The sequence below is a fragment of the Neoarius graeffei genome, chromosome 18, assembly GCF_027579695.1.
Source record: "Neoarius graeffei isolate fNeoGra1 chromosome 18, fNeoGra1.pri, whole genome shotgun sequence".
NCBI lineage: Eukaryota > Metazoa > Chordata > Actinopteri > Siluriformes > Ariidae > Neoarius > Neoarius graeffei.
The window spans coordinates 1,307,281-1,378,835 of NC_083586.1; the positions used below are offsets into that span (position 1 = coordinate 1,307,281).

At 43.5% G+C, this 71,555-nt stretch overlaps 5 protein-coding genes and 1 non-coding gene across 6 annotated transcripts; 3 read left to right on the forward strand and 3 right to left on the reverse strand.

The window, feature by feature from the left end:
• The first annotated feature begins 415 nt into the window (after positions 1 to 415).
• Positions 416 to 489, forward strand: trnai-aau (transfer RNA isoleucine (anticodon AAU)). The gene has a single exon. It is a non-coding gene; the product is annotated as a tRNA-Ile (tRNA).
• Positions 490 to 19,908: 19,419 nt separating this feature from the next.
• On the reverse strand, positions 19,909 to 25,734 carry LOC132865880 (histone H1-like). The gene is made up of 2 exons (XM_060898393.1): positions 25,133 to 25,734; positions 19,909 to 20,145 (listed from the first exon to the last, which is right to left on the reverse strand). Exons 1-2 carry the CDS (start codon positions 25,732 to 25,734, stop codon positions 20,121 to 20,123), a joined length of 627 nt encoding a protein of 208 aa, XP_060754376.1. The 3' UTR covers positions 19,909 to 20,120.
• On the forward strand, positions 21,216 to 21,730 carry LOC132865916 (histone H4). The gene has a single exon (XM_060898422.1). The coding sequence runs from the start codon at positions 21,234 to 21,236 to the stop codon at positions 21,543 to 21,545; it is 312 nt and encodes a 103-aa protein (XP_060754405.1). The 5' UTR covers positions 21,216 to 21,233; the 3' UTR covers positions 21,546 to 21,730.
• LOC132865907 (histone H2B-like) lies at positions 21,993 to 22,717 on the forward strand. The gene has a single exon (XM_060898415.1). It carries the CDS (start codon positions 22,177 to 22,179, stop codon positions 22,549 to 22,551), a length of 375 nt encoding a protein of 124 aa, XP_060754398.1. The 5' UTR covers positions 21,993 to 22,176; the 3' UTR covers positions 22,552 to 22,717.
• LOC132865924 (histone H3) lies at positions 23,136 to 23,701 on the reverse strand. The gene has a single exon (XM_060898429.1). It carries the CDS (start codon positions 23,696 to 23,698, stop codon positions 23,288 to 23,290), a length of 411 nt encoding a protein of 136 aa, XP_060754412.1. The 5' UTR covers positions 23,699 to 23,701; the 3' UTR covers positions 23,136 to 23,287.
• LOC132865903 (histone H2A-like) lies at positions 24,251 to 24,711 on the reverse strand. The gene has a single exon (XM_060898412.1). It carries the CDS (start codon positions 24,648 to 24,650, stop codon positions 24,267 to 24,269), a length of 384 nt encoding a protein of 127 aa, XP_060754395.1. The 5' UTR covers positions 24,651 to 24,711; the 3' UTR covers positions 24,251 to 24,266.
• Positions 25,735 to 71,555: the final 45,821 nt, after the last annotated feature.

The following is a 71,555-nucleotide window of genomic DNA, read 5'->3' on the forward strand; positions in this document are numbered from 1 at the left end:
CTCATCTCATCATCTCTAGCCGCTTTATCCTTCTACAGGGTCACAGGCAAGCTGGAGCCTATCCCAGCTGACTACGGGCAAAAGGCGGGGTACACCCTGGACAAGTCGCCAGGTCATCACAGGGCTGACACATAGACAACCATTCACACTCAATTTAGAGTCACCACTTAGCCTAACCTGCATGTCTTTGGGGGAAACCCACACGGACAACATGCAAACTCCACACAGAAAGGCCCTCGCCGGCCCCGGGGCTCGAACCCAGGACCTTCTTGCTGTGAGGCGACAGCGCTAACCACTACACCGCCGTGCCACCTTCAAAACAATAATCAAGAGAAAATACATCTGTTCAAGGTAAAGTCATCGCCTCACCACTATTTAGTGAAGCACCTCAGCAGCCATGACATTTCTTTTCTTTGGCCAGTTAGCTCAGTTGGTTAGAGTGTGGTGCTAATAATGCCGAGGTCACAGGTTCGATCCCTGTACTGGCCAGTTCCCTACTTTACAGGTTTTGTTGTTTTCAGGACAGGGGAAACCTTTTTCTGTTGAGGGAAATGTTGTCCAAAACAAGAGATTCTCTGGTTGTTTTGCAAAATGTCAATCGATTCCTTGTATCTGAATGTGTCATTGAAATACAATAACTCAACTGATTGCAGGACGCAGGAAATTCAAATACACACATGAGATTGCCTCAAAGAGAAGCACTTATGAATCTCTTAAAAATCAGTGCTCCTTTTTCAATTCATCTAATTGTGCTTCATTTTGAAAGTAACTTTAATTTCATAAACTCTAAAATGTATCTTTACTTGCTTGAATCACTCAAAACCACTCCAAAACATAGCAATTACCAAAGGATCCAGGAAGGTAGTAGCCATTGTTAGGGTATGATAGACAGATAGATGTTCTTTTTCTTTGTATTTTCTCTTCTCTTATTCACCACTAAATAATACAGTCATTAGCTGACTGCTTTTCCAGAAAGTCCATAGTGAGAATTCACCAGTTGACTACTATTTCATTCTGAGGGGACTGACTCAGGTGTTTTTAATTTAAAGTGCACAGGATCTGATCAGAACTTGAGCTCGTTTGCAGCCCAACCCACACAATCCAATGTGGCAACAGAGGGTACAATGGATGGTCCATCACGCCATGTGAGCAGACCAAGTGAGTTAAACATTGATGGGCAGTTATCACTCTGAATTGGTTCTAGGGGCACAGCCAATTACACTTTCCATCCACCCATCCATTATCTGTAACCACTTATCCTGTGCAGGGTCACAAGCAAGGTGTGGCCTATCCCAGCTGACTATGGGTGAGAGGCAGGGTACACCCTGGACAAGTCACCAGATCATCACAGGGCTAACACAAAGACAAACAACCATTCACACCTACAGTCAATTTAGACCCACCAATTAACGTAGCCTGCATGTCTTCAGGGCAAAACAGAGCACCCAGAGGAAACCCACACAGGCACAGGGAGAACATGCATACTCCACACAGAAAGGCCCCCATCAGCCACTGGGCTCAAACCCAGAACATGCTGTCTGTGAGGTGACAGCATTAACCACTACACCACCATGCCACCGCCAACTGTTCTAATGCTCCCTGAGCCATCATGTTGCACCCAAATCCAGACCTATAGTGCCCAATATCATTGAAGCTGTGATGGTACTGGAATAAACCTCAGATCCAAAATTGCAGAAGTGGACCATACCTATCTTGAAGAGAACTTGTTCCATGTTGATGGAACAAGATGATCCCAAAGGGTTTGGGATATGCAAGCTTGCTCAAAAGTAGCCTTCAGGTGAAATATATTATTTCAAGAGGTGCAAACAACATCTTCAGAGGTTCCACTGAGAGTTGAACTCAGACCACTAGATTCAGAGTGCTAACTATTACACCATGGAACCAAAACACAGCTATAAGATTGTTTTTACCATCAAATTACTGCCATATACTGACCTCGCTCTGGCAAAAAAATTAGAACCCACTTGGTCAAAGGCATACACAAACCATCAATCCTGAAACCCGGGATGAATCAGGGACCTTCCGTCTAATACTCTCCCTACTGAGCTATTTCAGCATGTGTTACAGGGTTTAACTCATGGCTTCTTCCATGCAGTCAGATACATACTTTGGCCCTTGTCAAATGTATGCAGCAAGCAGAAATTTGTTTCTGAGATCACATTCCATTATATTACATTACAGGCATTAAGCAGATGCACAACACCAACTCATCAGACTTGGAAGTAGACCGCCAGATTCAAGCTGCCACCAAAGCCTTCGGTGCTTTACAAAAGCAACTATGGTCTTGCCATGACATCAAGAGAACCAGCAAGTTGAAAGTATACAATGCCGCAGTCTTATCAACTCTGCTTTACGCCAACAAATGTATGACGCTCTACGGTAAACACTTCAAGTATCTGACCAGGCTACAACTGCGACACCTGCATCAAATCCTCAAAATAAAATGGCAGGACAAGGTCCCCAATGTAGAAGTCCTCAGGCGAGTCAAAACAGTAAGCGTGGAAACCCTTATCACAGCCTCCCAACTTCGTTGGGCTGGACACGTCTGGCACATGCTTGACATGCGACTATCCAAAACCATTTTCTACGGAGAACTGAGCCTAGGAAAGAGGCTGACAGAAACAAGGAGGACAAAAACTGAGGTACAAAGACATTTGGAAGAGGAACATGAAGAATGCTGTCATTATCGATCAGACGTGGGAAAGGGATGCCTCAGTTAGAGCAACATAGTGAAGCAAAGTTAAAAGCTCAGTGTCTGAAATTGAAGAAAAGCATCAAAGGGAGTATAGGAGAGCTCACGAAACTAGACATTCCATAGCACCTCAACCGGGCCATTCATGCCACCGCTGCGGACGACTCTGTTGCTCTGGTGCGAGCCTCGTGGCCCATCTGCATTTCTATGCATCCTAATGAAGCAGGCATCATCGCTAGCGATGGACAGCCGACGAAGGGTTGCGGACAACTGGCACCATTGGTGGGGCCCCTTTGGCTATTCTGTCATGACGGCAGGGCTGCCTGAGATTGATGACCCAGGACTAAGCATGCAATGGTTGACAGAAATGATTTCGAGTAATCCTGACAAGTCCATCGTGCACTTGTGCAATGAACTAAGACTGTTGCATGATGCAAACACCGGTGAGGCATACCCAAACCCAGTTGTATGGGTGAATGTTTTCAAATGGGACATGGATCGTCGCCGATGAGGCATTCATGAAACTTATGTTGAAAAGTCCAACATGAGAAGACTGATGGCAAACGACAGGGGCAGATGAAGTGCTAGGAACCTGTCTCTATCGCTGTAAAGGTCCCTATACATGGCGCAAATTGACATGGGACAGAAGAAGAAAAGAAACTGGAAACACCTGGATTTGTCTGGACTGAAATGGACTGACACATTTTTACTACTGATTTGCTTCCTCTTGTTTAGCAATCATTACCAGCCATGCTTCTGCTGCATCCTTGTGTGTACTCTCAATTAATGGGATCTTGGAAATTTTGGTGTTAGAAGAAATCTGCTTGCCCCTCTCTGCTAAACTCATGTAATCATGAATTTCAAAAGCCTCTGGACAAAGCCTTTCTCTCATCAAATTTGACACACAAACACTGGCTTAAGAGTCCAGTGCCTCATCAATTAGGCTACTGTGACATAGGCCTTGACCTCAAACGACCAGCATCAATATCACTAACACTCATGTGAAGGGGAAACAAAAGCCATCTTGGCCATCTTTCTATTCGGGGCATGAAGCCCCTATTAGCCCCTATTCTATTAGATATCTGCGTGAATGCAGGTTCATGTTACCTTTGCTTTCTTCACAAAATGTGTATGGCTTTACTGATTTTATTGATTTCAACAAGGGCTGTAACTTCATTGTCTTGGTATGTGATTCAAGTTAGGGAGTAGGACCTGTGATTCCCAGGGGAGATGCTACACTGTGTCCACTATCATAACTAGCAAGAAAATCCTTTGTTTATTTGACCATGATTTATGACTATTACAATGATTCCATTCATTATATTCTACTGGAAAGAAGGCATCCAAAAAAAAAAAAAAACCCAGGTTCATGGTGACTTATTATGTACAGGCCCCCGGGGCCATATTCTGAGTTTCTTTCTGAATTTGCAGATTTTATCTCAGATCTGGTTATTTCCTTAGACAAAATTTTAGTTGTCAGAGATTTTAATATTCACTTCGATAACCCAGAAGACCTTATGAAAACAGCGTTTGTGTCCATTTTAGATTCAGTAGGGATTAATCAGAATGTCATAGGACCAACCCATAATGGTCATCACACCCTCGATCTAATGCTAACATTTGGGTTAAATGTAGAAAATATAGTCATACTTCCACAGTCTGAAGTTATCTCAGATCATTATCTCATCTCATTCAAAATATGTCTGAGTAATAATATATGCACCTCACCACGCTACTGTATTAAATGTACATTCACGTCAACTACTGCACAGAGCTTTTTAAATGATCTCCCAGAGTTATCAACTTTGATTGGGTCACTGTCGGCCCCTGCAGAACTTCATCAGGCAACTGAATGCTTAGAGTCAACGTTACGCCATACTTTAGATCAGCCTTTCTCAACCAGGGTGCCGTGGCACCCTGGGGTGCCATCTGGCTTCATTAGGAGTGCCATCAAAAAGTATATATTCTAACATTGAAAGAAATAAAATGAATTAAAATTCCAAAAAATGATAGTTACACTAATGCAGATCATCGCCGCCTCATGCATCATCAAAATTTGTCTCACAGCCCCCTTTCCCATGTCACAACGTCACTGCTGGAGTCAGTGTAAGGTCAGCGTGACTCTGTATATTTTACATGGGGGTGCCTTGAGAATTTGCATACTTCTGAAGGGTGCCGTGACTGAAAATAGGTTGAGAAACGCTGCTTTAGATAATGTAGCTCCTCTTAAAAGGAAAATGTTCAGAGACAAAAAATTAGCACCCTGGTATAATGAAAACACTCACACATTGAAACAGACCACTCGAAAATTTGAACATAAATGCATCAAACAAAATTGGTAGCGTTCAAATTACCATGGAAGGAGAGCTTCCTGAATTATAGAAAAGCTCTTAGTGCTACTAGATCAACTTATCTCCCCTCCCTAATAGAAGATAACAAAAATAATCCTAGATTCCTGTTTAATACTGTAGCAAAATTAACCAGGAATAAGTCCACTATAGGCACATGCATAACTGTAGTATGTACCGTAGTAGCAATGACTTCATGAATTTCTTTAATCACAAAATTAAGAATATCCAACAAAAGTCTCAAACTACTAATTTAAGGTCAGACAATGTAAGTGACCCTGTAGTTAACAATATAACTGTATCAGATCAGCAATTAGAATGTTTTACTCCCCTTAGAGCAGGGGTCACCAAACTACGGCCCGCGGGCCAGATCCGGCCCGCCACCCCCCTTTGACCGGCCCCCCAGCCCCTCTGCCCCCCACCACTTGAACCGGCCCTATGAGGCAATCCCCAAAAGTGGTCATGGCCTAGTTTTTTAAGTTGCTTTTTGGCAAATAATAACATGTCTGCATCTTGTATTTTGTTGATTTTATCAATTAAAATTGATATTTAGTTATAAAATGAACTATTCATATTTTCCGAATTTTCGTCATATGCTCGCGATCAAGCAGTAACAGGCAGCGCATGCGCAGAGAACTGTCAGTGTTCAGGACAGCAAAATGGCGAGTGGTCAGCGAAAAGCCAACAGAGAGTGCAGAGTTTTTAAAGAACAGTGGACCACCGATTATTTTTTCGTTCAGTGTAAGGACCGTGTAGTTTGTCTTGTATGTAAAGAAAGTGTGCCGGTTTTCAAAGAATATAATCTGCGTTGTCACTATGAAACCCGCCACAAAGCAGGGTTCGAATTATAAATTTGACCCTATGGGGGTCTCTATTAAAAAAAAAAAAGCAATGCATACTCGCTCTCCTGGACCAGCGCACTTTTGCGCACTGCAGTGCACAGCTTTCACACACAGGCGCGCGCATGCACGCACGCACACACACACGGTGTTGCATGCATATATATATATATATATATATATATATTGTTAAACAAATTATATATATATATATATATATATATATATATATATATATATATATATATATATATTGTTAAACAAAGGAAGATCGTTGTGAGATAGAGGACAAGTCTTCTTCGGACTTAACTTCACATTCGATTTCGCAGGCTGCAAATTTCAGTTTGCGCGCATAGTGGTGTGGTGGTGAAGTACAGCCGTACATGTTGCGGTTTAATAACACGTTCAATACAAAGTTATGGCTGCATGGTGATCGGAAATGAAACGAGTTTTATTTATATTTATATGGTGATATAGGCTATTCAAGCTTATTATGGTGATATATGACGTATTTGAGAGAGTTGCACAGAAAATTAAGTTTGCTTCTTTCATGGGAGCCTGAGGGAATGGGAGCTCAGCACCCATTGGCTCCCACGTAATTCGAACTATGCCACAAAGGGTATGCTAGTTTGCGAGGGCAAACAAGAGAAGACAGGATTCGGAGGATGAAATGCGGACTGGCTGCACAACAGAATGTATTCCTTCGCCAAACCCAGATCAACCAGGCTGCTGTCCGAGCTAGCTATACGGCAGCTCACCTACTAGCTACCCATGGAAAGCCGTTTACTGATGGGGACTTTGTTAAAGTATGCATGCTTGCTGTGGCCGAGGAGGTGTGTCCCGACAAGAAGGATGCGCTCAACGCGCTGAGTCTCTCCGCACCTACTATGACCAGGCGATCCGAAGATTTGGGGGACGACGTGTATGACCAGCTGAATGAGAAAGCGTCAGAATTCGAGTTTTTTGCTTTGGCCATGGATGAGAGCAATGACGTGCAGGACACAGCACAACAGCTGTGATCTATTGATCTATTGCTCATATTATTATAATTTCACTGTTTTTTAAAATGTATTTATTTTATAGGCCTATTTATTTGACCTTTATTAAGTGCTGCATACAATTATTATTAATAATATCAACAGGCTTACCTACAATTTATAATTTTCCACTCACCTTTGCCAGTGTCAATCACCTCAACTAGGCAGATGTTTCTTACCTTGACAGCTTTGATATTATTTTTATTAGAAAATAAATAAATGGAATATCTGTGGTTTTTCAAATTAAAACAAAGTGTGAAGACTTGATTACTACTTTTGCAAACCACTAGTAAAGATAAACAAATATGTGCCAGGAATCAAGTGTTGATATAGTAGTGGGGATATAGTAGTGGGGATATAGTAGTGGGGATATAGTAGTGGGGATATAGTAGTATGGATATAGTAGTATGGATATAGTAGTGGGGATATAGTAGTGGGGATATAGTAGTGGGGATGGCCGTGCCAGGCTAGTAATCTCTACTACACAATGAGGCCTGCTGGTGGTCATATTTGTCTGGGTTATACAATTCTATGTGATATAGCTGACCCGACCCCGGCCCCCATCACAGTCAGGAACGACAATGTGGCCCCCAGAGAAAAAAGTTTGGTGACCCCTGCCTTAGAGAAACTGAATTACTTTCATTAATCTCCGCATCAAAAGCCGCATCAAAAGTGTACTAGATCCCTTACCTACACATCTATTCAAACAGATAATACCTGAAGTAATTGAACCACTTCTAAAAATAATAAATTCTTCTCTTAGGATTGGCTATGTACCCAAATCCTTTAAACTAGCAGTTATCAAACCCCTGATTAAAAAACCTGACCTTGATCCCTGTCAGCTATCCAATATCAAACCTCCCCTTTATCTCCAAGATACTTGAAAAAGCTGTGGCACAGCAGTTATGCTCATATTTACATAGGAATAACATCCACAAAATGTATCAGTCAGGATTTAGACGTCATCGTAGCACAGAGACAGCACTGGTTAAAGTAGTAAATGACCTACTGTTGGTGTCTGATCAGGGCTGTCTTGCTGCTTGTGTTGCTTGACCTTCATGCAGCATTTGATACCACTGATGGACAAAATTCTTCACGTTCTAAAAGAAAATACATATCCTATGGTTCAATATAGCTCATCTTAGAGCCTGCACAGCTCAGTAGATAGGACCAAGGTTCAACATTCTTTGAGTTACATTTAGCATTTTCTGAAGCTTCATGCTTCAAAAAGGCCACCGAAACCTGTTTTCTGAAAGCTATCTCTGATAAAGCTCAGCTCACAGTCTGACTATGGGCTGTGACCAGCAACCAAAATCAAATCAGGTTGCAAGATCTTGAAAGCATTTAGCTGCAAATTTGCACTTAATAAGTAAAACTGCCTTGGGATGAGCAGAGAAAATGCAATCATAATGAAATACTTAACGATTTCATGAGCAGATGACCATTTGCAGATGGATCTTTGACTTTCTGACAGGCAGACCCCAGGTGGTGATAATCGGTAGCCACACTTACTCCTCGCTTACTGTATCCTGAACACAGGTGTGCCACTGGGCTGTGTGATTAGTCCCCTCGTGCACTCATCATTCGCCAACGACTGCACTGCTAAATACAGTGCCAACATCATCAAAATTGCTGACGACACAACCATCTCGGGCCTCCTTACGGACAACGATGAGAGTATATATATATATATATATATATATATATATATATATATATATATATATACTCTCAACGTTCATTAACACACTGAACTCAGGGACTGCACATTTCACTTTACCTTGCTCATTTGCACTATTCCGCTCTACCTCACCTTAACAGCTATTAGTTTGTTTATTCTGCTTATCTCATGTTTACCTGCTATACCTCAAGTGCCCTTGAATGTTTATTTGCTTCAATATGTGTGTGTGTGTATATATGAGTGTTTTGTATGTCTAGTTCTTATCTAGAGTGTTTATACTGTTTGTGCTGTTTATTTCAATTATTCTATTTTTTATTTATTGTATTGCCTGTTTGCACCGTGGGTCAGAGAGGACTGTAATTTCATCTGTGCTGTATGTCAAGCATGTATAGCATATTCTTTTAAGTTCGGTTCTTAAGACACGTATTTTTAAGTATGTTACCTCGCTTGTTGACAGTTTCGGCGAACACTTCCGCCTTCTTCAAAACAGTCACCAGATGTCACCTCACAGCAGACATCACCCCCCAGATATACGGCACACCGAAAATTCATAAACCCGGAGCACCACTAAGACCCATAGTAGACAGTATAGGATCAGTTACTTACAACCTTTCCAAGACGCTGGCAGACATAATTAAACCACTCCTCGGACTTACGGAATACCACTGCAAAAACTCAAAACAACTGGTGAAAGAACTAAAGGAAATCAAGATAAAAAAGGATGAAATCTTTGTATCACATGACGTCATATCCCTCTTTACAAAAACACCGGTCACAAACACTCTCAACATAGTAGAAAACCGGTTAAAAGCAGACAGAACCCTGAAAAAACATACAAAACTTACAGCACAGGACATAACAAAACTATTACATTTCATTTCCACATCCACATATTTCCAATACAGAGGTACAATCTATAGACAAAAAGAGGGATTTGCAATGGGGGACCCACTATCTGCCACTCTATGCAACTTTTTTATGGAGGATCTGGAAACCCGAGCCATAGAAACAGCACCGGATGACTGCAAACCTATCTTCTGGAAAAGATATGTTGATGACATTCTTGAAATAACCAAAACAGGCCACACACAACAACTCACGGATCATCTAAACTCCATAGACAAGACAGGCAACATCAAATTCACACACGAAGAGGAAACGGATAAGACAATAGCATTTCTGGACCTAAAAATACACCACACAGAAGAAGGGAACATCAGAATTACAACATACAGAAAACCTACACATACCGACCAATATCTTCTCTGGACATCTGAACATACCATCGCACACAAAATGTCAGTAATCAGAACACTATACGACCGAATACAGAACATCACGGAGGAGAAAGACAGACAGGAGGAGGAACAACACATCCAACAGGCATTAAAAAACTGCCAATATCCACCGTGGGCAATTCAAAAAGGAAAATCACAGACACAAAAAAAGGAAAGAAACAAACAAACAAGAAAAAACAAACCGGGGCTTTGTCACATTACCATACATAAAAGGAGTTACAGAACGCATCCAACGATCCATGAGGAAATACCACATCAACACCCCGGTCAAACCATACAAGAACCTCCGACAGCTGCTAGTTCACCCCAAAGATAAAATACAACTGGACAATAAATGCAATATCATATATGAAATCCCTTGCCGTTCATGCAATAAAGTCTATATTGGTGAAACGGGCAGATGCTTCCACACTCGCAGGAAAGAACACCAATTAGAATGTGAAAAAGAAACAACAAAAAGACTCACAAGATCCGAAAAAGAAAAAGCACACCAAGAAAACTTAAAATCAGCCATTTCAGACCACTGCAAACGACATAATCATATTATGAATTGGGAAGAGGCCAGAGTCATTCGCGCTGAAGAGAATAGATACCAGCATTGGATTTTAGAGGCAGTGGAGATACGTAAGCGGGCGCAGAGGACCATGAACCGGGATGAGGGAGTGTACACGCTGTCACACACCTGGAGCGCAGTCCTGGGGCAGCGACCTGACAGCAGGAGGCGTGGACTACCTGTCAAATTGGGCGGGACGTTCACGCCTCCATAGAGTAACATCAGCTGATAAGGCACGTCACCACTCGACATCTGGTGACTGTTTTGAAGAAGGCGGAAGTGTTCGCCGAAACTGTCAACAAGCGAGGTAACATACTTAAAAATACGTGTCTTAAGAAACGAACTTAAAAGAATAGTTATAATTATCAGACATAATGAATTTTCACTACATACATGTATAGCATATTTGACAATAAAGTTGACTTGACTTGAGACGGCATGCAGAGAGGAAGTGAAGGCGTTAGCCAGCTGGTGCCAGAACAACAACCTCTCTCTCAACGTCAGGAAAACTAAGGAGATGATAGTGGACTACAGGAGACAGCAAGGGAGGACACACTAGGCCATCTACATCAACGAAGATGAGGTCGAAAGGGTCAGCAACTTTAAGTTCCACACTGTGGTCAGGAAAGCTCGCCAGCGGCTGTGCTTCCTGAGGAGGCTGAAGAAGTTTGGCATGAAGCCAAACATCATTTCAAACTAATACAGGTCCACAATCGACATATCACAAGACTCTGTTTATATCAGAACATATCAAAAGACTCTGTTTATATCACAAGACTCCATTTACATATCACCAACATATCTCAAGACTCTGTTTACATATCACCAAAACATTTACATATTTACTGTTTCCACATTTACCAACACATATCAAAACTTTGTTTACATGGTCAGTACTTAATTTGTCTTCAAAAAAGTGCAATTACTGGTAGCCGCACATGTCAAATTTTCCCAATGTACAATACAGGTGCTTGTGCTACACCCCCTCCCCACACTACCCCCTGAGACAATGCATGCATACATCTCAGTTATTTCTATTTTCACTTGAATTTAACTTCTGTTTTTTTCATCTTTATGACTTCGAAGCTATGGTGGTGTAGTGGTTAGTGCTGCTGTCTCATAATAAGAAGGTCTGTGGCCGGCGAGTGCCTTTCTGTGTGGAGTTTGCATGTTGTTCGTGTGGGTTTTCTCTGGGTGCTCTGATTTCCCCCACAGTCCAAAGACATGCAGGTTAGGTTAACTGGTGACTCTAAATTGACTGTAGGTGTGAATGGTTGTCTGTGTCTATATGTCAGCCCTGTGATGACCTGACGACTTGTCCAGGGTGTACCTTGCCTGTAGTCAGCTAGGATAGGCTCCAGCTTGCCTGTGACCCTGTAGAACAGGATAAAGCGGCTAGAGATAATGAGATGAGACTTTGAAACTTTTTTTTAACTGATATTCTGTTAAACTCCTGTCAGGCTCCAATGCTGAGAGACTTGTTTCTGGTTCTTATCTCGGTCACTGCATTTCATTGCAAGTTGGCCATGTGTTAACAGAAAATGAGTAATGAAATTGAACTGAACTGAACTAAAAAGCTGACTGTTCTCACAACACCAGGCCAAAAGTGGGCCGGCATGGCCCAATCCATGTCCAGCCACTGAGTTTGTGGCAACCTGATCACATACTCTGCCTTAGGCAAGGGAGTGCTGTGATAGTATAGTGGTTAATACTCTGCATTGTGACTGCAGTGACCCTGGTTTGAATCTGGGATATGGTGTTGCATTTTCCATCTCACTATTGAACAGTGACTAAATGGAAAATCATACGTAGTTTGGATCTCACTTACCATTGCTCTGCTTGGGCCAGTGGCGCAATGGATAATCGGTTTGATAACAGATTAGAAGTTTTTCTGTTAGATGCTTGGCTGACCACAAAATGCTTCAACCAGCAGTTGTTTTTCTGGTAGGGGAACACAGATAACTCCGATTTAGGAGAACTGTAATCAGGGAAGCGATTGAATTCCTGTCCCGACAGAATGGTGTTTTTTGTGTTTTAAAACAGTGTGTATCTGTTCATCTTTGTCACGTCCATCAGTTTCAAGGCGCACATACTCCCGTGAGTTTCTGCTCGACATCTGCAGAACTATATTCACGGATATAAATCCAGCTGGCGTGGAAGTGTTATGCGACTACAGTTTGCTCCAGAGGCCTGCTCAATCACTGACCCCCACTCCTGCATCCAGCCCACAGTGGAAGCGCCACCGGCGGAACATGCGGAAGCAGAAAAGGGGCAAGCGAGGTGGTATCCGGGCTAGGCTAGCGGCTAGCCCTCACCGGCCAGCTATCCCTACCATCATTCTGGCCAACGTACACTCGCTGGACAACAAGCTGGATTATGTCCACCTACTCCGCTCATCTTTTAAGTCTGTGAGTGAATGTTGTTTCCTCGTGTTTGGAAACATGGCTTAACAACAGCGTCCCGGACTGTGCAATTCAGCTAGCCCGGCTAGCATGCTACCGGTCAGACAGAGCACTAGTCGAGGGGGGGAAGACTCGCAGCGGAGGACTCTGTTTTCATCAGTGATGCCTGGTGCCGCGATGCTGTTGTGGTCTGGACAATGTTTACACCATGCATAAAGACGCCTACAAAGCCCTACTCCTCCCCCATGTTGGGGCCTCAGATCACTCCACTGTTATGCTAATGCCAGCATGTATGCCGCTGGTTAAAGTCACCAAACCAGCTACAAAGCAGATACGTGTGTGGCCAGAGGGGTCCTCAGAGGCAGTCCAGGACTGTTTTTCCACCACTGACTGGAGCATGTTCAGACAGGCGGCCACCTACAACAACATCATAGATCTCCAGGAGTACATGGAGACCGTCACTGCCTACATGAAGAAGTGCATGGACGACGTTATGGTCACCAGAACCATCTCCATTCGGGCCAATCAGAAGCCATGGCTGACAGGGGAAGTCCACAGGCTCCTGTGGGCTCGGAACGGTGCCTTCAGAGCTGGGCACAAGGTGGGCCTGAGGACAGCTAGGGCCAACTTGTCACAAGGCATCAGGGTGGCCAAGAGACAGTGTTCCAGGTACATTGCTGACTATTTCAACAACAGCAGAGACACCAGGAACCTGTGGCAGGGGATTCAGACCATCACAGACTACAAGCCCTCACTGCAGACCTGTGACAACTCCATGTCTCTGCTGAATCAGTTGAATGACTTCTTCACTTGCTTTGAGGCAGACAACAGCACCACGGCACAGAAGACCCCACCACCTCCCAGCAACCAGGTGTTGATGCTGTCCCCAGACAGCGTGAGGAGAGCTCTCAGGATGACAAATGCACTAAAAGCCCTGGGTCCTGATAACATTCCTGGTTGTGTCCTGAGAGACTATGCTGAGGAGCTCACAGATGTCTTTACAGACATCTTCAACATCTCGTTGAGCCAGGCTGTTGTCCCCACGTGCCTCAAAGCCACCACCATCATCCCAGTCCCAAAGAAGCCATCTCCCTCCTGCTTCAATGACTACCACCCTGTCGCACTCACTCCCATCCTCATGAAGTGCTTTGAGCGGTTAGTCATGCGGCATATCAAGTCTGCCATCCCCCCCAACCTGGACCCTTTCCAGTTTGCATATCAGTCCAACCGTTTGACTGATGACACCATCTCCACTGCCCTCCACTCAGCCCTCACCCACCTGGAGACAAAAGACTCATATGTCAGAATGCTGTTCATAGACTTTAGCTCAGCATTCAACACAATCATTCCTCCATGGCTCATTCGGCAGCAACTCCTCCAGCACCATCACATTGAACACGGGGGCCCCCCAAGGATGTGTGCTAAGCCCCCTCCTCTTCACTCTGCTGACCCACGATTGCATACCAACATCCAACTCTAATCTCTTCATTAAGTTTGCGGATGACACGACTGTGGTGGGTCTCATCAACAATGGTGATGAGACAATCTACAGGAGTGAGGTGAGCCACTTGGCCATGTGGTGCAAGGACAACAATCTCTGCCTGAACATGGCGAAGACAAAGGAGATTGTTGTGTACTTCAGGAGAGCGCACACCCAGCATGTTCCACTATCTATCGACGGTGCTGCAGTGGAGAGGGTGAGCAGCACTGTGACTGAAATAAAAAAATACAATTAACAAATTAAAGCAAATAGCAGAAGTTTGATATCGCCTTCTCAATCTATCTGCCAAAAAGCTAAAAAAAAAAAACCTTACAAAACCTGTCATTTGACCTTTCAGAAGGACCAAACAAAAGCCGTGTTAATCAAAAAGGTAAATTTTCTTAAAATGAACACCACTTACTCGATATCGAATCAGTAGCCTTGGGGAACCACGAGGTGAATTTCGTTTATCTTTTCATCTGCCGATTATCTTATGACACTACGAAGTTATAACGAGGTTTCTCTTATTCCATTTCTAAAAGTTTTGCTATTGTTACACTCATTCTTACAGCACGATGACATAGTGGCTACTGCCTCGCTTCGCCTTTATGAGGCAGTAGCCACAAAAAACCCCCAAAACAAACAGTGGATTAAATGCTGAGCTGCAGAGCAGGAGTGTCTATGAGCCAGATGTTGGTGTGCGTTTTTTTTGTGCATGTATGAGCATGCGGTGTTACTGAGTGCTAGCAGCGGTCCCCTGGTGTAAACAATAGCCCCATGGCTATACGCTGGCTGCCCCAATATGAGTGCGAACAGAAGTCCCCAAACAAGCAGAAAAAACACGAGTGTTCTGAACATAGTTCATGTAGTAAAATAAATAGCAGTTCAAAGAAACTAAGCAAACTGTGAAAAACTGTGTACCACAGTCACATTGGGAGAGGAAGCTTTGACCAGGTCAAGTATTGGGGATAGATGGGTCCATATGGCTGCGGGGCCATTTTCTTTTGATGAGCTGATTGTGCCAAAGCAGACATGTTCTTCCACTCCACCAACACTTGATGGGTAACATGACATTTCTTTCATTTTAGGCCCTTGTGCTAGCCGCTAGGTGCTAACATGTCACCTCATGACCTTGATCAACATCTGTTTAAACAATCTTTCTCTACAGTGTTGTAAATATAATATCTAAATCAAGTGCACACGAACATGTTGATAACACAGTTGACGAGCAATTAACCCACTCTATGTGCAGACAATAATATTGATGAAATATTGAGGAGGAGGAGAAAAGACGGACCATGCTGAAGTTAAAATTTCCTCCACTAAAGGAAGTGACATCACATGCTGTTGGACAGGTGACTTTGGAGCAAACCATTGCTGAGTTAAAGAGGTTTTGCCAGTGGCTAACACTGTTGACAGAGATTTCTCGGACACATGCAATAATTGAATATGTAGTGAGTCAAATAGATTTAAAAACACCTTTATCGTGTTTTAATGGTTATTTTCAACAAAAATGATGAAAATAATATACAAAAACATGCAAAGCAAAGAGAGCCCCATATACATTTTTCACACATTGGGGAGTGCCTGTTAGAAAGCACACTTGTCCTGGGCCATCGGCATAGTGAGGTAGGGTGGCCAGTTCCTTTCCTCACCACCTTAGCTTCCCCAGTGTTTCCACCAGGTCCCCATTCACTGCTGGGTGGACAGGAGGCGAGCCCCAGATCACCGTCCGAGACGAGGCTCGAACTGGGGACCATTCGCTTAGCGGTCAAGCGCTCTAACCACTTGGCCACCTCGCCTCGCAAAAACATGCATCCTACTGTTAATTTGGAGAGCAAACCTTGACCTTTAACAAATCAGACAGCACAAAAAAAAATTCCAATGTACTCTACGCAATTTCTGCAAAATAAACAATGGGACTTGCTGACGTTTTGTATTAAATTAAAAAAGAATGTGTACCAATGTAAAATTGATAATTTTTTGAAGTGAATATTTTGTAAAATGTATAAATACAACCTGTGGACATGACATGTACCCCTAATTATTGAATGAACTGAATAAGTTAGGACAATGGATTAAAAAGATCAACGTGAGTATTAAAATAGAACATCTCCAAAAGACTGCCTTGTTAGAAACAGCAAGAATATTGCGGAAAGTTTTGGGAAAATGAAAATGATGCTTATGAAGAAACAATTAAATTCCTTTGGACCTTCGGCTACTAGTTGTAGCTCGCTCCTGAGGACAAATCCGGTTTAACATCTATATACTGAGAAATGTAGAAACACATATAATAATAATTATAATAACAATAATAATAATAAATTAACTAAGTAGGGAAATACTAGGAGAAATGCTAAAGATTGATGAATAATGTAAATAATAATGGGTGTGTGAGACAGCGCTGTGTGTTCTGCGTGGCTCTTGACTGCCATTGTGTGGCCACGTTTAGGAAGTACACGTTCCCTTTGTTGATTAAAGTCACAGCGTTTCAGCAATAAATCTGTAGGAAATAGCTGGGGGGGGGGGGCTTATCAGTGCGAGGCTTGTTGCCTGTTAGAAAATGTATTTAATAATAATAATAATAATAATAATAACTTATGTTGTACTGGATGGCTGTTGGTTTCCCTCATGTGGCCACATTTGGAACCTTGACTCGCTGCATTTTCAGTCAATAAATTGGTTGAAATAATGAAATGATCCAATAATTGTAATGTAGGATATGGATGCATGCCACTCCCATCCCATTCATCCATGAGAGATGTGAAGAGCGTGGGTTTATTTGTCACCATTGTGTATTAATGCCTGCGTTCAACCCACTGTACTGCATGGCAGTTTGATCAACACTGGAGTGTGAATTGAGGAATACTGTAGACATGTAATAAATTAAGTAGTTAGATCAAAAATAATCAAAATAAATAATCACAAAACTAAATAAAAACATCAATCTGGTCAAAACAGAGTGTAGATGTATATACATTTACTGTAACCCAGATTGGGAAGATGATGGGCCTTAAACCCCCATTTACTGTGAGCATTGTGTTTATAGACCCTTTTCACTCACGTGACCTTCGTAAACGCGATCGCCATTTTGGACATGAAGAAATAACGGTTTATGGCACAGACCCTTTCGGTTCTCGCTCATCTAGCTGCTACAATGACTGCTTAGACTGCAACAATAATACCTAACACACATTTAAGTATCCGTCGTAAAGACGTGAAACTCGTCGAGTGACGAGTGTGTTCACTGATAAGCTAACACAATCTAAAAGTAGACATACCATCACACTGCCCTGGCACTGTGTACAGTTTACCTTCTATGGTTTGTGCACTCACTATTTGCCATTACTTTCTCCAACCCAGTGTTCGAAGTATGCCGATATTTTTGGGGCGGTCCCTTTTTTTCCCTTGGGGGGGTGCTTGCGCTCTGAGGAGCGCGGATCTCCAAACACATGAGAAGCCTATCTTACGCACATATCACGCGGACTCTACACCTCCACACATGCATCGCATCTGAAGTCATAACTCATTAGGGGAAATCGTGTCCGCATTAGCATGTTCAAAAAAACAACCTCGCGTCAACAATGATACCACACACAAGAAAAAAAAAAAACAGTCAGGCTACTCAACACATCTGATCCACAGCAGCACCCACCAAAGCATCACTGGAAATCATGTCAACAACCAATCTTCCATTTCAACACGCGTCAACAAACAAATGGCACCACAAACATGAACGAATCGGTCAGGCTACCGATTCCAAACCCACAGCAGACGAATAATTAAATGCATCTTACCTTAAAGCAGAATCGACCACAAAGGAAGTGTGTTGGCACTGTTGGCACACTTCCTTTCTACTAGTTTGTGTCCCCAACCTGGCAGCAGCAGTCGTTGTCATATCGGTTTATTTTATCTTTGATGTAAACACAACACTTCGGATATGCAAATGCTTCCCATTACACATGATTGCTATGTCAATAAACATCATTCTGCCAATATTTTAGAGACCATCCATCTTCTCCGTCGGTCAGCATCTGTCGGGATCCGATAAAATGATAAATCTTGCCTTGTGTGTTGATGGTTACTACATCCAGGTGCACAACAATATAATGGCATGATGGAAGTCTTGCTGAAAGTAAAAACTTTCTTTGATGGCTATATTCCTTTCGATGCTTCGCCGTCATTCCTCGTTGTTGGCTGTGGTAGACTACTGGTAGTTCATGTCCAAAATGACGGCCGCGTTTGTCGTGACGTCACGTGAAAAGGGTCTATAGAGAAGAAAAGGCCTGGGAGTAGACAGTGCTGAGTGTGTTCATTAGAGCGCTGGCTTAATTTTTACAAATGGGTTTGATGTTCTGCATGTTGGTTTATTTTGCCCAACTGGTGAAATGAATAAGATTTCCCTGTAAATGAAACTTGGTGTAAGAATGAGGTTAGTGTTGGTGAAAATGCAGCGAATTTAGAACTTTATAGATTCTGTATTAAATGTTGCATTTGTGAGAGCTGATAAAGTAAGGTCTGATATTTGTTATTGCATTCCTTTCTGTGCTGCTGCTGGTAACTTAGATAAATTAGTGCCATGTTTATTGACATTTATATAACTATTTTGTCTATTTTTAAATTATTTTATCTTAACCATTCAAGCACCAACCACCAAAGCAAATTCCTTGTATGTGAGAACCAACTTGGCAATAAACTCAATTCTGATTCAGATTCATGAGTCTCACACACACACACACACACACACAGAGGGTAAACATTGAGTGACGTGCACTTCTTAAACTTGTCCATACGATGGTAGTCAAGATCTACACAGAACAACACGCAGCACTGCCAAAAACAAAACAACAAACAAACAAAAAACCAAACAAAAACGTTTATTTTATTCATCACTTTTTAATCTTCCTCCAATTATTTCTTTAAATGACCTATTATTATTATTTTTTTAACATAAAAATATTTGAATATTTTGATATAAGTGTCCCTTGTGACAATGTCATTACTATGTAGTTTTAGAAATTGTGATCGGAGGGCAATTTTGGGAATGAGACTCGCAATGGGGCCCTCATCTAAAAGAAGAAAACTCTCCTCATCTACTGCCTCACCTGAAACACAGAAAACAGTAGTTGTACGTTGTGGGTCTTATAATGGCACAAATTATATAGCTAACCCACTGCCATCCCAGCCCTTATCCACAGACACACAGTACACATTTTACTGTGTATTATATTGGATACTATTGTTGATAAATATAAGTATTGTAGTTTTCCATTGCAGAAACTTCCAGCAATTACACGCTTACCTCCAAAACCATCTGTGAGCTCGTGAAGCTGCTATTTTGCAAGTTTGTTTTTGACACAGCTGTCCGTTTATATGCATACAAAGGCTGCAGGAAAAACACACATCTGTCAAAACAAAATCAACATGTCTGTCTCAATGAAGAAAAGCAGCAGCAACATGTAACATTTGATGATATCTGTGCCAATACGAATAAGGATTGACATTCACCACTTGTATCACCATGCAACCTGGCTAACTGTGAATAAATTTTTCCATGTAATTTTGCTGCCTTTACAGCAGGGAGAGTTTGTATAAGCACATCATAATATTACAACCCTTAATCTGTGTAGCTTTAAACTGCCCCCTTGCCAGTCGTCGTCTTCCCGGGCACAAAGACTGTTCATTGGGGAAAAAACAGTGCTTTTAAATGTAGTGTGACCCAGCGGCTGGGGTGTTTCGACTCAACAGCAGCCCAACAGCTGCGCAAGGTTAGAAGTGACCATGCCTGAGCACACTGGACAATGCCTAGCTGTTAAAACTACACAACACTACACAACATGGTCGTCACAAACAAAGCATTATTTGTTTACGTTAATTAATCAGATCATTCACAATCATTGCTGAAAATCAGCAGGGGAAGGAGCTTAGAAACAGCTGGTTACGGCTTGCGGCTCCTTGTCCCATTGACTGTCCATTCCCTTCCCTGTCGGTTCCCTTCTGTCTGTGGATCGCCACTCTGATGATCCGCTGAAACCACTTTGTTTATTGCCCTCCAAAATCAGCCCTTTTCCAGTGCATTTTGAAAGATACTGGACGGGACAGTTGGAAGAATAGATTTTTTTTAATTGTTATGTAACTCAAATACTATAACGACCGATTTAAATGGACGCAGCTGCTGGGTAGATTGCGTCATATCTGACTGTCCTCAACTACTAAGCCAGCAGCTGGGTTATAGAAAGCAACTCAGAATGAGTTAAAATAACCCAAGAATATGACCCCACAGCCTCGACCCAGCGTTTAGGTTGGGGGAGGAAGAAAAACAAGGCAGAGTTTTTTTCGAGGGTGCTTGTGTGGTGAAGCGTCGGCTCTGTTCACAGTGTACACAGACATCGGTGTGGATCAGAGCTGAGTGCCGGGCCGAGTAATAAGGCGATGTTCTGCGTTCTGTGACCTGTAGCTGTAGTGGACCGAGGAGTTTAAAATCCGGGCCTTGAAGCCACAGATGGGCTCAAAAGGGAACGCCAATGTTGCACAAACACAGAGTGCTTTTACTAACCTCATTACAGTGATGGCTGTTTGTTGACAGGGAGTAACTGCGCATGAGCAGACCATGATCTGTCGGCAGTTGTTTGCAGTTCGCTCAGCCGATCAAAACGGCGTAAAAAATAATGTGAATGATAATGTTGGATGAAGAATGCGCTCGCCAGTGAAAAGCTGTGGCGTTCTGTTTCTTTTTGAATGTGTTTTACTGCAGAACCGTTGTTCTTAGGCCTGAGGCCCGCCCACTCCGGGTCTCAACTCGGTCCTGTAGAGAGTGTATAAAGGCTGTGGGTGCTGCGCAGTGACATGAACTGAGCGGCTTGATTTGGAGAGAGCAGCGCGATGTCTGGCAGAGGAAAGGGCGGCAAGGGGCTCGGGAAAGGAGGCGCTAAGCGGCACCGGAAAGTTCTTCGCGACAACATCCAGGGAATCACCAAGCCGGCTATTCGCCGTCTGGCTCGCCGTGGCGGTGTGAAGCGCATTTCCGGCCTGATCTACGAAGAGACCCGCGGTGTGCTGAAAGTGTTCCTGGAGAACGTGATCCGCGACGCCGTCACTTACACGGAGCATGCCAAGAGAAAGACCGTCACCGCTATGGATGTGGTGTACGCCCTGAAACGCCAGGGACGCACTCTGTACGGCTTCGGCGGTTAAACGCTCCGACACTGAACCGCACCAACGCAACGGCTCTTTTAAGAGCCACCCAAACATCCACAAAGAGCTCTTTCTCCATGAGTGTGTGTGAGAGGGAGGGGGAAGAATAACAACATCTGTGTATGTGTATATACAATTTTTTTTTTTTTAATTCTCAGGTAATATACTTGCTGTTTCGTTCTGCACTACACTGAGCCACAGCAACGAAATCTCATTCTAATGTGTATTGTTTGATTCAAATCTGAATGAAAATAAAATCTATTTATAATGAAGCAAAGAACAGGAAACTGCAGACACGAGTAACATCAGTAATACTTAACCATTTCTATATGAAAGCTGTGTGAGAGAGAAACGTTTCAGATGGTGGTAATAGAAATATAAGAATGGAATGAATTCTATAAAATTCTTCCATCAGTGATGTGAATATAAAACGGCGGGAAGGGAGACAAAGCGAGGCGGAGGGGAAGGAAGTGGGCGGAGCGGTAGGAGGCTCCCCGTATGAGGAGGTTTGGAACTCTGGCCAATAAAATATGTTCCTGCGTCGTGTTTAATTACACTGCGGACCTGTAAATAGAGCGGCCGCGAGGCGGGCCTTATTCATTCTCTTCCAGTTTACCCGAGGAGCAGCGCCATGCCCGAGCCACCTAAAAGCGCGCCCAAGAAGGGCTCCAAGAAAGCCGTGACCAAGGCGGCTGGTAAAGGAGGCAAGAAGCGCAGAAAGTCCAGGAAGGAGAGCTACGCTATCTACGTGTACAAGGTCCTGAAGCAGGTTCATCCCGACACCGGCATCTCGTCTAAGGCTATGGGCATCATGAACTCCTTCGTCAATGACATTTTCGAGCGTATCGCCGGTGAGTCCTCTCGTCTGGCTCACTACAACAAGCGCTCCACCATCACCTCCAGAGAGATCCAGACCGCTGTGCGCCTTTTACTGCCTGGCGAGCTGGCCAAGCACGCCGTGTCTGAGGGCACAAAGGCCGTCACCAAGTACACCAGCTCTAAGTAAAGCGCGCTGCTGCTGCGGCCGCCTTCAGCAACCCAACGGCTCTTTTAAGAGCCACCCACTTTCTCATAGAAGAGCAAATTCGTGTTTCTCTCTGTGTGCTGTTCCCTTGTTTTATAATAAATGCAGAATTGAATAAAAATTTATTTACGGGAGATACAGCGAGAAAAGTTGCCACATCAAGAAAACCAACCTCTATCAATGAGTAAATAAAGTTATTTTACTTACAAAGCGAAAATAACCGAGTAAAAATTATATGGGTGCTGCACTGAGTTATTTAAAATGTTTTATTTGTATCTGCGGATAAATGGAAATCTGCCTTGTGACAATGTCCATTGTTAAAAACACAAAACGTGTGTGAAGTGATAAATGTATTGAAATACGCACAAGGTTTTGCATATAGACCTATACATATAGACCAATTATTAAATACATTACCTTTGCTCATTTCCAAGCAGCGGAGAAAACTTTCTGCTTCTCTTCTGATTACTGAAGCGGCGCTCAGACACCACAATATTTAAAAGGACGGGGACAAAAACCTGTCAGTCAAACGGCGAGGAGTTCTAGAACTCTGGCCAGTGTGTCCTAACAGCTGTTCTGTTTCACTGCTCCGACTCCACTCGAACCGTGAGCTCAAACAGAACGGTGTTCCGTGCAGGGGATGGAGACGGGCTCGTTTCTGTGAGACAGTGAGGTGGCTCTTAAAAGAGCCTTTGTGTGCGTTAGACGGAGTCCGCGTTTAAGCGCGCTCTCCGCGAATACGGCGTGCCAGCTGAATGTCCTTGGGCATGATGGTTACTCTCTTGGCGTGGATGGCACACAGGTTAGTGTCCTCGAACAGGCCGACCAAGTATGCCTCGCTCGCCTCCTGCAGTGCCATGACAGCCGAGCTCTGGAAGCGCAAATCGGTCTTAAAGTCCTGAGCGATTTCTCTTACCAGGCGCTGGAAAGGCAGCTTACGGATGAGCAGCTCAGTAGATTTCTGATAACGGCGGATCTCCCTCAGAGCCACGGTGCCGGGCCTGTAACGGTGAGGCTTCTTCACGCCGCCGGTAGCAGGGGCGCTCTTGCGGGCAGCCTTCGTGGCAAGCTGCTTCCTGGGCGCCTTGCCACCAGTGGATTTACGGGCCGTCTGCTTGGTTCTTGCCATGGCGGCGAGCTCTACAGTTCACAGATGAGAAACAGAATAAACGGCACCGGCGGACGCTGGCTTTTTCAACTCTAACAGCGCCCTGCGCTCATTGGGCGTCTTGAACGCGGTCGCCTGTCATTGGAGAGAACACGCTGCGTCACCTATTCGCTATTGGACCGTCTTTTCCCGCCGACACAGTTTGAAACAGCCACACCCGTCCCTAATTTATTGCCGCTCGCGCAGCTCCGCAGAGCCAACAGCGCAGCTTAGCGCGTTTTGTAGGTTCAATCGCCGCACGGACAGCGCCGTCATAATCTATTTTCACCCATCAACCTTCCTTTATAGCCAGCACACTACTGTTATTATTAGTGTTACTAATTAGTTACCATTACGGCTAAAATGCGTTATAAATAAAATGCATCATTATTAATACCACTTGATTATATTGTTTATGAATTCCTTTTATGCTCGAGCTATGAAATACCCCAAAACCTGGGAAAGGATTTAAAAAAAGTGCACTTTTTGAGCATAGATGGTGGCTCTTAAAAGAGCCTTTGAGAACTGACGAACGCAGTAGTGGGTGAATTTATTTAGTCTTGACGGCCTTCTCGGTCTTTTTGGGCAAAAGTACCGCCTGAATGTTCGGCAGCACACCACCCTGAGCGATGGTCACTCCGCCGAGCAGTTTGTTCAGCTCCTCGTCGTTGCGCACAGCGAGCTGTAAGTGGCGAGGAATGATACGAGTCTTCTTGTTGTCACGAGCGGCGTTACCGGCCAACTCCAGGATCTCAGCAGTCAGGTACTCCAGCACGGCGGCCAGATAAACTGGAGCGCCGGCGCCGACACGCTCGGCATAGTTGCCTTTCCGCAGGAGCCTGTGGACACGGCCCACGGGAAACTGGAGTCCGGCTCTGGATGAACGACTCTTGGCCTTGGCTCGAGCCTTGCCGGTCTTTCCTCTTCCGCTCATTCTGCTGCTCAGATCCGTTGCAGGAACAACTCTGAAATAAAAAGCGCTACAGATCGTGCCCTCTGTGATAAAGACAACACGGCTCTTCTCTGATTGGTTAAGATCGTTGTAGCGGAAAAACCAATCACAAAAATGCCGTCAAATTCCAGCGTCAGCCTGCGTGACAACCATCCCACTGGTGTGTGTGAGAGAGAGAGATATGAAAAAGGAAAGAAGGGAATATAGGCATATATATTATAAAGTTTATATATCGATGTACAGAAATGTAAATTGTTATTAGTTCCATCAGCCCTGACTCAGTTCATGTTCTCCCAGCGCCCTCCTGTCACCGTTTTGTAAAGCAGGAATCAACTCCACCACAACAATCAGCAGCATCTGATATCATGAGTGAATATGGAATACTGCTCTTTCAACGAAAACATGGGTGGCTCTTAAAAGAGCCGTTTAGGGAAAGAAAACATTAGTCAATCAAACACGTTCACTTCTTTTTGGGGGCCGCCTTTTTCGCCTTGGCCGTATTGGGCTTTACGGCTTTGGGCTTGGCAGTTTTTGTCTTCTTCGCGCTGTTGGCAGCCTTTTTGGGGGTCGACGGTTTTTTCGCCTTCTTCGGGCTCTTGGTGGATTTCTTGGCGGCGGCGGGGGGCTTCTTCGCCTTCTTAGGAGACTTCTTGGCGGCGGGTTTCTTGGCCGCTACCTTCTTGAGCTTCTTAGCCGCGGTTGGCTTTTTAGCGGCCGCCTTTCTGGCTTTGGGCGCTGCTTTCTTGGCGGGCTTCTTGCCTGCGGTCTGCGTCTTGTTCAGCTTGAAAGAGCCAGACGCACCGGTACCTTTGGTCTGCACCAGGACGCTTTTCCTCACAAGGTTCTTGACGGCGATTTTGACGCGGGAGTTGTTCTTCTCCACATCGTATCCGGCGGCCTGTAAAGCTTTCTTCAAGGCGGAGAGGGACACGCCGCTCCTCTCCTGCGACGCAGAAACCGCTTTGATGATGAGCTCGCCGACGCTCGGACCTGATTTCTTGCTCTTTGAAGCTGCTTTCTTCTTGGGCGCTTTGGCCGGCGCGGCGGCGGGAGCGAGTTCTGCCATCTGTCTCAGAGCTCAGTAGCGGAAGCGAGTGAAACGCTGTGTGGAAAGCCGGGAGCGGGGCTTAAAAGCGCGCATGAGAACGTTTGAGACTCAACCGCGCTGCCGCTGAGTGAGCGCGCTGCCGTCACACACTCGCACTTGTGTTTTCTCACGGCGTTTCTCGGCGAAAATAAGACTCGGAAGACAAGATCCAAAGCGATCGAGCACACGATTAGCGAGAGCGGGCTTTCTCGTTCCTCCCGAGCTCCAGCAGGCCCGGGTACAGACCGAGCGTGTCGCGCAGTGGCCATAAAACAGCACGGTGCGGCTCGAGCCGGCGGGCTGCGCGCTTTGTGCGATGCCGTGTGTAAAAACGGGCTGAGAAACGGCGTGGCCGCTGTAAGCGCTCTGGGCTGAGTGGAAGGAAGGAGAGCCCTGTCAATGACCCTGATGGATTTCCACTGTCCGAGTGTAGTGTGCAGTTTTGGAAACGGAGCCGCTTTTGTGCTGTGGAAAGCACAGCTTTGGAGTGAGTGTGCGCGCCTGGGTGTCAGGTGTGTGTGTGTGTGTGTGTGTCCATCTATGTGGGTGAGTTGTGGTGTTGGATTTGGTGGAATTTTATGTGCCAACAGGAAGACTAGGCCAGGCGGAGACTCTGCTGCAGCCTTTTGGTTATTTTATTCCACAATCCTGGAGCTCTACTCGGACGACATCAAAAGAGATGTGGACCCACATAACCGTAACCCTAATTCCTTCCTGATGCTATAATCCTAAAAAATAATCACTTTGATTATTCATGTTGTTTCAACGTTCAGTTTCATAGCTGCACCACGTGATTCGTATTTGGGTGATAGCTGCACAAAGTGAGTCAGGTTAGCTTCATAGCTGCACAAAGTGAGTCATGTTAGCTTCATGGCTGCACAAAGTGAGTCATGTTAGCTTCATGGCTGCACAAAGTGAGTCATGTTAGCTTCATGGCTGCACAAAGTGAGTCATGTTAGCTTTGTACCTGCACAAAGTGAGTCATGTTAGCTTCATGGCTGCACAAAGTGAGTCATGGTAGCTTCATGGCTGCTCAAAGTGAGTAATGTTAGCTTCATACCTGCACTAAGTGATTCATGTTAGCTTCATGGCTGCACAAAGTGAGTCCTGCGAGCTTCATAGCTGCACATAGTGATTCATGTTAGCTTTAACGCTGCACAAAGTGATTCATGTTTGATTCACGTTAGCTTCATGGCTGCACAAAGTGAGTCATGGTAGCTTCATGGCTGCACAAAGTGAGTCATGTTCGCTTCATGGCTGCACAAAGTGAGTCCTGCGAGCTTCATGGCTGCACAAAGTGAGTCATGTTAGCTTCATGGCTGCACAAAGTGAGTCATGTTAGCTTCATGGCTGCACAAAGTGAGTCATGTTAGCTTCGTGGCTGCACAAAATGATTCATGTTAGCTTCATGGCTGCACAAAGTGAGTCATGTTAGCTTCATAGCTGCACAAAGTGATTCATGTTAGCTTCATGGCTGCACAAAGTGATGCATGTTAGCTTCATAGCTGCACAAAGTGATTCATGTTAGCTTCGTGGCTGCACAAAGTGATTCATGTTAGCTACATAGCTGCACAAAGTGATTCATGTTAGCTTCATAGGCTGCACAAAGTGAGTAATGTTAGCTTCATACCTGCACTAAGTGATTCATGTTAGCTTCATGGCTGCACAAAGTGAGTCCTGCGAGCTTCATAGCTGCACATAGTGATTCATGTTAGCTTTAACGCTGCACAAAGTGATTCATGTTTGATTCATGTTAGCTTCATGGCTGCACAAAGTGAGTCATGGTAGCTTCATGGCTGCACAAAGTGAGTCATGTTCGCTTCATGGCTGCACAAAGTGAGTCATGTTCGCTTCATGGCTGCACAAAGTGAGTCCTGCGAGCTTCATGGCTGCACAAAGTGAGTCATGTTAGCTTCATGGCTGCACAAAGTGAGTCATGTTAGCTTCATGGCTGCACAAAGTGAGTCATGTTAGCTTCATGGCTGCACAAAGTGAGTCATGTTAGCTTCATAGCTGCACAAAGTGAGTCATGTTAGCTTCATGGCTGCACAAAGTGAGTCATGTTAGCTTCATGGCTGCACAAAGTGAGTCATGTTAGCTTCATAGCTGCACAAAGTGAGTCATGTTAGCTTCATGGCTGCACAAAGTGAGTCATGTTAGCTTTGTACCTGCACAAAGTGAGTCATGTTAGCTTCATGGCTGCACAAAGTGAGTCATGGTAGCTTCATGGCTGCTCAAAGTGAGTAATGTTAGCTTCATACCTGCACTAAGTGATTCATGTTAGCTTCATGGCTGCACAAAGTGAGTCCTGCGAGCTTCATAGCTGCACATAGTGATTCATGTTAGCTTTAACGCTGCACAAAGTGATTCATGTTTGATTCACGTTAGCTTCATGGCTGCACAAAGTGAGTCATGGTAGCTTCATGGCTGCACAAAGTGAGTCATGTTCGCTTCATGGCTGCACAAAGTGAGTCCTGCGAGCTTCATGGCTGCACAAAGTGAGTCATGTTAGCTTCATGGCTGCACAAAGTGAGTCATGTTAGCTTCATGGCTGCACAAAGTGAGTCATGTTAGCTTCGTGGCTGCACAAAATGATTCATGTTAGCTTCATGGCTGCACAAAGTGAGTCATGTTAGCTTCATAGCTGCACAAAGTGATTCATGTTAGCTTCATGGCTGCACAAAGTGATTCATGTTAGCTTCATAGCTGCACAAAGTGATTCATGTTAGCTTCGTGGCTGCACAAAGTGATTCATGTTAGCTACATAGCTGCACAAAGTGATTCATGTTAGCTTCATAGGCTGCACAAAGTGAGTAATGTTAGCTTCATACCTGCACTAAGTGATTCATGTTAGCTTCATGGCTGCACAAAGTGAGTCCTGCGAGCTTCATAGCTGCACATAGTGATTCATGTTAGCTTTAACGCTGCACAAAGTGATTCATGTTTGATTCACGTTAGCTTCATGGCTGCACAAAGTGAGTCATGGTAGCTTCATGGCTGCACAAAGTGAGTCATGTTCGCTTCATGGCTGCACAAAGTGAGTCATGTTCGCTTCATGGCTGCACAAAGTGAGTCCTGCGAGCTTCATGGCTGCACAAAGTGAGTCCTGCGAGCTTCATGGCTGCACAAAGTGAGTCATGTTAGCTTCATGGCTGCACAAAGTGAGTCATGTTAGCTTCATGGCTGCACAAAGTGAGTCATGTTAGCTTCGTAGCTGCCCAAAGTGATTCATGTTAGCTTTGTAGCTGCACAAAGTGATTCATGTTAACTTCATGGCTGCACAAAGTGAGTCTTGTTAGCTTCAACGTTGCACAAAGTGATTCATGTTTGATTCACGTTAGCTTCATGGCTGCACAAAGTGAGTCATGGTAGCTTCATGGCTGCACAAAGTGAGTCATGTTCGCTTCATGGCTGCACAAAGTGAGTCATGTTAGCTTCATGGCTGCACAAAGTGAGTCATGTTAGCTTCATGGCTGCACAAAGAGAGTCATGTTAGCTTCATGGCTGCACAAAGTGATTCATGTTAGCTTCATGGCTGCACAAAGTGATTCATGTTAGCTTCATGGCTGCACAAAGTGAGTCCTGCGAGCTTCATGGCTGCACAAAGTGAGTCATGTTAGCTTCATGGCTGCACAAAGTGATTCATGTTAGCTTCATGGCTGCACAAAGTGATTCATGTTAGCTTCATGGCTGCACAAAGTGATTCATGTTAGCTTCATGGCTGCACAAAGTTACTCATGTTAGCTTCATGGCTGCACAAAGTTACTCATGTTAGCTTCATGGCTGCACAAAGTGAGTCATGTTAGCTTCATGGCTGCACAAAGTGATTCATGTTAGCTTCGTGGCTGCACAAAATGATTCATGTTAGCTTCATGGCTGCACAAAGTGAGTCATGTTAGCTTCGTGGCTGCACAAAATGATTCATGTTAGCTTCGTGGCTGCACAAAGTGATTCATGTTAGCTTCGTGGCTGCACAAAGTGATTCATGTTAGCTTCATGGCTGCACAAAGTGAGTCCTGCGAGCTTCATGGCTGCACATAGTGATTCATGTTAGCTTCAACGCTGCACAAAGTGATTCATGTTTGATTCACGTTAGCTTCGTGGCTGCACAAAGTGAGTCATGTTAGCTTCGTGGCTGCACAAAATGATTCATGTTAGCTTCGTGGCTGCACAAAGTGATTCATGTTAGCTTCATAGCTGCACAAAGTGATTCATGTTAGCTTCATAGCTGCACAAAGTGATTCATGTTAGCTTCATGGCTGCACAAAGTGAGTCATGTTAGCTTCATGACTGCACAAAGTGAGTCATGTTAGCTTCATGGCTGCACAAAGTGAGTCATGTTAGCTTCATGGCTGCACAAAGTGAGTCATGTTAGCTTCGTGGCTGCACAAAGTGAGTCATGTTAGCTTCATAGCTGCACAAAGTGATTCATGTTAGCTTCATAGCTGCACAAAGTGATTCATGTTAGCTTCATGGCTGCACAAAGTGAGTCATGTTAGCTTCATGACTGCACAAAGTGAGTCATGTTAGCTTCATGGCTGCACAAAGTGAGTCATGTTAGCTTCGTGGCTGCACAAAATGATTCATGTTAGCTTCATAGCTGCACAAAGTGATTCATGTTAGCTTCATAGCTGCACAAAGTGAGTCATGTTAGCTTCATGACTGCACAAAGTGAGTCATGTTAGCTTCATGGCTGCACAAAGTGAGTCATGTTAGCTTCGTGGCTGCACAAAATGATTCATGTTAGCTTCGTGGCTGCACAAAGTGAGTCATGTTAGCTTCGTGGCTGCACAAAATGATTCATGTTAGCTTCGTGGCTGCACAAAGTGATTCATGTTAGCTTCATAGCTGCACAAAGTGATTCATGTTAGCTTCATGGCTGCACAAAGTGATTCATGTTAGCTTCATAGCTGCACAAAGTGATTCATGTTTGATTCACGTTAGCTTCATGGCTGCACAAAGTGAGTCATGTTAGCTTCATGGCTGCACAAAGTGAGTCATGTTCGCTTCATGGCTGCACAAAGAGAGTCATGTTAGCTTCATGGCTGCACAAAGTGATTCATGTTAGCTTCATGGCTGCACAAAGTGATTCATGTTAGCTTCATGGCTGCACAAAGTGAGTCCTGCGAGCTTCATGGCTGCACAAAGTGAGTCATGTTAGCTTCATGGCTGCACAAAGTGAGTCATGTTAGCTTCATGGCTGCACAAAGTGTGTCATGTTAGCTTCATGGCTGCACAAAATGAGTCATGTTAGCTTCATGGCTGCACAAAGTGAGTCATGTTAGCTTCGTGGCTGCACAAAATGATTCATGTTAGCTTCGTGGCTGCACAAAGTGATTCATGTTAGCTTCGTGGCTGCACAAAGTGATTCATGTTAGCTTCTTGGCTGCACAAAGTGATTCATGTTAGCTTCATGGCTGCACAAAGTGATTCATGTTAGCTTCATAGCTGCACAACATGATTCATGTTAGCTTCATGGCTGTACAAAGTGAGTCATGTTAGCTTCATGGCTGCACAAAGTGAGTCATGTTAGCTTCATGGCTGCACAAAGTGATTCATGTTAGCTTCGTGGCTGCACAAAATGATTCATGTTAGCTTCATGGCTGCACAAAGTGAGTCATGTTAGCTTCGTGGCTGCACAAAATGATTCATGTTAGCTTCGTGGCTGCACAGAGTGATTTATGTTAGCTTCATAGCTGCACAAAGTGATTCATGTTAGCTTCATGGCTGCACAAAGTGATTCATGATAGCTTCATAGCTGCACAAAGTGATTCATGTTAGTTTCATGGCTGCACAAAGTGAGTCATGTTAGCTTCATGGCTGCACAAAGTGAGTCATGTTAGCTTCATGGCTGCACAAAGTGAGTCATGTTAGCTTCATGGCTGCACAAAGAGAGTCATGTTAGCTTCATGGCTGCACAAAGCGATTCATGTTAGCTTCATGGCTGCACAAAGTGATTCATGTTAGCTTCATGGCTGCACAATGTGTGTCCTGCGAGCTTCATGGCTGCACAAAGTGAGTCATGTTAGCTTCATGGCTGCACAAAATGAGTCATGTTAGCTTCATGGCTGCACAAAGTGAGTCATGTTAGCTTCATGGCTGCACAAAGTGAGTCATGTTAGCTTCGTGGCTGCACAAAATGATTCATGTTAGCTTCGTGGCTGCACAAAGTGAGTCATGTTAGCTTCGTGGCTGCACAAAATGATTCATGTTAGCTTCGTGGCTGCACAAAGTGATTCATGTTAGCTTCATAGCTGCACAAAGTGATTCATGTTAGCTTCATGGCTGCACAAAGTGATTCATGTTAGCTTCATAGCTGCACAAAGTGATTCATGTTTGATTCACGTTAGCTTCATGGCTGCACAAAGTGAGTCATGTTAGCTTCATGGCTGCACAAAGTGAGTCATGTTCGCTTCATGGCTGCACAAAGAGAGTCATGTTACCTTCATGGCTGCACAAAGTGATTCATGTTAGCTTCATGGCTGCACAAAGTGATTCATGTTAGCTTCATGGCTGCACAAAGTGAGTCCTGCGAGCTTCATGGCTGCACAAAGTGAGTCATGTTAGCTTCATGGCTGCACAAAGTGAGTCATGTTAGCTTCATGGCTGCACAAAGTGTGTCATGTTAGCTTCATGGCTGCACAAAATGAGTCATGTTAGCTTCATGGCTGCACAAAGTGAGTCATGTTAGCTTCGTGGCTGCACAAAATGATTCATGTTAGCTTCGTGGCTGCACAAAGTGATTCATGTTAGCTTCGTGGCTGCACAAAGTGATTCATGTTAGCTTCTTGGCTGCACAAAGTGATTCATGTTAGCTTCATGGCTGCACAAAGTGATTCATGTTAGCTTCATAGCTGCACAACATGATTCATGTTAGCTTCATGGCTGTACAAAGTGAGTCATGTTAGCTTCATGGCTGCACAAAGTGAGTCATGTTAGCTTCATGGCTGCACAAAGTGATTCATGTTAGCTTCGTGGCTGCACAAAATGATTCATGTTAGCTTCATGGCTGCACAAAGTGAGTCATGTTAGCTTCGTGGCTGCACAAAATGATTCATGTTAGCTTCGTGGCTGCACAAAGTGATTTATGTTAGCTTCATAGCTGCACAAAGTGATTCATGTTAGCTTCATGGCTGCACAAAGTGATTCATGATAGCTTCATAGCTGCACAAAGTGATTCATGTTAGCTTCATGGCTGCACAAAGTGAGTCATGTTAGCTTCATGGCTGCACAAAATGAGTCATGTTAGCTTCATGGCTGCACAAAATGAGTCATGTTAGCTTCATGGCTGCACAAAGTGAGTCATGTTAGCTTCGTGGCTGCACAAAATGATTCATGTTAGCTTCATGGCTGCACAAAGTGAGTCATGTTAGCTTCGTGGCTGCACAAAATGATTCATGTTAGCTTCGTGGCTGCACAAAGTGATTCATGTTAGCTTCATAGCTGCACAAAGTGATTCATGTTAGCTTCATGGCTGCACAAAGTGATTCATGTTAGCTTCATAGCTGCACAAAGTGATTCATGTTAGCTTCATGGCTGCACAAAGTGAGTCATGTTAGCTTCATGGTAAGGTATTAGGCAGAGACCCGTCCACCCGTAAATTTGACGGGCGATTGCCGATTTCAACGGGCAAGTATACACACAGACGGATACTGAAACGGACGATAATGCCGAAAATTTTCGCACATGAATACTCCCACATGTCATCCGATAAATCCAGTTATGTTCCGCCCACATACGGACTGGCCATCGGGAGTAGCGGGAGTTTTCCCGGTGGGCCGGTGGTTCAGTGTGGGCCGGCGTAGGAAAAAAAAAAAAAAAAAACAGTTGCGCGCTGGCCTTTAATATGATAAGCAATGTTAACAGTTTCTTTAAGAAACTGTTAACATTGTTTATTACAGTTGCGCGCTGGCCTTTAATATGATAAGCAATGTTAACAGTTTCTTAAAGAAACTGTTAACATTGCTTATCATATTAAAGGCCAGCGCGCAACTGTTTTTTTTTTTTTTTTTCCTCCGCCGGCCCACGCTGAACCACCGGCCCACCGGGAAAACTCCCGCTACTCCCGATGGCCAGTCCGTGTGTGGTTCCGCCATCATTTACAAATCGTAAGAAACACAGTTTAATACAAAAAATACTGAAAACTTGAAATGAAAAATCAGAATATTTCATCGCTTCCGCCATTTTGGCCCGCACTGAATCTTGTAACATGCGGACTGAATAAATCGCGAATTCTGATTGGTCGAAAATTGCCAAACACCCTGCGTTGTAGTTTCCTCTTTCTTGGCGGGAGAACTGCATTTTTTTTTTGCTGACTCACTCTTCTGGATCAAGATGAATCCCAACAAACGCCCCAAATTGAATGTTACAAAAATTGATTCGTTTTTCCACAAAAAGACAGAAAAGGTATGTGTGATACATTGATTAACAAGGGGGTTTCATGGGGGTATGTGGCTGTATTCCTGAGAATACAATAACATAGGACTCAAAGTATTCACCTGGAAAATGAGGTGCAGTTTTCAAATATCTGTAGGCCCTAACAGTACAACATTTGATATTTCAGAAAACTGCAGAACCATCAGTCCCAAATAGTAATGCAGGTGTTACAGCACATTTGGCCTTGGATACTGATGGAGGTGGTGGAGAAGTACAGGCATGCCATTCTAAAGACTCAACACCAATTGAAACAGACATACTACCAGATATACCAATAGCTCATAAGTTCGCAGCTAATCAGTCATCAGCTACATGTATGGAAGCTGTGCTTGAGGAACAGCAGGTAGATCCTGCTATCACCTGTGTGTCTTCATCTGGAATTGACACTGAAATACACACTGCTCCTGTTAAAACTACAAAACCCAAGACAGCCAAAGTTTATGCTAAAAAGTTTCAGGATTCTTGGTGCACAACATTTCCATGGGTGAAACATGATATGTCATCTGATGTCATGTTCTGTACAATTTGTCGACAGTGCAAGAATGATACAGTTCTGAGCTCTGGAACACAAAATTATAGGATCAAGACCCTTGAGGACCATGCCAAGAGTAAAGGTCATTTGGCTGCAGTGGCAGCTGCAGATCCTAAACAAGGCCAAGTGTTGGTGGGATTCAGTAAAGCCGCACAGACCAGGAAAGCTGCAGTCATATTAGCTCTAAAAACAGTGCACTGGTTGTCGGTTGAAGAAATAGCTAATAAGAAATATAGTAGTCTTCTCCACTTCCTTCGTGACATTGATGTGAAAGATGCAGTTCATCTTCAGAAAGGTGCGAATGCTACCCATGATAGCCCAGATATATTTAACCAGCTTCTTGAATGCCTCAACTTTGTCCTAGAAAGAAATCTCAAGACCGATCTCAGAAAATCACCATTTGTGGGCATTGGAGTTGATGAGAGCACTGATCGAGCACAAGAAAAGCATGTGGTGATTGTTGTTCGGTATATTCAAAAGCAGTCAGCTACACCAAAGACCACATTTTTATCTTGCGTTTCTGTACGTGATGGAACAGCTGCCACTGTACTGGAAGCAATTAGAACCAGCCTAAACCACTTTGGAGTGCCAATTAGGAAAGTTGTTGGCCTGGGTACGGATGGAGCAAGCTCCATGGCTAGTTCTCAGAATGGTCTCAATGGGCTTATGAAAAACCTCAACCCCTTCACAGTACATGTGCACTGTGTCTGCCATAGATTGGCATTGTCAGTGAGTCAGGCATGTAAGGATATTCAGCTGGCACAGGCTGTTACCACTATGATATCCACAGTTTATACGTATATCCAACTTTCCCCTAATCGTCTAGAAAGATTTAAGGATGTTGCAGCAATACTTGAGAGTGACACAGTGAAATTTCGGCGTCTCTTTGAGATAAGGTGGTTATGTCTTGGTGAGGCAGTTGTTGCACTGATCCGCAACTATGAGCCCCTAATGATCATGGTTGGCCAACATGCTGCTGAAGGTGATCTGACAGCAGCCAGTATTGAAAACCACATGTCTCAGTACAAATTTGTTGCAATGTTAAATTTGCTGGCAGACATTTTGGCTGCCACAAATCACCTCAGTAAACTATTCCAATACCAAGATGTGTCATTTGGGTCCATCAGGACAAATCTCCAAAACTGCCTCACAATATTAGAGGACTATCAGGCCAATGATGGTGTTTATATGCATCAGATGGAAGACATGCTTCATGAACACGGCTCGTACAAGGGTCAGGTACTGTCAGAAGCACCAGGAAGGGGCGAGAGGCAAGACCAGAGGGAAACTTTCATAGCAGCAAGGACTCAGATACTTGAAAACCTCCTTGCAAACATCAGGCAAAGGTTTCCTCGTGTGGATCTGCTGGATGCCATGCAAATCTTTGACCCCAGTGCCTATCCCATCGAAGTAGGCCTTCCTCTATGGGGCATTAACCATCTTGAAACCCTCCTGGCCCATTATGGTGCACATCATGACAACAGAGAGGGGGAAAGGTTTGCTGCTCTTGTTGATGCTGACCAGGCAAGAGGAGAATTTCTTGTCTTCAAGCGACTAGTATACCAGAACAGGTTCTCAACAGATGGTGATGATGAATGGCAGGAAGAGGGTCATTTTGCAAGACCAACTCAGCTCATGAAGAAGATATTTGGAGGTCCAAACATGCCAAATCAGCGGCTCTATCCAAGCATGTTTCACCTCATGTCAATGGCAATATGTGTGCTTGTTGGCAATGCAGAGGCTGAGCGAGTCTTTTCTGTTCAGAACAGGATCAAAACCAAGTTGAGAACAAAATTAAGTATAGTTAGGCTGGAGCAGCTTATCAGACAAAGCTACGAAAAGTTAGATCGTCAGGAATTTGACTTTGATGCAGCAGCAGACCGATTCTTGCAGGCCCCTAGACGTCTGTAATCTTTGTGTAAACCAAAGAAACTCAGTTCCCGTTCTTTCAAAGTTAATTTTCATTTTTGAGTAGTTTGGTCAAAATATTATGGATGACAGTCAGTGACAGACATTCTGCGATTTAATTTGTGCCACGTAAAATAGAATACTGTTGGTTTTTTTTTTTATTAAATACTGTAACTAGATCAAAAGATTATATACAATTCATTGTTGTTTATTTTCTTTTCACTTTTGTTACCAAATCAAACACCATACATACATCTGATACATTCAGGAGTGAAACTGAAAAAAAATACAAAGTAAAAATATGCAATATTTCTGATCAAAAATTACACGCCATTTCACCCTGAAAATGTCCTAGAATGCAGGAAATGAAGTCTAAATTTCAAAAATTTTCTGGGGGGGCATGCCCCCAGACCCCCCTAGAGGGACTTCACGCCTGCGGCGCTCGTCTTCACGCCTGCGGCAGTCATCAGGATTATATAAAATATTATTTTTGACTGGTAATTTTCTTTTTCTGCCTAATACCCTACTTCATGGCTGCACAAAATGAGTCATGTTAGCTTCATGGCTGCACAAAGTGAGTCATGTTAGCTTCGTGGCTGCACAGAATGATTCATGTTAGCTTCGTGGCTGCACAAAGTGAGTCATGTTAGCGTCGTGGCTGCACAAAATGATTCATGTTAGCGTCGTGGCTGCACAAAATGATTCATGTTAGCTTCGTGGCTGCACAAAGTGATTCATGTTAGCTTCATAGCTGCACAAAGTGATTCCTGTTAGCTTCATGGCTGCACAAAGTGATTCATGTTAGCTTCACAGCTGCACAAAGTGATTCATGTTAGCTTCGTAGCTGCACAAAGTGATTTCATGTTAGCTTCATAAGCTGCACAAAGTGATTTATGTTAGCTACATAGCTGCACAAAGTGTTAGCTTCATAGGCTGCACAAAGTGAGTCATGTTAGCTTCATTATTGCTCAAAGTGAGTAATGTTAGCTTCATAGCTGCACTAAGTAATTCATGTTAGCTTCATGGCTGCACAAAGTGAGTCCTGCGAGCTTCATAGCTGCACATAGTGATTCATGTTAGCTTCAACGCTGCACAAAGTGATTCATGTTTGATTCACGTTAGCTTCATGGCTGCACAAAGTGAGTCATGGTAGCTTCATGGCTGCACAAAGTGAGTCATGGTAGCTTCATGGCTGCACAAAGTGAGTCATGTTCGCTTCATGGCTGCACAAAGTGAGTCATGTTAGCTTCATGGCTGTACAAAGAGAGTCATGTTAGCTTCATGGCTGCACAAAGTGATTCATGTTAGCTTCATGGCTGCACAAAGTGATTCATGTTAGCTTCATGGCTGCACAAAGTGATTCCTGCGAGCTTCATGGCTGCACAAAGTGAGTCATGTTAGCTTCATGGCTGCACAAAGTGAGTCATGTTAGCTTCATGGCTGCACAAAGTGAGTCATGTTAGCTTCATGGCTGCACAAAGTGAGTCATGTTAGCTTCATGGCTGCACAAAGTGAGTCATGTTCGCTTCATGGCTGCACAAAGTGAGTCATGTTAGCTTCATGGCTGCTCAAAGTGAGTCATGTTAGCTTCATGGCTGCATAAAGAGACTCATGTTAGCTTCATGGCTGCACAAAGTGTGTCATGTTAGCTTCATGGCTGCACAAAATGAGTCATGTTAGCTTCATGGCTGCACAAAGTGAGTCATGTTAGCTTCGTGGCTGCACAAAGTGATTCATGTTAGCTTCATAGCTGCACAAAGTGAGTCCTGCGAGCTTCATGGCTGCACAAAGTGAGTCATTTTAGCTTCATGGCTGCACAAAGTGAGTCAGGTTAGCTTCATGGCTGCACAAAGTGAGTCCTGTTAGCTTCATGGCTGCACAAAATGAGTCATGTTAGCTGCATGGCTGCACAAAGTGAGTCATGTTAGCTTCGTGGCTGCACAAAGTGATTCATGTTAGCTTCGTGGCTGCACAAAGTGATTCATGTTAGCTTCGTGGCTGCACATAGTGATTCATGTGAGCTTCTTGGCTGCACAAAGTGATTCATGTTAGCTTCACGGCTGCACAAAGTGATTCATGTTAGCTTCATGGCTGCACAAAGTGAGTCCTGCGAGCTTCATGGCTGCACAAAGTGAGTCATTTTAGCTTCATGGCTGCACAAAGTGAGTCATTTTAGCTTCATGGCTGCACAAAGTGAGTCCTGTTAGCTTCTTGGCTGCACAAAATGAGTCATGTTAGCATCATGGCTGCACAAAGTGAGTCATGTTAGCTTCATAGCTGCACAAAGTGAGTCATGTTAGCTTCGTAGCTGCCCAAAGTGATTCATGTTAGCTTTGTAGCTGCACAAAGTGATTCATGTTAACTTCATGGCTGCACAAAGTGAGTCTTGTTAGCTTCAACGTTGCACAAAGTGATTCATGTTTGATTCACGTTAGCTTCATGGCTGCACAAAGTGAGTCATGTTAGCTTCATGGCTGCACAAAGTGAGTCCTGCGAGCTTCATGGCTGCACAAAGTGAGTCATTTTAGCTTCATGGCTGCACAAAGTGAGTCATGTTAGCTTCATGGCTGCACAAAGTGAGTCATGTTAGCTTCATGGCTGCACAAAATGAGGCATGTTAGCTTCATGGCTGCACAAAGTGAGTCATGTTAGCTTCGTGGCTGCACAAAATGATTCATGTTAGCTTCGTGGCTGCACAAAGTGATTCATGTTAGCTTCATGGCTGCACAAAGTGAGTCATGTTAGCTTCATGGCTGCACAAAGAGAGTCCTCCGAGCTTCATGGCTGCACAAAGTGATTCATGTTAGCTTCATGGCTGCACAAAGTGAGTCATGTTAGCTTCATGGCTGCACAAAGTGAGTCATTTTAGCTTCATGGCTGCACAAAGTGATTCATGTTAGCTTCATGGCTGCACAAAGTGAGTCATGTTAGCTTCATGGCTGCACAATGTGAGTCATTTTAGCTTCATGGCTGCACAAAGTGAGTCATGTTAGCTTCATGGCTGCACAAAGTGATTCATGTTAGCTTCATGGCTGCACAAAGTGATTCCTGCGAGCTTCATGGCTGCACAAAGTGAGTCATGTTAGCTTCATGGCTGCACAAAGTGAGTCATGTTAGCTTCATGGCTGCACAAAGTGAGTCATGTTAGCTTCATGGCTGCACAAAGTGAGTCATGTTAGCTTCATGGCTGCACAAAGTGAGTCATGTTCGCTTCATGGCTGCACAAAGTGAGTCATGTTAGCTTCATGGCTGCTCAAAGTGAGTCATGTTAGCTTCATGGCTGCATAAAGAGACTCATGTTAGCTTCATGGCTGCACAAAGTGTGTCATGTTAGCTTCATGGCTGCACAAAATGAGTCATGTTAGCTTCATGGCTGCACAAAGTGAGTCATGTTAGCTTCGTGGCTGCACAAAGTGATTCATTTTAGCTTCATAGCTGCACAAAGTGAGTCCTGCGAGCTTCATGGCTGCACAAAGTGAGTCATTTTAGCTTCATGGCTGCACAAAGTGAGTCATGTTAGCTTCATGGCTGCACAAAGTGAGTCCTGTTAGCTTCATGGCTGCACAAAATGAGTCATGTTAGCTTCATGGCTGCACAAAGTGAGTCATGTTAGCTTCGTGGCTGCACAAAGTGATTCATGTTAGCTTCGTGGCTGCACAAAGTGATTCATGTTAGCTTCGTGGCTGCACATAGTGATTCATGTTAGCTTCTTGGCTGCACAAAGTGATTCATGTTAGCTTCACGGCTGCACAAAGTGATTCATGTTAGCTTCATGGCTGCACAAAGTGAGTCCTGCGACCTTCATGGCTGCACAAAGTGAGTCATTTTAGCTTCATGGCTGCACAAAGTGAGTCATGTTAGCTTCATGGCTGCACAAAGTGAGTCATGTTAGCTTCATAGCTGCACAAAGTGAGTCATGTTAGCTTCGTAGCTGCCCAAAGTGATTCATGTTAGCTTTGTAGCTGCACAAAGTGATTCATGTTAACTTCATGGCTGCACAAAGTGAGTCTTGTTAGCTTCAACGTTGCACAAAGTGATTCATGTTTGATTCACGTTAGCTTCATGGCTGCACAAAGTGAGTCATGTTAGCTTCATGGCTGCACAAAGTGAGTCATGTTAGCTTCATGGCTGCACAAAGTGAGTCCTGCGAGCTTCATGGCTGCACAAAGTGAGTCATTTTAGCTTCATGGCTGCACAAAGTGAGTCATGTTAGCTTCATGGCTGCACAAAGTGAGTCATGTTAGCTTCATGGCTGCACAAAATGAGGCATGTTAGCTTCATGGCTGCACAAAGTGAGTCATGTTAGCTTCGTGGCTGCACAAAATGATTCATGTTAGCTTCGTGGCTGCACAAAGTGATTCATGTTAGCTTCATGGCTGCACAAAGTGAGTCATGTTAGCTTCATGGCTGCACAAAGAGAGTCCTCCGAGCTTCATGGCTGCACAAAGTGATTCATGTTAGCTTCATGGCTGCACAAAGTGAGTCATTTTAGCTTCATGGCTGCACAAAGTGAGTCATTTTAGCTTCATGGCTGCACAAAGTGATTCATGTTAGCTTCATGGCTGCACAAAGTGAGTCATGTTAGCTTCATGGCTGCACAATGTGAGTCATTTTAGCTTCATGGCTGCACAAAGTGAGTCATGTTAGCTTCATGGCTGCACAAAGTGAGTCATGTTAGCTTCATGGCTGCACAATGTGAGTCATGTTAGCTTCATGGCTGCACAAAGTGAGTCATGTTAGCTTCATTGCTGCACAAAGTGAGTCATGTTAGCTTCATAGATGCACAAAGTGATTCATGTTAGCTTCATCGCTGCACACAGTGATTCATGTTGGCTTCATGGCTGCACAAAGTGATTCATGTTAGCTTCAACGCTGCACAAAGTGATTCATGTTTGATTTAAGTTAGCTTCATGGCTGCACAAAGTGAGTCATGGTAGCTTCATGGCTGCACAAAGTGAGTCATGTTCGCTTCAAGGCTGCACAAAGTGAGTCATGTTAGCTTCATGGCTGCACAAAGTGAGTCATGTTAGCTTCATGGCTGCACAAAGAGAGTCATGTTAGATTCATGGCTGCACAAAGTGAGTCATGGTAGCTTCATGGCTGCACAAAGTGAATCATGTTAGCTTCATGGCTGCACAAAGTGATTCATGTTTGATTCACATTAGCTACATAGCTGCACAAAGTAATTCATGTTATCTTCATGGCTGCACAAAGTGAGTCATGTTAGCTTCATGGCTGCACAAAGTGATTCATGTTAGCTTCATGGCTGCACAAAGTGAATCATGTTAGCTTCATAGCTGCACAAAGTGATTCATGTTTGATTCACATTAGCTACATAGCTGCACAAAGTAATTCATGTTAGCGTCATGGCTGCACAAAGTGAGTCATGTTAGCTTCATGGCTGCACAAAGTGATTCATGTTAGCTTCATGGCTGCACAAAGTGATTCATGTTAGCTTAATGGCTGCACAAAGTGATTCATGTTAGCTTCATGGCTGCACAAAGTGATTCATGTTACCTTCATGGCTGCACTAAGTGAGTCATGTTAGCTTCATGGCTGCACTAAGTGAGTCATGTTAGCTTCTTGGCTGCACAAAGTGAGTCATGTTAGCTTCATGGCTGCACAAAGTGAGTCATGTTTGCTTCATTGATGCACAAAGTGATTCATGTTAGCTTCATGGCTGCACAAAGTGATTCATGTTAGCTTCATAGCTGCACACAGTGATTCATGTTGGCTTCGTGGCTGCACAAAGTGATTCATGTTAGCTTCGTGGCTGCACAAAGTGATTCATGTTAGCTTCGTGGCTGCACATAGTGATTCATGTGAGCTTCTTGGCTGCACAAAGTGATTCATGTTAGCTTCACGGCTGCACAAAGTGATTCATGTTAGCTTCATGGCTGCACAAAGTGAGTCCTGCGAGCTTCATGGCTGCACAAAGTGAGTCATTTTAGCTTCATGGCTGCACAAAGTGAGTCATTTTAGCTTCATGGCTGCACAAAGTGAGTCCTGTTAGCTTCTTGGCTGCACAAAATGAGTCATGTTAGCATCATGGCTGCACAAAGTGAGTCATGTTAGCTTCATAGCTGCACAAAGTGAGTCATGTTAGCTTCGTAGCTGCCCAAAGTGATTCATGTTAGCTTTGTAGCTGCACAAAGTGATTCATGTTAACTTCATGGCTGCACAAAGTGAGTCTTGTTAGCTTCAACGTTGCACAAAGTGATTCATGTTTGATTCACGTTAGCTTCATGGCTGCACAAAGTGAGTCATGTTAGCTTCATGGCTGCACAAAGTGAGTCCTGCGAGCTTCATGGCTGCACAAAGTGAGTCATTTTAGCTTCATGGCTGCACAAAGTGAGTCATGTTAGCTTCATGGCTGCACAAAGTGAGTCATGTTAGCTTCATGGCTGCACAAAATGAGGCATGTTAGCTTCATGGCTGCACAAAGTGAGTCATGTTAGCTTCGTGGCTGCACAAAATGATTCATGTTAGCTTCGTGGCTGCACAAAGTGATTCATGTTAGCTTCATGGCTGCACAAAGTGAGTCATGTTAGCTTCATGGCTGCACAAAGAGAGTCCTCCGAGCTTCATGGCTGCACAAAGTGATTCATGTTAGCTTCATGGCTGCACAAAGTGAGTCATGTTAGCTTCATGGCTGCACAAAGTGAGTCATTTTAGCTTCATGGCTGCACAAAGTGATTCATGTTAGCTTCATGGCTGCACAAAGTGAGTCATGTTAGCTTCATGGCTGCACAATGTGAGTCATTTTAGCTTCATGGCTGCACAAAGTGAGTCATGTTAGCTTCATGGCTGCACAAAGTGATTCATGTTAGCTTCATGGCTGCACAAAGTGATTCCTGCGAGCTTCATGGCTGCACAAAGTGAGTCATGTTAGCTTCATGGCTGCACAAAGTGAGTCATGTTAGCTTCATGGCTGCACAAAGTGAGTCATGTTAGCTTCATGGCTGCACAAAGTGAGTCATGTTAGCTTCATGGCTGCACAAAGTGAGTCATGTTCGCTTCATGGCTGCACAAAGTGAGTCATGTTAGCTTCATGGCTGCTCAAAGTGAGTCATGTTAGCTTCATGGCTGCATAAAGAGACTCATGTTAGCTTCATGGCTGCACAAAGTGTGTCATGTTAGCTTCATGGCTGCACAAAATGAGTCATGTTAGCTTCATGGCTGCACAAAGTGAGTCATGTTAGCTTCGTGGCTGCACAAAGTGATTCATTTTAGCTTCATAGCTGCACAAAGTGAGTCCTGCGAGCTTCATGGCTGCACAAAGTGAGTCATTTTAGCTTCATGGCTGCACAAAGTGAGTCATGTTAGCTTCATGGCTGCACAAAGTGAGTCCTGTTAGCTTCATGGCTGCACAAAATGAGTCATGTTAGCTTCATGGCTGCACAAAGTGAGTCATGTTAGCTTCGTGGCTGCACAAAGTGATTCATGTTAGCTTCGTGGCTGCACAAAGTGATTCATGTTAGCTTCGTGGCTGCACATAGTGATTCATGTTAGCTTCTTGGCTGCACAAAGTGATTCATGTTAGCTTCACGGCTGCACAAAGTGATTCATGTTAGCTTCATGGCTGCACAAAGTGAGTCCTGCGACCTTCATGGCTGCACAAAGTGAGTCATTTTAGCTTCATGGCTGCACAAAGTGAGTCATGTTAGCTTCATGGCTGCACAAAGTGAGTCATGTTAGCTTCATAGCTGCACAAAGTGAGTCATGTTAGCTTCGTAGCTGCCCAAAGTGATTCATGTTAGCTTTGTAGCTGCACAAAGTGATTCATGTTAACTTCATGGCTGCACAAAGTGAGTCTTGTTAGCTTCAACGTTGCACAAAGTGATTCATGTTTGATTCACGTTAGCTTCATGGCTGCACAAAGTGAGTCATGTTAGCTTCATGGCTGCACAAAGTGAGTCATGTTAGCTTCATGGCTGCACAAAGTGAGTCCTGCGAGCTTCATGGCTGCACAAAGTGAGTCATTTTAGCTTCATGGCTGCACAAAGTGAGTCATGTTAGCTTCATGGCTGCACAAAGTGAGTCATGTTAGCTTCATGGCTGCACAAAATGAGGCATGTTAGCTTCATGGCTGCACAAAGTGAGTCATGTTAGCTTCGTGGCTGCACAAAATGATTCATGTTAGCTTCGTGGCTGCACAAAGTGATTCATGTTAGCTTCATGGCTGCACAAAGTGAGTCATGTTAGCTTCATGGCTGCACAAAGAGAGTCCTCCGAGCTTCATGGCTGCACAAAGTGATTCATGTTAGCTTCATGGCTGCACAAAGTGAGTCATTTTAGCTTCATGGCTGCACAAAGTGAGTCATTTTAGCTTCATGGCTGCACAAAGTGAGTCATTTTAGCTTCATGGCTGCACAAAGTGATTCATGTTAGCTTCATGGCTGCACAAAGTGAGTCATGTTAGCTTCATGGCTGCACAATGTGAGTCATTTTAGCTTCATGGCTGCACAAAGTGAGTCATGTTAGCTTCATGGCTGCACAAAGTGAGTCATGTTAGCTTCATGGCTGCACAATGTGAGTCATGTTAGCTTCATGGCTGCACAAAGTGAGTCATGTTAGCTTCATTGCTGCACAAAGTGAGTCATGTTAGCTTCATAGATGCACAAAGTGATTCATGTTAGCTTCATCGCTGCACACAGTGATTCATGTTGGCTTCATGGCTGCACAAAGTGATTCATGTTAGCTTCAACGCTGCACAAAGTGATTCATGTTTGATTTAAGTTAGCTTCATGGCTGCACAAAGTGAGTCATGGTAGCTTCATGGCTGCACAAAGTGAGTCATGTTCGCTTCAAGGCTGCACAAAGTGAGTCATGTTAGCTTCATGGCTGCACAAAGTGAGTCATGTTAGCTTCATGGCTGCACAAAGAGAGTCATGTTAGATTCATGGCTGCACAAAGTGAGTCATGGTAGCTTCATGGCTGCACAAAGTGAATCATGTTAGCTTCATGGCTGCACAAAGTGATTCATGTTTGATTCACATTAGCTACATAGCTGCACAAAGTAATTCATGTTATCTTCATGGCTGCACAAAGTGAGTCATGTTAGCTTCATGGCTGCACAAAGTGATTCATGTTAGCTTCATGGCTGCACAAAGTGAATCATGTTAGCTTCATAGCTGCACAAAGTGATTCATGTTTGATTCACATTAGCTACATAGCTGCACAAAGTAATTCATGTTAGCGTCATGGCTGCACAAAGTGAGTCATGTTAGCTTCATGGCTGCACAAAGTGATTCATGTTAGCTTCATGGCTGCACAAAGTGATTCATGTTAGCTTCATGGCTGCACAAAGTGATTCATGTTAGCTTCATGGCTGCACAAAGTGATTCATGTTACCTTCATGGCTGCACTAAGTGAGTCATGTTAGCTTCATGGCTGCACTAAGTGAGTCATGTTAGCTTCTTGGCTGCACAAAGTGAGTCATGTTAGCTTCATGGCTGCACAAAGTGAGTCATGTTTGCTTCATTGATGCACAAAGTGATTCATGTTAGCTTCATGGCTGCACAAAGTGATTCATGTTAGCTTCATAGCTGCACACAGTGATTCATGTTGGCTTCGTGGCTGCACAAAGTGATTCATGTTAGCTTCAACGCTGCACAAAGTGATTCATGTTTGATTCACGTTAGCTTCATGGCTGCACAATGTGAGTCATGTTAACTTCATGGCTGCACAAAGTGATTCATGTTAGCTTCATAGCTGCACAAAGTGATTCATGTTAGATCATAGCTGCACAAAGTGATTCATGTTTGATTCACGGTAGCTACATAGCTGCACAAAGTAATTCATGTTAGCTTCATGGCTGCACAAAGTGAGTCATGTTAGCTTCATGGCTGCACAAAGTGAGTCATGTTAGCTTCATGGCTGTAAAAAGTGAGTCATGTTAGCTTCATGGCTGCACAAAGTGAGTCTTGTAAGCTTCATGGCTGCACAAAGTAAGTCATGTTAGCTTCATGGCTGCACAAAGTAAGTCATGTTAGCTTCATGGCTGCACAAAGTGAGTCATGTTAGCTTCATGGCTGCACAAAGTGAGTCATGTTAGCTTCATGGCTGCACAAAGTGAGTCATGTTAGCTTCGTAGCTGCCCAAAGTGATTCATTTTAGCTTTGTAGCTGCACAAAGTGATTCATGTTAACTTCATGGCTGCACAAAGTGAGTCTTGTTAGCTTCAACGTTGCACAAAGTGATTCATGTTTGATTCACGTTAGCTTCATGGCTGCACAAAGTGAGTCATGGTAGCTTCATGGCTGCACAAAGTGAGTCATGTTCGCTTCATGGCTGCACAAAGTGAGTCATGTTAGCTTCATGGCTGCACAAAGTGATTCATGTTAGCTTCATGGCTGCACAAAGTGAGTCCTGCGAGCTTCATGGCTGCACAAAGTGAGTCATGTTAGCTTCATGGCTGCACAAAGTGAGTCATGTTAGCTTCATGGCTGCACAAAGTGATTCATGTTAGCTTCATGGCTGCACAAAGTGAGTCATGTTAGCTTCATGGCTGCACAAAATGAGTCATGTTAGCTTCATGGCTGCACAAAGTGAGTCATGTAAGCTTCGTGGCTGCACAAAATGATTCATGTTAGCTTCGTGGCTGCACAAAGTGATTCATGTTAGCTTCATAGCTGCACAAAGTGATTCATGTTAGCTTCATGGCTGCACAAAGTGATTCATGTTAGCTTCATAGCTGCACAAAGTGATTCATGTTAGCTTCATGGCTGCACAAAGTTACTCATGTTAGCTTCATGGCTGCACAAAGTTACTCATGTTAGCTTCATGGCTGCACAAAGTTACTCATGTTAGCTTCATGGCTGCACAAAGTGAGTCATGTTAGCTTCATGGCTGCACAAAGTGATTCATGTTAGCTTCATGGCTGCACAAAGTGAGTCATGTTAGCTTCGTGGCTGCACAAAATGATTCATGTTAGCTTCGTGGCTGCACAAAGTGATTCATGTTAGCTTCATGGCTGCACAAAGTGAGTCCTGCGAGCTTCATGGCTGCACATAGTGATTCATGTTAGCTTCAACGCTGCACAAAGTGATTCATGTTTGATTCACGTTAGCTTCATGGCTGCACAAAGTGAGTCATGTTCGCTTCATGGCTGCACAAAGTGAGTCATGTTCGCTTCATGGCTGCACAAAGTGAGTCATGTTCGCTTCATGGCTGCACAAAGTGAGTCATGTTCGCTTCATGGCTGCACAAAGTGAGTCATGTTAGCTTCATGGCTGCACAAAGAGAGTCATGTTAGCTTCATGGCTGCACAAAGTGATTCATGTTAGCTTCATGGCTGCACAAAGTGAGTCCTGCGAGCTTCATGGCTGCACAAAGTGAGTCATGTTAGCTTCATGGCTGCAGAAAGTGAGTCATGTTAGCGTCATGGCTGCACACAGTGAGTCATGTTAGCTTCATGGCTGCACAAAGTGAGTCATGTTAGCTTCGTAGCTGCACAAAGTGATTCATGTTAGCTTCGTAGCTGCACAAAGTGATTCATGTTAACTTCATGGCTGCACAAAGTGATTCATGTTTGATTCACGTTAGCTTCTTGGCTGCACAAAGTGAGTCATGGTAGCTTCATCGCTGCACAAAGTGAGTCATGTTCGCTTCATGGCTGCACAAAGTGAGTCATGTTAGCTTCATGGCTGCACAAAGTGAGTCATGTTAGCTTCATGGCTGCACAAAGAGAGTCATGTTAGCTTCATGGCTGCACAAAGCGATTCATGTTAGCTTCATGGCTGCACAAAGCGATTCATGTTAGCTTCATGGCTGCACAAAGCGATTCATGTTAGCTTCATGGCTGCACAAAGTGATTCATGTTAGCTTCATGGCTGCACAATGTGAGTCCTGCGAGCTTCATGGCTGCACAAAGTGAGTCATGTTAGCTTCATGGCTGCACAAAGTGAGTCATGTTAGCTTCATGGCTGCACAAAATGAGTCATGTTAGCTTCATGGCTGCACAAAGTGAGTCATGTTAGCTTCGTGGCTGCACAAAATGATTCATGTTAGCTTCGTGGCTGCACAAAGTGAGTCATGTTAGCTTCATGACTGCACAAAGTGAGTCATGTTAGCTTCATGGCTGCACAAAGTGAGTCATGTTAGCTTCATGACTGCACAAAGTGAGTCATGTTAGCTTCATGGCTGCACAAAATGAGTCATGTTAGCTTCATAGCTGCACAAAGTGATTCATGTTAGCTTCATGGCTGCACAAAGTGAGTCATGTTAGCTTCATGACTGCACAAAGTGAGTCATGTTAGCTTCATGGCTGCACAAAGTGAGTCATGTTAGCTTCGTGGCTGCACAAAATGATTCATGTTAGCTTCGTGGCTGCACAAAGTGAGTCATGTTAGCTTCGTGGCTGCACAAAATGATTCATGTTAGCTTCGTGGCTGCACAAAGTGATTTATGTTAGCTTCATAGCTGCACAAAGTGATTCATGTTAGCTTCATGGCTGCACAAAATGATTCATGTTAGCTTCGTGGCTGCACAAAGTGATTTATGTTAGCTTCATAGCTGCACAAAGTGATTCATGTTAGCTTCATAGCTGCACAAAGTGATTCATGTTAGCTTCATGGATGCACAAAGTGAGTCATGTTAGCTTCATGGCTGCACAAAATGAGTCATGTTAGCTTCATGGCTGCACAAAGTGAGTCATGTTAGCTTCGTGGCTGCACAAAATGATTCATGTTAGCTTCATGGCTGCACAAAGTGAGTCATGTTAGCTTCGTGGCTGCACAAAATGATTCATGTTAGCTTCGTGGCTGCACAAAGTGATTCATGTTAGCTTCATAGCTGCACAAAGTGATTCATGTTAGCTTCATGGCTGCACAAAGTGATTCATGTTAGCTTCATAGCTGCACAAAGTGATTCATGTTAGCTTCATGGCTGCACAAAGTGAGTCATGTTAGCTTCATGGCTGCACAAAATGAGTCATGTTCGCTTCATGGCTGCACAAAGTGAGTCATGTTAGCTTCGTGGCAGCACAGAATGATTCATGTTAGCTTCGTGGCTCACAAAGTGAGTCATGTTAGCGTCGTGGCTGCACAAAATGATTCATGTTAGCGTCGTGGCTGCACAAAATGATTCATGTTAGCTTCGTGGCTGCACAAAGTGATTCATGTTAGCTTCATAGCTGCACAAAGTGATTCATGTTAGCTTCATGGCTGCACAAAGTGATTCATGTTAGCTTCACAGCTGCACAAAGTGATTCATGTTAGCTACGTAGCTGCACAAAGTGATTTCATGTTAGCTTCATAAGCTGCACAAAGTGATTTATGTTAGCTACATAGCTGCACAAAGTGATTCATGTTAGCTTCATAGGCTGCACAAAGTGAGTCATGTTAGCTTCATTATTGCTCAAAGTGAGTAATGTTAGCTTCATAGCTGCACTAAGTGATTCGTGTTAGCTTCATGGCTGCACAAAGTGAGTCCTGCGAGCTTCATAGCTGCACATAGTGATTCATGTTAGCTTCAATGCTGCACAAAGTGATTCATGTTTGATTCACGTTAGCTTCATGGCTGCACAAAGTGAGTCATGGTAGCTTCATGGCTGCACAAAGTGAGTCATGTTCGCTTCATGGCTGCACAAAGTGAGTCATGTTAGCGTCGTGGCTGCACAAAATGATTCATGTTAGCGTCGTGGCTGCACAAAATGATTCATGTTAGCTTCGTGGCTGCACAAAGTGATTCATGTTAGCTTCATAGCTGCACAAAGTGATTCATGTTAGCTTCATGGCTGCACAAAGTGATTCATGTTAGCTTCACAGCTGCACAAAGTGATTCATGTTAGCTACGTAGCTGCACAAAGTGATTTCATGTTAGCTTCATAAGCTGCACAAAGTGATTTATGTTAGCTACATAGCTGCACAAAGTGATTCATGTTAGCTTCATAGGCTGCACAAAGTGAGTCATGTTAGCTTCATTATTGCTCAAAGTGAGTAATGTTAGCTTCATAGCTGCACTAAGTGATTCGTGTTAGCTTCATGGCTGCACAAAGTGAGTCCTGCGAGCTTCATAGCTGCACATAGTGATTCATGTTAGCTTCAATGCTGCACAAAGTGATTCATGTTTGATTCACGTTAGCTTCATGGCTGCACAAAGTGAGTCATGGTAGCTTCATGGCTGCACAAAGTGAGTCATGTTCGCTTCATGGCTGCACAAAGTGAGTCATGTTAGCTTCATGGCTGTACAAAGAGAGTCATGTTAGCTTCATGGCTGCAGAAAGTGATTCATGTTAGCTTCATGGCTGCACAAAGTGATTCATGTTAGCTTCATGGCTGCACAAAGTGATTCCTGCGAGCTTCATGGCTGCACAAAGTGAGTCATGTTAGCTTCATGGCTGCACAAAGTGAGTCATGTTAGCTTCATGGCTGCACAAAGTGAGTCATGTTAGCTTCATTGCTGCACAAAGTGAGTCATGTTAGCTTCATGGCTGCACAAAGTGAGTCATGTTCGCTTCATGGCTGCACAAAGTGAGTCATGTTAGCTTCATGGCTGCTCAAAGTGAGTCATGTTAGCTTCATGGCTGCATAAAGAGACTCATGTTAGCTTCATGGCTGCACAAAGTGTGTCACGTTAGCTTCATGGCTGCACAAAATGAGTCATGTTAGCTTCATGGCTGCACAAAGTGAGTCATGTTAGCTTCGTGGCTGCACAAAATGATTCATGTTAGCTTCGTGGCTGCACAAAGTGATTCATGTTAGCTTCGTTGCTGCACAAAGTGATTCATGTTAGCTTCTTGGCTGCACAAAGTGATTCATGTTAGCTTCATGGCTGCACAAAGTGATTCATGTTAGCTTCATAGCTGCACAAAGTGAGTCCTGCGAGCTTCATGGCTGCACAAAGTGAGTCATTTTAGCTTCATGGCTGCACAAAGTGAGTCATGTTAGCTTCATGGCTGCACAAAATGAGTCATGTTAGCTTCATGGCTGCACAAAGTGAATCATGTTAGCTTCGTGGCTGCACAAAGTGATTCATGTTAGCTTCGTGGCTGCACAAATTGATTCATGTTAGCTTCGTGGCTGCACAAAGTGATTCATGTTAGCTTCTTGGCTGCACAAAGTGATTCATGTTAGCTTCACGGCTGCACAAAGTGATTCATGTTAGCTTCATGGCTGCACAAAGTGAGTCCTGCGAGCTTCATGGCTGCACAAAGTGAGTCATTTTAGCTTCATGGCTGCACAAAGTGAGTCATTTTAGCTTCATGGCTGCACAAAGTGAGTCCTGTTAGCTTCATGGCTGCACAAAATGAGTCATGTTAGCTTCATGGCTGCACAAAGTGAGTCATGTTAGCTTCATAGCTGCACAAAGTGAGTCATGTTAGCTTCGTAGCTGCCCAAAGTGATTCATGTTAGCTTTGTAGCTGCACAAAGTGATTCATGTTAACTTCATGGCTGCACAAAGTGAGTCTTGTTAGCTTCAACGTTGCACAAAGTGATTCATGTTTGATTCACGTTAGCTTCATGGCTGCACAAAGTGAGTCATGTTAGCTTCATGGCTGCACAAAGTGAGTCCTGCGAGCTTCATGGCTGCACAAAGTGAGTCATGTTAGCTTCATGGCTGCACAAAATGAGGCATGTTAGCTTCATGGCTGCACAAAGTGAGTCATGTTAGCTTCGTGGCTGCACAAAATGATTCATGTTAGCTTCGTGGCTGCACAAAGTGATTCATGTTAGCTTCATGGCTGCACAAAGTGAGTCATGTTAGCTTCATGGCTGCACAAAGAGAGTCCTGCGAGCTTCATGGCTGCACAAAGTGATTCATGTTAGCTTCATGGCTGCACAAAGTGAGTCATGTTAGCTTCATGGCTGCACAAAGTGAGTCATTTTAGCTTCATGGCTGCACAAAGTGATTCATGTTAGCTTCATGGCTGCACAAAGTGAGTCATGTTTGCTTCATGGCTGCACAATGTGAGTCATTTTAGCTTCATGGCTGCACAAAGTGAGTCATGTTAGCTTCATGGCTGCACAAAGTGAGTCATGTTAGCTTCATGGCTGCACAATGTGAGTCATGTTAGCTTCATGGCTGCACAAAGTGAGTCATGTTAGCTTCATTGCTGCACAAAGTGAGTCATGTTAGCTTCATAGATGCACAAAGTGATTCATGTTAGCTTCATCGCTCCACACAGTGATTCATGTTGGCTTCATGGCTGCACAAAGTGATTCATGTTAGCTTCAACGCTGCACAAAGTGATTCATGTTTGATTTAAGTTAGCTTCATGGCTGCACAAAGTGAGTCATGGTAGCTTCATGGCTGCACAAAGTGAGTCATGTTCGCTTCAAGGCTGCACAAAGTGAGTCATGTTAGCTTCATGGCTGCACAAAGTGAGTCATGTTAGCTTCATGGCTGCACAAAGAGAGTCATGTTAGATTCATGGCTGCACAAAGTGAGTCATGTTAGCTTCATGGCTGCACAAAGTGAATCATGTTAGCTTCATGGCTGCACAAAGTGATTCATGTTTGATTCACATTAGCTACATAGCTGCACAAAGTAATTCATGTTAGCTTCATGGCTGCACAAAGTGAGTCATGTTAGCTTCATGGCTGCACAAAGTGAGTCATGTTAGCTTCATGGCTGTAAAAAGTGAGTCATGTTAGCTTCATGGCTGCACAAAGTGAGTCTTGTAAGCTTCATGGCTGCACAAAGTAAGTCATGTTAGCTTCATGGCTGCACAAAGTGAGTCATGTTAGCTTCATGGCTGCACAAAGTGAGTCATGTTAGCTTCATGGCTGCACAAAGTGAGTCATGTTAGCTTCATGGCTGCACAAAGTGATTCATGTTCGCTTCATGGCTGCACAAAGTGATTCTTGTTAGCTTCATGGCTGCACAAAGTGATTCATGTTCGCTTCATGGCTGCACAAAGTGAGTCATGTTAGCTTCATGGCTGTACAAAGTGAGTCATGTTAGCTTCATGGCTGCACAAAGTGAGTCTTGTAAGATTCATGGCTGCACAAAGTAAGTCATGTTAGCTTCATGGCTGCACAAAGTGAGTCATGTTAGCTTCATGGCTGCACAAAGTGAGGCATGTTAGCTTCATGGCTGCACAAAGTGATTCATGTTAGCTTCATGGCTGCACAAAGTGAGTCTTGTAAGATTCATGGCTGCACAAAGTAAGTCATGTTAGCTTCATGGCTGCACAAAGTGAGGCATGTTAGCTTCATGGCTGCACAAAGTGATTCATGTTAGCTTCATGGCTGCACAAAGTGAGTCATGTTAGCTTCGTGGCTGCACAAAGTGATTCTTGTTAGCTTCGTGGCTGCACAAAGTGATTCATGTTTGATTCACATTAGCTACATAGATGCACAAAGTAATTCATGTTAGCTTCATGGCTGCACAAAGTGAGTCATGTTAGCTTCATGGCTGCACAAAGTGATTCATGTTAGCTTCATAGATGCACAAAGTGAGTCATGTTAGCTTCTTGGCTGTAGGTAGTGAGTCATGTTAGCTTTATGGCTGCACAAAGTGATTCATGTTAGCTTCACAGATGCACAAAGTGATTCATGTTCGCTTCATGGCTGCACAAAGTGAGTCATGTTAGCTTCATGGCTGCACAAAGTGAGTCATGTTAGCTTCATGGCTGCACAAAGTGATTCATGTTAGCTTCATGGCTGCACAAAGTGAGTCATGTTAGCTACTTGTCTGTAGGTATTGAGTCATGTTAGCTTTATGGCTGCACAAAGTGAGTCATGTTAGCTTCACAGATGCACAAAGTGATTAATGTAAGCTTCATGGCTGCACAAAGAGAGTCATGTTAGCTTCATGGCTGCACAAAGTGAGTCTTGTTAGCTTCATGGCTGCACAAAGTGAGTCATGTTAGCTTCATGGCTGCACAAAGTGAGTCATGTTAACTTCATGGCTGCACAAAGTGATTCATGTTAACTTCATGGCTGCACAAAGTGATTCGTATTATCTTCATGGCTGCACAAAGTGATTCGTGTTGGCTTCATGGCTGCACAAAGTGAGTCATGTTAGCTTAATCGCTGCACAAAGTGAGTCATGTTAGCTTCATTATTGCACAAAGTGAGTCATGTTAGCTTCATAGCTGCACAAAGTGATTCCTGTTAGCTTCATAGCTGCACAAAGTGATTCATGTTAGCTTCATAGCTGCACAAAGTGATTCATGTTTGATTCACGTTAGCTACATAGCTGCACAAAGTGATTAACGTTAGCTGCATAGCTGCACAAAGTGATTCATGTTATCTTCATGGCTGCACAAAGTGATTCATGTCAGCTTCATGGCTGCACAATGTGAGTCATGTTAGCTTCATGGCTGCACAAAGTGAGTCATGTTAGCTTTATGGCTGCACAAAGTGAGTCATGTTAGCTTCATGGCTGCACAAAGTGAGTCATGTTAGCTTCATTGATGCACAAAGTGAGTCATGTTAGGTTCATAGATGCACAAAGTGATTCATGTTAGCTTCATCGCTGCACACAGTGATTCATGTTGGCTTCATGGCTGCACAAAGTGATTCATGTTAGCTTCAACGCTGCACAAAGTGATTCATGTTTGATTCACGTTAGCTTCATGGCTGCACAAAGTGAGTCATGTTAGCTTCTTGGCTACACAAAGTGAGTCATGTTAGCTTCATGGCTGCAGAAATTGATTCATGTTAGCTTCATGGCTGCACAAAGTGAGTCATGTTAGCTTCATGGCTGCACAAAGTGAGTCATGTTAGCTTCGTGGCTGCACAAAATGATTCATGTTAGCTTCGTGGCTGCACAAAGTGATTCATGTTAGCTTCATAGCTGCACAAAGTGATTCATGTTAGCTTCGTAGCTGCACAAAGTGATTTCATGTTAGCTTCATAAGCTGCACAAAGTGATTCATGTTAGCTTCATAGCTGCACAAAGTGATTCATGTTAGCTTCATGGCTGCACAAAGTGAGTCATGTTAGCTTCATGGCTGCACAAAGTGAGTCATGTTAGCTTCATGGCTGCACAAAGTGATTCATGTTAGCTTCATGGCTGCACAAAGTGATTCATGTTCGCTTCATGGCTGCACAAAGTGATTCTTGTTAGCTTCATGGCTGCACAAAGTGATTCATGTTCGCTTCATGGCTGCACAAAGTGAGTCATGTTAGCTTCATGGCTGTACAAAGTGAGTCATGTTAGCTTCATGGCTGCACAAAGTGAGTCTTGTAAGATTCATGGCTGCACAAAGTAAGTCATGTTAGCTTCATGGCTGCACAAAGTGAGTCATGTTAGCTTCATGGCTGCACAAAGTGAGGCATGTTAGCTTCATGGCTGCACAAAGTGATTCATGTTAGCTTCATGGCTGCACAAAGTGAGTCTTGTAAGATTCATGGCTGCACAAAGTAAGTCATGTTAGCTTCATGGCTGCACAAAGTGAGTCATGTTAGCTTCATGGCTGCACAAAGTGAGGCATGTTAGCTTCATGGCTGCACAAAGTGATTCATGTTAGCTTCATGGCTGCACAAAGTGAGTCATGTTAGCTTCGTGGCTGCACAAAGTGATTCTTGTTAGCTTCGTGGCTGCACAAAGTGATTCATGTTTGATTCACATTAGCTACATAGATGCACAAAGTAATTCATGTTAGCTTCATGGCTGCACAAAGTGAGTCATGTTAGCTTCATGGCTGCACAAAGTGATTCATGTTAGCTTCATAGATGCACAAAGTGAGTCATGTTAGCTTCTTGGCTGTAGGTAGTGAGTCATGTTAGCTTTATGGCTGCACAAAGTGATTCATGTTAGCTTCACAGATGCACAAAGTGATTCATGTTAGCTTCATGGCTGCACAAAGTGAGTCATGTTAGCTTCATGGCTGCACAAAGTGAGTCATGTTAGCTTCATGGCTGCACAAAGTGATTCATGTTAGCTTCATGGCTGCACAAAGTGAGTCATGTTAGCTACTTGTCTGTAGGTATTGAGTCATGTTAGCTTTATGGCTGCACAAAGTGAGTCATGTTAGCTTCACAGATGCACAAAGTGATTAATGTAAGCTTCATGGCTGCACAAAGAGAGTCATGTTAGCTTCATGGCTGCACAAAGTGAGTCTTGTTAGCTTCATGGCTGCACAAAGTGAGTCATGTTAGCTTCATGGCTGCACAAAGTGAGTCATGTTAACTTCATGGCTGCACAAAGTGATTCATGTTAACTTCATGGCTGCACAAAGTGATTCGTATTATCTTCATGGCTGCACAAAGTGATTCGTGTTGGCTTCATGGCTGCACAAAGTGAGTCATGTTAGCTTAATCGCTGCACAAAGTGAGTCATGTTAGCTTCATTATTGCACAAAGTGAGTCATGTTAGCTTCATAGCTGCACAAAGTGATTCCTGTTAGCTTCATAGCTGCACAAAGTGATTCATGTTAGCTTCATAGCTGCACAAAGTGATTCATGTTTGATTCACGTTAGCTACATAGCTGCACAAAGTGATTAACGTTAGCTGCATAGCTGCACAAAGTGATTCATGTTATCTTCATGGCTGCACAAAGTGATTCATGTCAGCTTCATGGCTGCACAATGTGAGTCATGTTAGCTTCATGGCTGCACAAAGTGAGTCATGTTAGCTTTATGGCTGCACAAAGTGAGTCATGTTAGCTTCATGGCTGCACAAAGTGAGTCATGTTAGCTTCTTTGATGCACAAAGTGAGTCATGTTAGGTTCATAGATGCACAAAGTGATTCATGTTAGCTTCATCGCTGCACACAGTGATTCATGTTGGCTTCATGGCTGCACAAAGTGATTCATGTTAGCTTCAACGCTGCACAAAGTGATTCATGTTTGATTCACGTTAGCTTCATGGCTGCACAAAGTGAGTCATGTTAGCTTCTTGGCTACACAAAGTGAGTCATGTTAGCTTCATGGCTGCAGAAATTGATTCATGTTAGCTTCATGGCTGCACAAAGTGAGTCATGTTAGCTTCATGGCTGCACAAAGTGAGTCATGTTAGCTTCGTGGCTGCACAAAATGATTCATGTTAGCTTCGTGGCTGCACAAAGTGATTCATGTTAGCTTCATAGCTGCACAAAGTGATTCATGTTAGCTTCGTAGCTGCACAAAGTGATTTCATGTTAGCTTCATAAGCTGCACAAAGTGATTCATGTTAGCTTCATAGCTGCACAAAGTGATTCATGTTAGCTTCATGGCTGCACAAAGTGAGTCCTGCGAGCTTCATGGCTGCACAAAGTGAGTCATGTTAGCTTCATGGCTGCACAAAGTGAGTCATGTTAGCTTCATGGCTGCAGAAATTGATTCATGTTAGCTTCATGGCTGCACAAAGTGAGTCATGTTAGCTTCATGGCTGCACAAAGTGAGTCATGTTAGCTTCGTGGCTGCACAAAATGATTCATGTTAGCTTCGTGGCTGCACAAAGTGATTCATGTTAGCTTCGTAGCTGCACAATGTGATTCATGTTAGCTTCATAACTGCACAAAGTGAGTCATGTTAGCTTCATTGTTGCACAAAGTGAGTCATGTTAGCTTCATAGCTGCACTGTGATTCCTGTTAGCTTCATAGCTGCACAAAGTGATTCATGTTAGCTTCATAGCTGCACAAAGTGATTCATGTTTGATTCACGTTAGCTACATAGCTGCACAAAGTGATTAACGTTAGCTACATAGCTGCACAAAGTGATTCATGTTATCTTAATGGCTGCACAAAGTGATTCATGTTAGCTTCATGGCTGCACAAAGTGAGTCATGTTAGCTTCATGGCTGCACAAAGTGAGTCATGTTAGCTTCGTGGCTGCACAAAGTGATTCATGTTAGCTTCATGGCTGCACAAAGTGAGTCATGTTAGCTTCTTGTCTGTAGGTAGTGAGTCATGTTAGCTTTATGGCTGCACAAAGTGAGTCATGTTAGCTTCACAGATGCACAAAGTGATTCATGTTAGCTTCATAGGCTGCACAAAGTGAGTCATGTTAGCTTCATTATTGCTCAAAGTGAGTAATGTTAGCTTCATAGCTGCACTAAGTGCTTCATGTTAGCTTCATGGCTGCACAAAGTGTGTCCTGCGAGCTTCATAGCTGCACATAGTGATTCGTGTTAGCTTCATGGCTGCACAAAGTGAGTCTTGTTAGCTTCATGGCTGCACAAAGTGATTCATGTTAACTTCATGGCTGCACAAAGTGATTCATGTTAACTTCATGGCTGCACAAAGTGATTCGTGTTATCTTCATGGCTGCACAAAGTGATTCGTGTTAGCTTCATGGCTGCACAAAGTGAGTCATGTGTGCTTCAAAGATGCACAAAGTGATTCATGTTAGCTTCATAAGCTGCACAAAGTGATTCATGTTAGCTTCATAGCTGCACAAAGTGAGTCATGTTAGCTTCATTATTGCACAAAGTGAGTCATGTTAGCTTCATAGCTGCACTAAGTGATTCCTGTTAGCTTCATAGCTGCACAAAGTGATTCATGTTAGCTTCATAGCTGCACAAAGTGATTCATGTTTGATTCACGTTAGCTACATAGCTGCACAAAGTGATTAACGTTAGCTACATAGCTGCACAAAGTGATTCATGTTATCTTAATGGCTGCACAAAGTGATTCATGTTAGCTTCATGGCTGCACAAAGTGAGTCATGTTAGCTTCATGGCTGCACAAAGTGAGTCATGTTAGCTTCGTGGCTGCACAAAGTGATTCATGTTAGCTTCATGGCTGCACAAAGTGAGTCATGTTAGCTTCTTGTCTGTAGGTAGTGAGTCATGTTAGCTTTATGGCTGCACAAAGTGAGTCATGTTTGCTTCACAGATGCACAAAGTGATTCATGTTAGCTTCGTGGCTGCACAAAGTGAGTCATGTTAGCTTCGTGGCTGCACAAAGTGAGTCATGTTAGCTTCGTGGCTGCACAAAGTGATTCATGTTAGCTTCGTGGCTGCACAAAGTGATTCATGTTATCTTCGTGGCTGCACAAAGTGAGTCCTGCGAGCTTCATAGCTGCACATAGTGATTCATGTTAGCTTCATGGCTGCACAAAGTGAGTCATGTTAGCTTCATGGCTGCACAAAGTGAGTCATGTTAGCTTCATGGCTGCCCAAAGTGAGTCATGTTAGCTGCATGGCTGCACAAAGTGAGTCTTGTTAGCTTCATGGCTGCACAATGTGAGTCATGTTAGCTTCATGGCTGCACAAAGTGAGTCATGTTAGCTTCGTGGCTGCACAAAGTGAGTCATGTTAGCTTCATGGCTGCACAAAGTGAGTCATGTTAGCTTCATGGCTGCACAAAGTGAGTCATGTTAGCTTCATGGCTGCACAAAGTGAGTCTTGTTAGCTTCATGGCTGCACAATGTGAGTCATGTTAGCTTCATGGCTGCACAAAGTGAGTCATGTTAACTTCATGGCTGCACAAAGTGAGTCATGTTAGCTTCATGGCTGCACAAAGTGAGTCATGTTAGCTTCATGGCTGCACAAAGTGAGTCTTGTTAGCTTCATGGCTGCACAAAGTGAGTCATGTTAGCTTCATGGCTGCAGAAAGTGAGTCATGTTAGCTTCATGGCTGCACAAAGTGAGTCATGTTAGCTTCGTGGCTGCACAAAGTGAGTCATGTTAGCTTCGTGGCTGCACAAAATGATTCATGTTAGCTTCGTGGCTGCACAAAGTGATTCATGTTAGCTTCATAGCTGCACAAAGTGATTCATTTTAGCTTCATGGCTGCACAAAGTGATTCATGTTAGCTTTATAGCTGCACAAAGTGATTCATGTTAGCTTCATAGGCTGCACAAAGTGAGTCATGTTAGCTTCATTATTGCTCAAAGTGAGTAATGTTAGCTTCATAGCTGCACTAAGTGATTCATGTTAGCTTCATGGCTGCACAAAGTGAGTCATGTTAGCTTCATGGCTGCAGAAAGTGAGTCATGTTAGCTTCTTGTCTGTAGGTAGTGAGTCATGTTAGCTTTATGGCTGCACAAAGTGAGTCATGTTAGCTTCACAGATGCACAAAGTGATTCATGTAAGCTTCATGGCTGCACAAAGTGATTCATGTTAGCTTCATGGCTCCACAAAGTGAGTCATATTAGCTTCATGGCTGCAGAAAGTGAGTCATGTTAGCTTTCTAGATGCACAAAGTGATTCATGTTATCTTCATGGCTGCACAATGTGAGTCATGTTAACTTCATGGCTGCACAAAGTGAGTCATGTTAGCTTCATGGCTGCACAAAGTGAGTCATGTTAGCTTCATGGCTGCACAAAGTGAGTCATTTTAGCTTCATTGATGCACAAAGTGAGTCATGTTAGCTTCATAGATGCACAAAGTGATTCATGTTAGCTTCATCGCTGCACACAATGATTCATGTTGGCTTCATGGCTGCACAAAGTGATTCATGTTAGCTTCAACGCTGCACAAAGTGATTCATGTTTGATTCACGTTAGCTTCATGGCTGCACAAAGTGAGTCATGGTAGCTTCATGGCTGCACAGAGTGAGTCATGTTAGCTTCATGGCTGCACAAAGTCAGTCATGTTAGCTTCATGGCTGCACAAAGTGAGTCATGTTAGCTTCATGGCTGCAGAAAGTGAGTCATGTTAGCTTCTTGTCTGTAGGTAGTGAGTCATGTTAGCTTTATGGCGGCACAAAGTGAGTCATGTTAGCTTCACAGATGCACAAAGTGATTCATGTAAGCTTCATGGCTGCACAAAGTGAGTCATGTTAGCTTCATGGCTGCACAAAGTGAGTCATGTTAGCTTCATGGCTGCACAAAGTGAGTCATGTTAGCTTCATGGCTGCACAAAGTGAGTCTTGTTAGCTTCATGGCTGCACAAAGTGAGTCATGTTAACTTCAGGGCTGCACAAAGTGATTCATGTTAACTTCAGGGCTGCACAAAGTGATTCATGTTAACTTCATGGCTGCACAAAGTGATTCGTGTTAACTTCATGGCTGCACAAAGTGATTCGTGTTATCTTCATGGCTGCACAAAGTGATTCGTGTTAGCTTCATGGCTGCACAAAGTGAGTCATGTTAGCTTAATCGCTGCACAAAGTGAGTCATGTTTGCTTCAAAGATGCACAAAGTGAGTCATGTTAGCTTCATAAGCTGCACAAAGTGATTCATGTTAGCTTCATAGCTGCACAAAGTGAGTCATGTTAGCTTCATTATTGCACAAAGTGAGTCATGTTAGCTTCATAGCTGCACAAAGTGCTTCCTGTTAGCTTCATAGCTGCACAAAGTGATTCATGTTAGCTTCATAGCTGCACAAAGTGATTCATGTTTGATTCACGTTATCTACAAAGCTGCACAAAGTGATTAACGTTAGCTACATAGCTGCACAAAGTGATTCATGTTAGCTTCATGGCTGCACAAAGTGATTCATGTTAGCTTCATGGCAGCACAAAGTGAGTCATGTTAGCTTCATGGCTGCACAAAGTGAGTCATGTTAGCTTTATAGATGCACAAAGTGATTCATGTTATCTTCATTGATGCACAAAGTGATTCATGTTAGCTTCATGGCTGCACAAAGTGAGTCATGTTAGCTTCATGGCTGCACAAAGTGAGTCATGTTAGCTTCATGGCTGCACAAAGTGAGTCATGTAAGATTCATTGATGCACAAAGTGAGTCATGTTAGCTTCATAGATGCACAAAGTGATTCATGTTAGCTTCATCGCTGCACACAGTGATTCATGTTGGCTTCATGGCTGCACAAAGTGATTCATGTTAGCTTCAACGCTGGACAAAGTGATTCATGTTTGATTCACGTTAGCTTCATGGCTACACAAAGTGATTCATGTTAGCTTCATAGCTGCACAAAGTGATTCATTTTTGATTCACGTTAGCTACATAACTGCACAAAGTGATTCATGTTTGCTTCATGGCTGCACAAAGTGAGTCATGTTAGCTTCATGGCTGCACAAAGTGAGTCATGTTACCTTCATAGCTGCACAAAGTGATTCATGTTAACTTCATGGCTGCACAAAGTGAGTCAAGTTTGCTTCATGGCTGCACAAAGTGAGTCATGTTAGCTTCATGATTGCACAAGTGAGTCATGTTAGCTTCATAGCTGCACAAAATGATTCATGTTAACTTCATGGCTGCACAAAGTGATTCATGTTAACTTCATGGCTGCACAAAGTGATTCATGTTAACTTCATGGCTGCACAAAGTGATTCATGTTAGCTTCATGGCTGCACAAAGTGATTCGTGTTAGCTTCATGGCTGCAAAAATTGAGTCATGTTAGCGTCATGGCTGCGCAAATTGAGTCATGTTATCTTGATGGCTGCGCAAAGTGAGTCATGTTAGCTTCATGATTGCACAAGTGAGTCATGTTAGCTTCATCGCTGCACAAAGTGATTCATGTTATCTTCATGGCCGCACAAAGTGATTCATGTTAACTTCATGGCTGCACAAAGTGATTCATGTTAGCTTCATGGCTGCGCAAAGTGAGTCATGTTAGCTTCATAGCTGCACAAAGTGATTCATGTTAGCTTCATAGCTGCACAAAGTGATTCATTTTTGATTCACGTTAGCTACATAGCTGCACAAAGTGATTCATGTTAACTTCATGGCTGCCCAAAGTGATTCGTGTTAGCTTCATGGCTGCGCAAAGTGAGTCATGTTAGCTTCATGGCTGCACAAAGTGATTCGTGTTACCTTCATGGCTGCACAAAGTGAGTCATGTTAGCTTCATGGCTGCGCAAAGTGAGTCGTGTTAGCTTCATGGCTGCGCAAAGTGAGTCGTGTTAGCTTCATGGCTCCGCAAAGTTAGTCATGTTAGCTTCATGATTGCACAAGTGAGTCATGTTAGCTTCATTGCTGCACAAAGTGATTCGTGTTAGCTTCATGGCTGCAAAAAGTGACTCATGTTAGCTTCATGGCTGCGCAAAGTGAATCATGTTAGCTTCATGGCTGCACAAAGTGAGTCATGTTAGCTTCATGATTGCCCAAGTGAGTCATGTTAGCTTCATAGCTGCACAAAGTGATTCATGTTAACTTCATGGCTGCGCAAAGTGAGTCATGTTAGCTTCATGGCTGCACAAAGTGATTCGTGTTACCTTCATGGCTGCACAAAGTGAGTCATGTTAGCTTCATGGCTGCGCAAAGTGAGTCGTGTTAGCTTCATGGCTGCGCAAAGTGAGTCGTGTTAGCTTCATGGCTCCGCAAAGTTAGTCATGTTAGCTTCATGATTGCACAAGTGAGTCATGTTAGCTTCATTGCTGCACAAAGTGATTCGTGTTAGCTTCATGGCTGCAAAAAGTGACTCATGTTAGCTTCATGGCTGCGCAAAGTGAATCATGTTAGCTTCATGGCTGCACAAAGTGAGTCATGTTAGCTTCATGATTGCCCAAGTGAGTCATGTTAGCTTCATAGCTGCACAAAGTGATTCATGTTAACTTCATGGCTGCACAAAGTGATTCATGTTAGCTTCATGGCTGCACAAAGAGATTCGTGTTAGCTTCATGGCTGCACAAAGTGATTCATGTTAGCTTCATAGCTGCACAAAGTGAGTCCTACAAGCTTCATAGCTGCACAAAGTGATTCATGTTAGCTTCATGGCTGCACAAAGTGAGTCATGTTAGCTTCATGGCTGCACAAAGTGAGTCATGTTAGCTTCATGGCTGCACAAAGTGAGTCATGTTAGCTTCATGGATGCACAAAGTGATTCGTGTTAGCTTCATGGCTGCACAAAGTGAGTCATGTTAGCTTAATCGCTGCACAAAGTGAGTCATGTTTGCTTCAAAGATGCACAAAGTGATTCATGTTAGCTTCATAAGCTGCACAAAGTGATTCATGTTAGCTTCATGGCTGCACAAAGTGAGTCATGTTAGCTTCCTGGCTGCACAAAGTGATTCATGTTAGCTTCATGGCTGCACAAATTGAGTCATGTTAGCTTCATGGCTGCACAAAGTGAGTAATGTTAGCTTCATGATTGCCCAAGTGAGTCATTTTAGCTTCATAGCTGCACAAAGTGATTCATGTTAACTTCATGGCTGCACAAAGTGATTCATGTTAACTTCATGGCTGCACAAAGTGATTCATGTTAGCTTCATGGCTGCACAAAGAGATTCGTGTTAGCTTCATGGCTGCACAATGTGATTCATGTTAGCTTCATAGCTGCACAACGTGAGTCCTACAAGCTTCATAGCTGCACAAAGTGATTCATGTTAGCTTCATGGCTGCACAAAGTGAGTCATGTTAGCTTCAAGGCTGCACACAGTGAGTCATGTTAGCTTCATTGCTGCACAAAGTGAGTCATGTTAGCTTCATGGCTGCTCAAAGTGAGTCATGTTAGCTTCATGGCTGCACAAAGTGAGTCATGTTAGCTTCATGGCTGCGCAAAGTGAGTCATGTTAGCTTCATGGCTGCACAAAGTGAGTCATGTTAGCTTCATGGCTGCACAAAGTGATTCATGTTAACTTCATGGCTGCACAAAGTGATTCATGTTAACTTCATGGCTGCACAAAGTGATTCATGTTAACTTCATGGCTGCACAAAGTGATTCATGTTAACTTCATGGCTGCACAAAGTGATTCGTGTTATCTTCATGGATGCACAAAGTGATTCGTGTTAGCTTCATGGCTGCACAAAGTGAGTCATGTTAGCTTAATCGCTGCACAAAGTGAGTCATGTTTGCTTCAAAGATGCACAAAGTGATTCATGTTAGCTTCATAAGCTGCACAAAGTGATTCATGTTAGCTTCATGGCTGCACAAAGTGAGTCATGTTAGCTTCATGGCTGCACAAAGTGATTCATGTTAGCTTCATGTCTGCACAAAGTGATTCATGTTAGCTTCATGGCTGCACAAATTGAGTCATGTTAGCTTCATGGCTGCACAAAGTGAGTCATGTTAGCTTCATGGCTACACAAAGTGAGTCATTTTAGCTTCATGGCTGCACAAAGTGATGCATGTTAGCTTCATGGCTGCACAAAGTGATTCATGTTTGTTTCATGTTAGCTTCGTAGGTGCACAAAGTGATTCATGTTTGTTTCATGTTAGCTTCATGGCTGAACAGAGTGATTCATGTTCGGTTCATGATTGCACAAAGAGATTCATGTTAGCTTGATAGCTGAACAAAATCATTCCTGTTAGCTTCATAGCTGCACAAAGTGATTCATGTTAGCTTCATAGCTGCACAATGTGATTCATTTTTGATTCACGTTAGCTACATAACTGCACAAAGTGATTCATGTTAGCTTCATGGCTGCACAAAGTGAGTCATGTTAGCTTCATGGCTGCACAAAGTGAGTCATGTTACCTTCATAGCTGCACAAAGTGATTCATGTTAACTTCATGGCTGCACAAAGTGATTCGTGTTATCTTCATGGATGCACAAAGTGATTCGTTTTAGCTTCATGGCTGCACAAAGTGAGTCATGTTAGCTTAATCGCTGCACAAAGTGAGTCATGTTTGCTTCAAAGATGCACAAAGTGATTCATGTTAGCTTCATAAGCTGCACAAAGTGATTCATGTTAGCTTCATGGCTGCACAAAGTGAGTCATGTTAGCTTCATGGCTGCACAAAGTGAGTCAAGTTTGCTTCATGGCTGCACAAAATGATTCATGTTATCTTCATGGCTGCACAAAGTGATTCATGTTAACTTCATGGCTGCACAAAGTGATTCATGTTAGCTTCATGGCTGCACAAAGTGATTCGTGTTAGCTTCATGGCTGCAAAAAGTGAGTCATGTTAGCGTCATGGCTGCGTAAATTGAGTCATGTTAGCTTGATGGCTGCGCAAGGTGAGTCATGTTAGCTTCATGATTGCACAAGTGAGTCATGTTAGCTTCATCGCTGCACAAAGTGATTCATGTTATCTTCATGGCCGCACAAACTGATTCATGTTAACTTCATGGCTGCACAAAGTGATTCATGTTAGCTTCATGGCTGCACAAAGTGATTCGTGTTAGCTTCATGGCTGCACAAAGTGAGTCATGTTAGCGTCATGGCTGCGCAAAGTGAGTCATGTTAGCTTCATGGCTGCTCAAATTGAGTCATGTTAGCTTCATAGCTGCACAAAGTGATTCATGTTAGCTTCATAGCTGCACAAAGTGATTCATTTTTGATTCACGTTAGCTACATAGCTGCACAAAGTGATTCATGTTAGCTTCATGGCTGCACAAAGTGATTCGTGTTAGCTTCATGGCTGCACAAAGTGAGTCATGTTAGCTTCATGGCTGCGCAAAGTTAGTCATGTTAGCTTCATGATTGCACAAGTGAGTCATGTTAGCTTCATTGCTGCACAAAGTGTTTCATGTTAGCTTCATGGCTGCACAAAGTGAGTCATGTTAGCTTCTTGTCTGTAGGTAGTGAGTCATGTTAGCTTTATGGCTGCACAAAGTGAGTAATGTTAGCTTCACAGATGCACAAAGTGATTCATGTAAGCTTCATGGCTGCACAAAGTGAGTCGTGTTAGCTTCATGGCTGCGCAAAGTGAGTCATGTTAGCTTCATGGCTGCACAAAGTGATTCGTGTTACCTTCATGGCTGCACAAAGTGAGTCATGTTAGCTTCATGGCTGCGCAAAGTGAGTCGTGTTAGCTTCATGGCTGCGCAAAGTGAGTCGTGTTAGCTTCATGGCCCCGCAAAGTTAGTCATGTTAGCTTCATGATTGCACAAGTGAGTCATGTTAGCTTCATTGCTGCACAAAGTGATTCGTGTTAGCTTCATGGCTGCAAAAAGTGACTCATGTTAGCTTCATGGCTGCGCAAAGTGAATCATGTTAGCTTCATGGCTGCACAAAGTGAGTCATGTTAGCTTCATGATTGCCCAAGTGAGTCATGTTAGCTTCATAGCTGCACAAAGTGATTCATGTTAACTTCATGGCTGCACAAAGTGATTCATGTTAGCTTCATGGCTGCACAAAGAGATTCGTGTTAGCTTCATGGCTGCACAAAGTGATTCATGTTAGCTTCATAGCTGCACAAAGTGAGTCCTACAAGCTTCATAGCTGCACAAAGTGATTCATGTTAGCTTCATGGCTGGACAAAGTGAGTCATGTTAGCTTCATGGCTGCACAAAGTGAGTCATGTTAGCTTCATGGCTGCACAAAGTGAGTCATGTTAGCTTCATGGCTGCACAAAGTGAGTCATGTTAGCTTCATGGCTGCGCAAAGTGAGTCATGTTAGCTTCATGGCTGCGCAAAGTGAGTCATGTTAGCTCAATGGCTGCACAAAGTGAGTCATGTTAGCTTCATGGCTGCACAAAGTGAGTCATGTTAGCTTCATGGCTGCACAAAGTGAGTCATGTTAACTTCATGGCTGCACAAAGTGATTCATGTTAACTTCATGGCTGCACAAAGTGATTCGTGTTATCTTCATGGATGCACAAAGTGATTCGTTTTAGCTTCATGGCTGCACAAAGTGAGTCATGTTAGCTTAATCGCTGCACAAAGTGAGTCATGTTTGCTTCAAAGATGCACAAAGTGATTCATGTTAGCTTCATAAGCTGCACAAAGTGATTCATGTTAGCTTCATGGCTGCACAAAGTGAGTCATGTTAGCTTCATGGCTGCACAAAGTGATTCATGTTAGCTTCATGGCTGCACAAATTGAGTCATGTTAGCTTCATGGCTGCACAAAGTGAGTAATGTTAGCTTCATGATTGCCCAAGTGAGTCATTTTAGCTTCATAGCTGCACAAAGTGATTCATGTTAACTTCATGGCTGCACAAAGTGATTCATGTTAACTTCATGGCTGCACAAAGTGATTCATGTTAGCTTCATGGCTGCACAAAGAGATTCGTGTTAGCTTCATGGCTGCACAATGTGATTCATGTTAGCTTCATAGCTGCACAACGTGAGTCCTACAAGCTTCATAGCTGCACAAAGTGATTCATGTTAGCTTCATGGCTGCACAAAGTGAGTCATGTTAGCTTCAAGGCTGCACACAGTGAGTCATGTTAGCTTCATTGCTGCACAAAGTGAGTCATGTTAGCTTCATGGCTGCACAAAGTGAGTCATGTTAGCTTCATGGCTGCGCAAAGTGAGTCATGTTAGCTTCATGGCTGCTCAAAGTGAGTCATGTTAGCTTCATGGCTGCACAAAGTGAGTCATGTTAGCTTCATGGCTGCGCAAAGTGAGTCATGTTAGCTTCATGGCTGCACAAAGTGAGTCATGTTAGCTTCATGGCTGCACAAAGTGATTCATGTTAACTTCATGGCTGCACAAAGTGATTCATGTTAACTTCATGGCTGCACAAAGTGATTCATGTTAACTTCATGGCTGCACAAAGTGATTCATGTTAACTTCATGGCTGCACAAAGTGATTCATGTTAACTTCATGGCTGCACAAAGTGATTCGTATTATCTTCATGGATGCACAAAGTGATTCGTGTTAGCTTCATGGCTGCACAAAGTGAGTCATGTTAGCTTAATCGCTGCACAAAGTGAGTCATGTTTGCTTCAAAGATGCACAAAGTGATTCATGTTAGCTTCATAAGCTGCACAAAGTGATTCATGTTAGCTTCATGGCTGCACAAAGTGAGTCATGTTAGCTTCATGGCTGCACAAAGTGATTCATGTTAGCTTCATGTCTGCACAAAGTGATTCATGTTAGCTTCATGGCTGCACAAATTGAGTCATGTTAGCTTCATGGCTGCACAAAGTCAGTCATGTTAGCTTCATGGCTGCACAAAGTGAGTCATGTTAGCTTCATGGCTACACAAAGTGAGTCATTTTAGCTTCATGGCTGCACAAAGTGATGCATGTTAGCTTCATGGCTGCACAAAGTGATTCATGTTTGTTTCATGTTAGCTTCGTAGGTGCACAAAGTGATTCATGTTTGTTTCATGTTAGCTTCATGGCTGAACAGAGTGATTCATGTTCGGTTCATGATTGCACAAAGAGATTCATGTTAGCTTGATAGCTGAACAAAATCATTCCTGTTAGCTTCATAGCTGCACAAAGTGATTCATGTTAGCTTCATAGCTGCACAATGTGATTCATTTTTTAATTCACGTTAGCTACATAACTGCACAAAGTGATTCATGTTAGCTTCATGGCTGCACAAAGTGAGTCATGTTAGCTTCATGGCTGCACAAAGTGAGTCATGTTACCTTCATAGCTGCACAAAGTGATTCATGTTAGCTTCATGGCTGCACAAAGTGAGTCAAGTTTGCTTCATGGCTGCACAAAGTGAGTCATGTTAGCTTCATGATTGCACAAGTGAGTCATGTTAGCTTCATGGCTGCTCAAATTGAGTCATGTTAGCTTCATAGCTGCACAAAGTGATTCATGTTAGCTTCATAGCTGCACAAAGTGATTCATTTTTGATTCACGTTAGCTACATAGCTGCACAAAGTGATTCATGTTAGCTTCATGGCTGCACAAAGTGATTCGTGTTAGCTTCATGGCTGCACAAAGTGAGTCATGTTAGCTTCATGGCTGCGCAAAGTTAGTCATGTTTGATTCACGTTAGCTTCATGGCTGCACAAAGTGAGTCATGTTAGCTTCATGGCTGCACAAAGTGAGTCATGTCAGCTTCGTGATTGCACAAAGTGATTCATGTAAGCTTCATGGCTGCACAAAGTGATTCATGTTAGCTTCATAGATGCACAAAGTGATTCATGTTAGCTTCATTGCTGCACAAAGTGAGTCATGTTAGCTTCATCGCTGCACAAAGTGAGTCATGTTAGCTTCGTAGCTGCCCAAAGTGATTCATGTTAGCTTCGTAGCTGCCCAAAGTGATTCATGTTACCTTCGTAGCTGCCCAAAGTGATTCATGTTAGCTTCATGATTGCAAAAGTGATTCATGTTAGCTTCTTGGCTGCACAAAGTGAGTCATGTTAGCTTCATGGCTGCACAAATTGAGTCATGTTAGCTTCATGGCTGCACAAAGTGAGTCATGTTAGCTTCATGGCTGCACAAAATGATTCCTGTTAGCTTCATGGCTGCACAAAGTGAGTCATGTTAGCTTCATGGCTGCACAAATTGAGTCATGTTAGCTTCATGGCTGCACAAAGTGAGTCATGTTAGCTTCATGGCTGCACAAAATGATTCCTGTTAGCTTCATGGCTGCACAAATTGAGTCATGTTATCTTCATGGCTGCACAAAGTGAGTCATGTTAGCTTCATGGCTGCACAAAATGATTCCTGTTAGCTTCATGGCTGCACAAAGTGAGTCATGTTAGCTTCATAGCTGCACAAAGTGATTCGTGTTAGCTTCATAGCTGCTCAAAGTGAGTCATGTTAGCTTCATGGCTGCACAAACTGATTCATGTTATCTTCATGGCTGCACTAACTGAGTCGGGTAAACTTCACGGCTGCACAAAGTGAGTCATGTTAGCTTCATAGCTGCACAAAGTGATTCCTGTTAGCTTCATGGCTTCATGGCTGCACAAAGTGAGTCGAGTTAGCTTCATGGCTGCACAAAGTGAGTCATGTTAGCTTCATGGCTGCACACAATGATTCCTGTTAGCTTCATGGCTGCACAAAGTGAGTCATGTTAGCTTCATAGCTGCTCAAAGTGAGTCATGTTAGCTTCATGGCTGCACAAACTGATTCATGTTAGCTTCATAGCTGCACAAAGTGAGTCATGTTAGCTTCATGGCTGCACTAAGTGAGTCGTGTAAACTTCATGGCTGCACAAAGTGAGTCATGTTAGCTTCATGTCTGCACAAAGTGATTCATGTTAGCTTCATGGCTGCACAAAGTGAGTCATGTTAGCTTCTTGATTGCACAAAGTGAGTCATGTTAGCTTCATAGCTGCACAAAGTGATGCATGTTAAATTCATGGCTGCACAAAGTGATTCATGTTACCTTCATGGCTGCACTAAGTGAGTCATGTTAGCTTCATGGCTGCACTAAGTGAGTCATGTTAGCTTCATGGCTGCACAAAGTTAGTCATGTTAGCTTCATGGTTGCACAAATTGAGTCATGTTAGCTTCATGGCTGCACAAAGTGAGTCATGTTAGCTTCATGGCTGCACAAAATGATTTCTGTTCGCTTAATGGCTGCACAAAATGATTCCTGTTAGCTTCATGGCTGCACAAAGTGAGTCATGTTAGCTTCATGGCTCCACAAATTGAGTCATGTTAGCTTCA

Excerpts from the sequence above, each read along its gene's own strand:
- LOC132865916 (XM_060898422.1), top strand. The coding sequence starts at position 21,234 with ATGTCTGGCAGAGGAAAGGGCGGCAAGGGGCTCGGGAAAGGAGGCGCT.
- LOC132865907 (XM_060898415.1), top strand. The coding sequence starts at position 22,177 with ATGCCCGAGCCACCTAAAAGCGCGCCCAAGAAGGGCTCCAAGAAAGCC.
- LOC132865924 (XM_060898429.1), bottom strand. The coding sequence starts at position 23,698 with ATGGCAAGAACCAAGCAGACGGCCCGTAAATCCACTGGTGGCAAGGCG.
- LOC132865903 (XM_060898412.1), bottom strand. The coding sequence starts at position 24,650 with ATGAGCGGAAGAGGAAAGACCGGCAAGGCTCGAGCCAAGGCCAAGAGT.
- LOC132865880 (XM_060898393.1), bottom strand. The coding sequence starts at position 25,734 with ATGGCAGAACTCGCTCCCGCCGCCGCGCCGGCCAAAGCGCCCAAGAAG. Across the intron at positions 20,146-25,132 it reads AAGGCGGCCCCCAAAAAGAA|TGTGCTCAGGCATGGTCACT; the intron begins GTGAACGTGTTT and ends GGCATTGTCCAG.